Below are 60,948 nucleotides of genomic sequence, written 5' to 3' on the forward strand. Positions count from 1 at the left end.
GAAGAAAAAAAGTCAATCAGATCAGGGTAATAATAAACCTACTTACCACAGGCATCCATATGATCCTTGATTATTTTTGTGCTGGTGGTTTTTTTCCCTGTCATCGTGTCTATGGACTATTTATTCTGCAAAAATATAGTAATCTTGAGATTATTATTTACTGGAAAATCTTTTAATTGGTAAAGAACACATTTTGTGTTGGTGTGGCAGCTATAAGAAATTATGAAAAGATACAACTTTACATGTAATATCCTACGAGCTTTTCTATTCTACCAGTTCTGATCCCTATTTCTTATAGTGTCCCTGCTCTCAGCTACACTTGGAGTGAAAGGAACAATTGTTGAAAACCAGGGGATGAGGAAATCTATTACAGAAACAGGTGAAAAAAAGCTTGGGAGTATTTCACCTGGAAGAGACTGGAAAGGGCATGATTTGTATGTAGGGTACACAGAAAAGAGATTGCAAACGTCTTTGTAGCTCTCTGTGCAAGACCAATAGCATAATTTCAATATCTAGAAACAAAATAACTGTCCATCTGGAATGCAACAAGAACATTATATCTGTTTTCAAAAATCGTTCAAAAATACAAGCCTCATGTTCACTACACTAATCTACACTATACTGGGCTGTACGTGTCCTTTTGTTTGACTTTGCCCCCGTTTATCTTTTTAAAACATCCAAGACAGAAGAATTTACAAGCCTGGATGCAAGTTCCCCGTTTTGGGATGCACTTCCTTTATTTGCTACTCAGAAAGGGGAAATACTATAAATGAGTAATCTGATACAACATGCTCCTTCTACAGCACTCCCATAAAGACAAACATTTCTTCTGTACCAAAGAGCTACAAGCATGAGAAATCACGCCGCCTCTCCATATATAGGCAGTGCAACACGCAGCTTCAGAGGGTTTTCCAAAGGCGTCCGGAATTGCCTGGGGTGTGTGCAGAAGCTGCGTAGCAAATAGCAGCTCCAGATGATTTCAAGAGAAATATTGGTTCAACTGCAACCAATTTCCTGCCCTTTGCCACGGGAGACTATTTTGCATGAGCCTATTTTTAACTTGGGCTATTATTTCTTAGCTATGTTGTGATAGCTACAGGAGTACTGCTTTCAGTTTATCAAAGCAAATATTAACTTGGAAAACGGACTTATTCAGATAGTTTGTAAAGGCAGAAATAATACCTCTGCCCTTTAATTTAGAAGCAAAAATCAGTGCAATAGATCGAAATTTTGAAAATTGATCGAAATATTGAATGCACTGGTGCAAAACTTTATAAAATTACGGTCTCGGGGACTGATAAGAAAGACATAGAGCAAGCCCATCTGCCTGCCAGCTTCTATGGAAGATGTAGCCTGTTGTGTTAACCACTTCAGGAACTCCCAGCTTAAAGTCCTCCAGCCAAGCCGCTGACTGCATATGGTGGACAAAGGGGCAGTCGCAATGGTTGCTCCTTTGGCCCTGAGCCTCTGCTGCTGACAGTTGTCGAGGGTCTCGCAAGCACCACTGAAGCTGTCCTGTGACATTGTAAGTTTGGGGGTTGAAGTATCATCTGAAACCAGCCTCTTGAGACCTCTTGCACCTTCAGATCTGCTGTTTCCTACCTCTGTGCTTTGCCTGTAGAAGCAATTAAAACCACAACACAACTACACAGCGTTGTTTTAAAGAGTACGTTTATCGAAACCATGCTAGGAGGCCTGGTGATGCCCCAGCTGGTACAAATGTATGAATGCCTGTAGCAACCATAGCTTTCACAAAGAGCTTCCCAGACTGCTGACAAGAAGAGTCAGAGGTATGGGAGAGGGAAAGGGTAGCAGTATAAAAAAGTAACAAGCAATACAAAGTAAGAAAAACTGGTACACCTATTTGCTTTCAATTATAATGCAGGGAAATGGGGATGGAATGAAATCTCCAAGGCAGTATTTAAAAAGTCGTTGAAGATGTTTTTAAAAATGTATAAGCATAACTAACCCATCAATTTCAGTGTCTAAATACTACAGAACCATCACAACAGAGCAAAGATTTTAGTCTTGAAAAACTTGATTGAACCAATTTTAGGACGGTTGACAACACACAATTAGCAATAGATGGGATATGTTTTTAAAATTGAAAGACAAACAAAACCCTTTACCAGCCATCAGAGTCCATTCTTCCACTGAGTTTACTACTCATCATGTTAAATTAAAAAGTTTAGTATGAATTTTATTCAGCTGGATTGAATATCCAGTGAAGTCAATTAGGCTGTGAAGCTCAGGGGCTGAATATGGAGGGTGCCTGAAAGGTTATTCTATTTAGAAGGAGCAAAAGCTACCAAGAACTGAACAGCGTTAGGGCAAATACTCATCTCAGAAAAGATACTACAAATGAGCAAAGAACCTACGAGAAGGGAAAAGTCTATTTCTCACCAGATTTAGTTGTATTTTACGTGTCAGGAAGCATAAGGATGAAGAGAGAATAACCTCAAATCAAGCAGATTCAGATGCTGCAAAAAATTAAGAATAATATCAGGTAGCTCTCAAGACACATGGATAGAAAATGAAAGAAGCAGCCAGGCCATCGTGTATAATTGCCCCCACCATGACTGCATAATGTAGGCATGACCTAAACCACTAAGTCAACACCTTGTCTCAGCTTTCCAGGAAGCTGATGATGTCATGTATTGTGAAAGGCAGAATCATAATGGGGGCAGACAGCACGGAAATGGAAATGACCACGGTCAGGGAGCTTGTGGGCTCAGTTTGGATAATCTCTGTTCCGGAAAGGAAATGGCATCTGCAGTTCTGCCTGGAGGCAGCTGATCTGAGGCGTTCTGGATGCATCAGAGGCATGTCTCATGCTTTACTTGGAAGAAAAAAAGACATTATGAATATTTTTGGATGTGAAGAAACTGATTAGAAATGACTCTATCGTCTTCTATACTTGTGTGAACAGCTTAGGCCACCTTCACTTTGTTTTACTGAATTGATGGTATGTTTAAGAGAAATCAGGGAAAAGTGTAATTTGTATTTAATTTGATAATGGGTAATTTAATTTAATGAACTCTTCCCATATCAGCAAACGTTGAATTTTAAACAACCGAGTTAAATAAAGAGAACCTTTCAATATATAACTGAGGACTTGTTTAAAGTTTCTGGTGCAAATATTCCCTGTTACCCCAGAGATTAATATGACCTGCAAATCCAGAAAAAAAATACATTAACTGGTGTAATACAAGGCAAGAGTCACCTCCACCAGAATATTCTATTTACAGGACATTGCAGAATTACATCTGTAACTCTTTAAAATTCTGATAGCATATTACAGCGTACGAAATTTGTGTTTAAGACTGGTGTTTCACGCCACTACTATTGCATATGAAGCAGAAGCTCAGACCAGAAGTTATTATTTCATTGCTGCCTTTACATGGTATTGGAGCACTTTTGGAAGTGCTAATTTATAAATTACACATATGTGAATACATCATCATAAGTGACACAACGCTTACTAAGTGTAGAGCACAGAATCTGATTTGCAAAGGTTGAGCTATGGTTGGAAATATGCTCTTCTGAAAAATGTTTCTGTTTGACAGATATCTTTCCCTTCACCTTCCTCTGTAGCTCCACTCAGCAGATTTGGTATAATGTATAGATTTTATAAATACTTCTCTAAGGTTAGGATCTGTTGTATTCCTTGCTTTAGGTTCTTCCAGCCAAGACGGTTGCTGTCTCCTTTTATTCCAACTAGCAGCGATGTGAGCTGGCCTTGTGCAAAATGCTGCTCGCTGTATTCACAGAGGAAGGGTATAGATGTCCCAGCAGCAAATAAGAGTGGCAATGGCTCTGCAACCTGCGACCTCCCATCCATTCAAACCACTAAAAGACAGCAGTCATCTGAAGCAAGGAAGTTTCTACTGAATTTCTCTTGCAAATGAAACTTTATCCTCCACTGAGGGAGAAGCTGACAGTTAAAAAGATAAACAAGAAACAAGAAAACTGAGAGAAAAAAAAATAAATTGCCTTTTTCCACAAAACATACCAACTATATTCAACTCAAGACTGATGTCTGTCCATTTTATGGGGATTAATGATGCCTTACACAGAGCAAAGTCTGCCATGGGGAGCAAAATTCTGTAAACGACCTTAAAAGTTTCTTTTCAATTGAAGTGATGGACCTACTTACACAGTTTTATAATTTGAAATAAATACTACTACATATTTGTAATATATTTATATATTATATACTTATACCACGTGTAATATATTTGTAATAGATTTGCTGCGGAGACCAGCTTCAGGGCAGGTAAATCTGCTCTGGGGAAGCGATCTGAAGCCAAAAGGGCTGTCAAAAAGCTCTTTTTGGGGCTTTTGAGAAGCCAGGAAAAGCGGTGTGCCTGTGCTGGGGGCTGGCAGCTTGTGAGCGGGCCTGCTGAGCTAGCGTGGGCAGACCCAGCACCACCCACCGTTTATCAGGCTGTAAGATGCCTAATGGCTGCCCACAGAGCACGGGGTGGGGGGGCAAGCAAACCAATTGTGGGTGCCCCGGGTGGGGGTGTCCTGGGTAGGGGTGCCGCAGCTGTTTGCAGCTCGTTGGGCAGGACACAAAGTGCTGCACTTCACTCAAGGAGTGATGGTGGCCACTCGGAGGAGGAAGAGCGTGTTCCCCGCACCCACCCGAATGGATATTGGTATTGCCTTTCACTGGCAGCGGGGGACAATGCTGACCATGGCTGTGTGCGGTGTGAGCAGGTTGATGACCTGCTTAGCCGGGTGGCACAGCTCCAAGATGAAGTGATGGAGCTCAGAGAAGAGGTGAGTAGATTGAGGAACATCAGAGAGAGTGAGAGGGAAATTGACCATTTCCACAATCTAATCTCTACAAAAACGGAATGCGAGGTAACTCTTAGTGGACCAGAGGATTCCGTATCCTTTCACCAGCAAGCCCCCGAGCCGTCCTGTAGTAACCCACATGAGCAGGGTCAATGGGAACAGGTCTATGTCTGATGGAACAAAAGAAACAAATGGAGCAAGCGGGTTCCTTTAAGAAGCGCACCACCTACAGTGCCCTTGCAGAACAGGTATGGGACTCTGCCAGAGGAACTGGTCATGAGCAAGGATGAGGGCTCTCAAAGGCCAGAAGAGCCACAAAGGCCAACTCACCTCAGGCCGGCCGTCAAAACTGACCCTGAAAAGAAAAATCGAAGGGTCATTGTTGTAGATGACTCCCTGCTGAGGGGAGCGGAGGGCCCGATACGCAGACCGAACCCGCTTCATAGAGAGGACTGCTGTCTCCCTGGAGCCCGGGTAAAGGATGTCATAGGTAAACTTCCCACCCTTGTGAGTCCTTCAGATTTTTACCCGCTTCTGGTCTTTTAGGTGGGAAGTGATGAGGTAGGAACGAGAGGCTCACAATCATTTAAAAGAGATTTCAGGGCCTTAGGGCAACTGGTAAAGGGATCAGGAGCTCAAGTTGTGTTCTCCTTCATCCCTCTGACATCAGTGATGGACGAGGGCATATATAGAAGGAGTCAACAGGTCAATTCATGGCTCTGGGACTGGTGCCGTCGACAGGGCTTTGGGTTTTACGAGCATGGCTTGGTATATGAGGCCTCAGAGCTGCGAGCAGCTAATGGGATGCACTTATCCCAGAGGGGGAAAAGGATTCTGGGGCAGGAGTTGTCAGGCTTCATTGATAGGGCTTTAAACTAGATTTGAAGGGGGAAGGGGTCAATAATTTCATGCTTGCCTGTGACAAACAGTGGGGCAGCACATCAGGGGCAGAGGGAAGGAGTCCTAGTAAGGGCTCTCAACTTGTTGCCCTGATGCACTGGGACATCCCAAGGGAATCAAGGGGGATTTGCACAAGAGGGTGACACGGCCAGCCCAGCTGAAACGCCTCTATGCGAATGCACGCAGCTTGGGCAATAAACAGGATGAGTTAAGGGCCACTGTGCTGCTGGAAAACCATGACATAGTGGCTATTACTGAAACTTGTTGGGATGATTCCCATGACTGGGATGTAGGGATAGACAGATACAAGCTCTTTAGGAAGGACAGGCAGGGTAGGAGGGGAGTAGGTGTTGCCCTCTACATCAGTGACCAGCTAGAATCGATGGAGCTCCATATGGGGAAGGACAATGAGCTGGTTGAGAGTGTATGGGTTAAGATTAAAGGGAAGACAGGAAGGCGATGTTACAATAGGAGTCTGCTACAGGCCACCTGACCAGCAGAGCCAAGCAGATGAGGCCCTCCATAGGCAGATAGAAGTGGCTTCACGTTCACAGGCCCTGGTCCTCGTGGGGGATTTCAACCACCCTGACATCTGCTGGAGGGACAACACAGCAAGGCACCAGCAATCCAGGATGTTCCTGGAATGCATTGATGACAACTTCCTCCTCCAAATGGTAAAGGAACCAACAAGAAAAGGTGCCATGCTGGACCTCGTTCTCACTAACAGGGAAGGGCTGGTGACCAACCTGAGGCTCAGGGATAACCTTGGCTGCAGTGACCACGAAGCAATAGAATTTAAGATCCTCAGGGCAACTAGAAGGATGTATTCCAAGCTTACGACCCTGGGCTTTAGGCAAGAAGACTTTGGTTGCTTCAGGGATCTGCTGGCCAAAGTGCCATGGGACAAAGCTCTAGAGGGAAGGGGGGGCCCAGGACAGCTGGTCAGTATTCAAGGATCACCTTCTCCGTGTCCAGGAGCAAACTATACCGACAAAGAGGAAGGCAGGCAAGAATGCTAGGAGACCTGCCTGGATGAACAAGGAGCTCCTGGACATGCTGTCACACAAAAAGAAACTTTAAAAGAAAGTGGAAGAAAGGACAGCTGGAATGCGGGGGCATAGAAGGAAGCTGTCCGAACACCAAGAGACCTGGTGAGAAATGCTAAAGCTCAGTTAGAATTAAATCTAGCCAAGGAGATCAAGGGAAACAGCAAAAATTCTATAGATATATTAATGGTAAGAAGAAGACTAGGGAGGGTGTGGGCCCCCTCAGAAGGGAAACGGGGGAGCTGGTGACAAGTGATATGGAGAAGGCCGAGGTTCTCAACGACTTCTTTTCCTCAGTCTTCACTGGCAAGGGCTCCAGCCACACTCCCGGAGTCACAGAAGACAATGGCAGGGGTTGGACAGAACTGCCTATCGTAAATGAAGATCAGGTTCGTGACCATCTGATGAACCTGAAAGTGAACAAGTCCATGGGACCTGATGGGATGCACCCACGGGTACTGAAGGAACTGGCGGATGAGGTTGCTAAACCGCTCTCTATCGTATTCCAAAAGTCATGGCAGTCTGGTGAGGTCCCCACTGACTGGAAAAGGGGAAACATAATCCCCATTTTCAAAAAGGGAAAGAAGGATGAACCAGGGAACTATAGGCCAGTCAGTCTCACCTCCGTGCCTGGTAAGATTATGGAGCAGATCCTCCTGGAGGCGCTGCTGAGGCAGAAGAATAACGAAGAGGTGATTGGGTACAATCAACACAGCTTCACCAAGGGCAAATCGTGCCTGACAAACCTGGTGGCCTTCTATGAGGAGGTCACAACATTAATAGACAAGGCGAGAGCAATTGACGTCATTTACCTGGACCTGAGCAAAGCCTTTGACACTGTCCCGCGTGGCATCCTGGTCTCCAAGCTGGTAAAATATGGGTTTGATGGACTGACAATTCAGTGGATAAAGAACTGGCTTGACAGCCACACCCAAAGAGTGGCTGTCAATGGGTCCATGTCCAAGTGAAGGCCAGTGACAAGTGGAGTCCCTCGAGGATCAGTACTGAGACCAGTCTTTTTTAACATCTTCATCAGTGACATGGACAGTGGCATAGAGTGCACCCTCAGCAAGTTTGCCGAGGACACCAAGCTGTGTGGGGCGGCTGACACGCTGGAGGGAAGGGATGCCATCCAGAGGGACCTGGACAGGCTGGAGAGGTGGGCCCGTGGCAACCTCATGAAGTTCAACAAGATCAAGTGCAAGGTCCTCCATCTGGGTCGGGACAATCCCAAGCACCAATATAGGCTGCGCAGTGACTGGCTTGAGAACAGCCCTGAAGAAAAGGACTTGGGAGTGCTGGTAGATGAGAAGCTCAACATGAGCCATCAGTGTGCACTAGCAGCCCAGAGAGCCAATTGTATCCTGGGCAGGAGAAGCGTGGCCAGCAGGTTGAGGGAGGTGATTCTCCCCCTCTACTCCACTCTCGTGAGACCCCACCTGGAGTACTGCGTCCAATTCTGGAGCCCCTACTACAAGAAAGATATGGACGTGCTGGAATGTGTCCAGAGAAGGGCCACGAGGATGATCAGACGGCTGGAGCACCTCTCCTATGAGGACAGACTGAGAGAGTTGGGGTTGTTCAGTCTGGAGAAAAGAAGGCTCCGAGGAGACCTTATAGTGGCCTACCAGTATCTTAAGGGGGCCTACAAGGAAGCTGGAGAGAGACTTTTTAGGATGTCGGGTAATGGTAGGACCAGAGGGAATGGACTAAAACTAGAGATGGGTCGATTCAGACTGGACGTTAGGAAGAAGTTCTTCACCATGAGCGTGGTGAGACCCTGGAACGGGTTGCCCAGAGAGGTGGTGGAAGCCCCATCCCTGGAAGTTTTTAAGGCCAGGCTGGATGGGGCTCTGAGCAACCTGATCTAGTGGGAGGTGTCCCTGCCCATGGCAGCGGGGGTTGGAACTCGATGATCTTTAAGGTCCCTTCCAACCCTAACGATTCTATGATTCTATATTAAATGTACTAAATGCATCATTGCATCTGATATATACAGTGTGCATGTGTTATAAAATTCATGTTTTCTTCTGGCTGGACATATATGTGTTTCTGTGGAAAGACTACAGAAATTTGGGTTGTATATGGTATTTTCTTCATGAATTAATGAAATCCTTGCTTTTAGAGTATGATGACTTGTTTAAAAAATTGCTGCGATCAACTTTTCCATGTTGTGTAATTGCATGCTTACAGACCTGCTTTAGGCTTATGAACATTATTGTCTTTTTATATTTTTCCTTTAAAATACCAAAAAAATGATAATTTTTTTCTGAACAGATTCCACCCAGACCTTTCCTTTCTCTGAGATTTACACTCTTGGCTCCTACAGCATTTGAAAATTCTGGCAGCTCCCCAATAGATATGTTGAAAGGCTTTTCTTCTTAGCATTTTATCTGTGTTTCTTGGCTAGATGTTTGGTCCCAAGCATATAATCAATAGTTTGCCAAAACATAAGTTCAGTGGGATAGCTTCTCAATTTTATACAGAAGCTTTTCTGGATTCACACTTTTTTTTTTCCCTGTGACTTAGTGAATTTACAAGAGAATTCTGATGGAAATAAACATCCCCCTGCTGCCAAAAGTGAATATAAAACTTATGGCCATGCACAATAAAAATCAGCTTCCTACTTTAACAGAAAGTTTTAGATGATAAGGAAAATGTGCCTGAGGACAGCATGGAGCTTGGAGCGGGAAGATGTTTGTCTGAAACAGTATAATAATTTATTTTTAAATGACAGGCCTTTTCTCTCCAGAATTATGAAAGTTGTTGTACGTGGATTACGGAAAGATGTGATGCATTTTGGAATAGGCTTTTTATTTAGGGCATTTATTTTGCAATTTGCTTTGATCTCTGCAAAACACATGGGTGAGCACTGCTGGAGGGGGACCTTGTGTTTCAGTCTTATCGAAGTACGTTTTTTGTGGAGCATACTGGAAAAAACTAAGGAATTAAAAAAACCCTCCAACAATGCATGTCTGTCTCTCCTTGCAATAACGTTGTCCGTCTTTAAGACTTGAGTGTCTATGCCAGCTCTCCTAATTCATCACAAGTGTCAGTATCTGCCAGGACTTTGTTTCAGGGACAAAATCACAGGTAAGGATTTCTTCCGCAGTTGAAGCTCAAACCAGTTTTGGTACTCCAGGAAAAGACACGAAGCTGAGTTTGGAACAAAGTAGAAAAGCTGTTGGACTACCCTTTTATTGTGTGTGTTTTGTTTGGGGTTTTTTGTTTTGTTTTTTTTTTCTTCACCCTCCCCCCCCCCCCTTTTTCTCTATGTTAATATTGCTTTAACAGTTCTTTTACTTGCTGGTCCCTCTAATCCATATGCCAGTGAGTGGATGCTTTGGTTGACGGCTCTCCAAGCAATGCTGTGCTGGCCAGCTCTACCAAGGGTGGACACATGTGTAAGAAAGAAGCCAGGGAGGAGACATTCACTGTTTTCCTGAACACCAGCAAATTGTCTCTGCAGCCAGACAGTTGCAGACTTTAAAAAGCCAAGCCTATCTGCAGAACTGATGCAGAAAGTATTGCAATTAGACTGGCATTTTCTACAGAAATGTAGTTCATTTGCAATGTACCCTTCTGACTTTGGCTTCTTCCTTTTGCTTCTTGATGGTTGATCATCTAAGGTGTATGTATCATTTTAGCTCCTAAAACAGTGATTCAGTTTATAATCAGGATCAAGTGTCTCCAGCTTGGAGGTATCTTTTAAACCCAACATGTCTTGATTCACAAATACAGCCAATATATGAGAGCTATAGAAAACACCCAAATAAAAGCGATATTTTAATTTTAAATAGACAAAAAAAGGAAGAAGGGAGTGAAGCTTTGTGAAAACATCTGTGAATTTGCTTTCCCTTGTCTTCAGCTCTGGCTCCAGGGACTCCTTAGTGAGAATGACACCTAGCAGGATGATTACTGATGAAAAAGGGACAACCTTGTAAACCCCAGGAACATTATCATGTACTGCATGCAGAAACCTGTTCACCCAGGATAGCTCTGATGCCACAGGTTTGCTGACCTGACTGCTCCCTTGGGATTTTCTTGCATTGCTATGTAGGAAAGCTACTCTCTTCTTCTAAAGGCAGAATTTGTCTCTGCTTGTGCTCTGTTTTCTTAGTCATTAGCGGTGAGTGCATCAGCTACCACTTCTCCCTGGGCAATAGCGATGACTATGACCACAAGGGAAACCCAGTTTCCTCACAGTCCCTTCCTTCTCTGCTTTTTTTTACATGAGATTTCATACTGCTCATGATGTGTGATCTTACTCACCTTATGTTTCTTTACAGACAGCTGATTTAGATGTGACAAGGTTCAAAACTCATGAATACAATAAAACTTGACTAGACACCACTTTATTACAAGAAATAGGTAAAATAGAAATTAAAATCCACTTTAAAATCAATTTTATAAGACCTCTTCTGTTTTTTTCCCAGGTTTCTCTGATAGGACAAGGAAAGCAAACCAATGTCTCTTGGTTAAAATACCTCATCCTTTAAGCTGTTCCCTACATCTCTTGAGAACCACATTGTGCTAGGTAAATTGCTCGCAACTGAAATAATCCGAAATATTTTCACTGAAGGAAGGCTTAAAATACCTAACAAAACTAACAACACTGGAGATTTAAGTTGGCTTAACAATGCTCCTGCAATACCTGAGCACACTGTATTCCAGGAAACAGGAAAAGATCACCAGGAGTTGATAATAGTTATTGAACCACATACATACTCAGTTAGAAGCATTATTTTGGTGAAGCAATAAGCCGGCAGCTTTAGTTAGAAGCAAACCTCAAAACATTTATACCATGCCACCCCAAATCAGAAAAGGTGAGAAAGCAATGCAATGGTGAATAAAAAAGGATGTAAACTCAGCTGTTTATTGTTCACAGCCAGGCGAGGAGAAGGTGGCAAAGTCTCTAATGCCCACATGTTAATTATTTCCTTGACAGCATCTCACTTACCCTCCTAATACAGAGGCTTATTGAAAAATAGATGTGGCAGAGGAACGGACTCTAAAACTCTCTGGGGCTCTGAGGATAATTAGTTATCTTCCTCAGGGAAGTTACTCCTAAGGTCTAAATTTTGTCACATTGAAAGAGATGGGTCTGGCAAGTCAACTGATCTAAAAAAACTAACCCAGGACTTCCAAAATCCATAACTCTGCAATTGCGTCATGGACTGGGAAATCTGGAGCTTGAAGATCCCTATAGTTCCCTGGGGCCAGACTTAACACACAGCCTCAGGGACTTTACAGCCAAAAAGAATAAACAGTTTTACTAGCAGTCTTGCTTCTACTTGTTTTTTGCCTTGGAGAACTGATGGGTTCCCAAGACAGCAGAAATCCTTGCAGTGAATTCTCTTTCCCCTCTTCCCCCAAGCTAACGTCTCAAGACAATGGTTTTGCTGCAAATGAAGGTTTACACAAGTGGAAATGTCTTTAAAAAAAAAGAAAAAAGGGAGTCCACTGTTAATAGGGATTGCAGAAGCATGGCCTACCTGCAGTTTTTACTGTGCAAAGAAAAAAAGGCTGTTCATAGTTGAGACAGACTAAATTTATTTGCATCTTCAGGGCAAGTTATCCAAGAAGCTGTTTACCTACCAGCCCTGCCAGCTTGCAGGGCCTGTGCCCGAGAGCGGAAGGTGCCATCACAACAGCATGGGACGTGCACTCATGGCATTGCTAATGCAGCTAAAAATATTGCAGGAGAATAAACAAGCAGGGATCTGTACGAAGTTTGTGTGCCAATAGGTGTCACTGTTGCATGTCTTATGTGGTTTTATAGTTTTGGCAAATGCTACCCAACCTATCTGTGCCGGAAAAGGTCTGTATATGTGATATATGTGTCCTATTTCATTTCGTAGACTCATGTCTATGCTTTTTTATATATAAGCCTGTCTATATGACAAAGAGCAAGTAAACTGAGGCATCAGCTGGCTCGCGCTTCATCAGTTAGGTAGTTAAAAATAAGTTTTATCCGCCACATAACAGTAACAGCAGACCTTTACTGTTGATCTGTTTGAATTTGCAGGCCTGGCAATTAGCAATACCATCTGCAATACAGTTGATAGTCAGACTTCAGAAAGATAACAGAGGTGAGACCGAGGAGCCTCAGAGCTGCACGTGGCAGCCCACAGCCGCTCCGATGCCTCAGTTGGCTCTGAGAGAATAGCTGCTCACGTGCCGTGTTCTTGTGGGCACATGTAACTCAGAGCAGGACTTGGCATGGCTTTTTTGGCAACCCCTGTGTCTGACTCATGCTCCGAGAGAAATACCAGAACTCTCCTCTGCTAAAGCACCAGGAAAAGGCGCCTCTTCCACGGCGGACACATCAGCTGGAGACTCCGTTTTGTGGGGAGGAGAAATTTTCAGGGGTTTTTATTCTCTCATGAGGAGTTTGCTTTCCCTGACTTGCCAGATCATTCATCCTGGCCACCTCCTTTCACGCTGCGGCCCTCTCTCATGCTCCTGCATCTCTGGTTACGTAGCAGGGGAATCACAGAAAATGTTACTATAATTAACATGCCACTGTAGGATCCTGTCCCGCTTGTGCTCTCATTCTTGGCTAATGACTCAGCCCTTCTTTTATTCCCCCTTATGGCAATCAACGTGCATCACTGCCTTTACCCCGAATAGCAATGTTTTTATTAAGGACATCGAGCATATCCCCTGCACGGCGATGCCAGGTAGAACACAAGCGGTTTTGATCCTACCAACGTAACCAGAAAAATCCAAAGAGGTTTTTTTGGCCTCATGAATTTCCTGCATCTCATTAGACTGTCCAATGCACATCTGTAACGGCTCACAACCAGGCCTGTCAGCACATGGCTCATTAAAAAGCCATGGCTGCCAGCTTCTTTTGGCCTAAATCCTTCCCTTCATGGCGTAATACAAATACTGGTCTGTGCACTGAGTACCTTTGTGGGAGTTTGAGGGAAACAAAAGCAATCTCTTATCAAACAGCTCGGTTCCCCGTGGGTGTCAGTGTGCGCTGATGTGCAATAGCCTTTGCAGTCCACAGGATTGTGGAAGTGGAAAATCCCCACGGATGAGACTCTGACCTGAGGAATTTGCCTTGTAAATTACACAGAAAGGTCCAACCGGTGAGAAGGTTTTGGTTTGTCCTCCTGCATTTTTTTTTCATTTCCTCTCCTTCCCCAAGCACTGTATCATATGCAACTTGTAAAGTATATACCTAAAAAAAAAGGGGGAAAATATATGAGGATTTAAATCGGGGATGTTATTTCCAATCCCCTTTTACTCTGTCCTAATTAAAAACCATTTCTGGTAAATTTGTAGAATTTAATTCTTGAAGCATGTGAGCTACTAAACTTATACCAAAAGCCAGAATACCTGAAACGTAAGCTGCCTTGAAACTTTCGTCATCCCAGTAACAAAAGCTGGAGGTACAGCCCAAGTATCATCACCTTGCCCTGCTAATACTGCTCTTCCTCAGGAATCTCAGACATTTCCTGCTTTGGGGATCCAGAGAATTTCTCATGAAAACATTGCTCAAGACCTATTTTGGCTAAAAACGTCTTGATTTATGGCAACTTAAAAAAATTAGCGTGTCTGTTGAAGCATTAAAAAGCACTGAAAGTTTTGCAGGCATGTATTAAGGAAGGAGGAAGAGTGGCTTTTTATTTAATACTAGCAAGTTGGGCGTTGGGTCTTTTTTTTAACAGTAAAAAATGTTATAATCAGGTAATCAAACCAAATATGGATGTGAACATAGGTGACACCTCTCCTTTCTCCTCCAGACCCCATTTGTCCCATGAGTGAGAAGGTCAGAGGGCCGAGGCTTGCTCAGAAGGCCCAAACAGGGCGCGAACAGCATCCCCAGACCCCATCTGTCTCCTGTGGGAGAAGGGGGGTGGAAGAGGTGTCCCACCCGGGACAGGACTTCAGGGGCTGCTGGGGCGGTGCAGGTGGTGGCCATGCTGGGCAGGTGCAGAGTGGCATTGCCATCCTCGTCATGCTGAAACCAGTGTTTGTGTGGCGAGCGCTGGGAGAGGCATAGCGAGGATGGGCAGCAGCCAGAGGTCGGGGTAGTGCTGGACAAAGCATGGGAGAGCAAAAGCTGTGGCTTCCTGTCATTGTCCTCCCTTTCCTCTTCCACACGTCTGTCTCCAGCCATTTTCCATAAATCTTTCTTTCCAGGTCTGCCTCAGCAACCTGGTGAGCGTAGGTGGGGTGACCATCAGGGTGCCAGGCGCTCTGTGGCTCAGCTCGACGAGAAGGGCTCTGCAAAGTGCACAAGCTCTTCCCACGGCCAACTCCAGATGCTGTGGACCCAGCCAGGCCTCCTCAGTGCCAGGGGGCACTTTTCAAGCACTTTCCTCCCTCATCCAGGTTATTAAGCCAAACTCTTTTCCCTGGATGAGGCAGGCACAGCTGGGAAGAGAGCTCAGGGTGCGAGATGCCGCTATGCAATGCACTACAGAGTGTAACCAGAACACAAACAGCTTTTGGTTTTTTGTGATTAATCTGGTTTTCCTCCCCTCAGCCTCCTTTCCCCAACAGATTCCCCTTGTCACAGATGCCAGAGTTGCATCTCCAGTTTGTTAGCAACAGGACTAGGTGCTAGTCTTTGGATATATACTTTATCTAGTAAAAAGGGCAGCAGAGGTTACGTAAAACTAACTATTCACAGCTAAATATGGAAAATGGTTTTAGCCATTTAGCTCTTCATCTCAACAAAACCAGCAAAAGACAAAAGGACAACAAAAAAAGAGTTTTATCTTCAGAAAGTGTTTCTAATCAAGAATTTTAAAAACAGAAACAAAACTTAAAGTTTCTGCTCGAACAGAATGTTCAAAATATTTGGTTCAGCTGAAATTATTCTTTAGTGAATGCATTTTCATTCTGACTTCTCCCAAAACAATCTGGAGTAGAATGTCTTTGCAATGGCTTTGCAATTGCAATTTGCTAGGGAAGAACTTGCCACGGCAGAATTAATGGTGTCAAGTAAGACCCTGAGCTGGTTTTGAAAACCTTCTGATACACATCCCATCACTGATTCTGGCATATCTAACAAAGTAACTGGTCCTGCAGACGTAGCCCCTCCCTGTTGTCTCCTCAAGGCTCTCTTGGTACTGTCTCGGGGGCTGTGACAGACCCTCGTGCTCTGAAACCTGTGACTGAGTGGACACATTGCTCATCTTGTTTGTCACTGAATGGAGAAAATCCCCTGTCTCGAGATCTGAGCATAATGAGGCTTCTTAGAAAAATATGACCTTTTGAAATCTCTACTACTAACCACCCAGAGAGCAGCCATACCAGACAGAAATCCTCTGTCTTTTGTTAGTTTCCTGTAGCATCATTACTCACCCCTTCTGGAGTTTGCTTACCCTTTTCATGTGTGGGACTTCTTTGTTTGAGACACTTTATTATTGTTTCATGTGCTTGAAAGTATTCAGGCAGGACCGGAACTGAACAGTGCTAGTCGTTTCATAAACAACTTGGGGAAATACCTCCCCCTCCCTTGACAGATTTGCCATTTGATCTGAAGCAAGATAGGACAAGTGAATGCGATGAGCTGAAAGAGGGAAGGCCGCATGAAAGATGTATGGCTAATGTCCTTGTAGAACATCATTTACCCCTCGAACCTCAGGAAATATTTCCAGAAAACACACACAACTAGCATTCAATTCAGCCTTTAATGGTTGCCAAGTGTTTTGGAAGGTTTAAATAGTGCAGAGTCCTGAGGAAAGCTTTGGAGATGTTTCTGCTTCTGTGTATTCACCAAACCCTGCACTTCGAGGTTAAGGTTAAAGGTTTGGGGTTTTTTCCTGTTTTTGTTTTTTTTTTTTTTTTTTTTTTTCCTAGACTGATCTACTGATCTCATTTGGGGACATGATTCTCCCTGCCTTGTCAGAAAGCAGCTGGCACATTTTAGAGGCAATTGTCTAAATAATAAGTATGGTAACAGTAATAGTAAAGCCCCTTCTGAATTTGACTTGCCATCAAAGAGGTTAAATGAAGTATCTGCTTCAGTGCTTGAAGTTCCTGGACATTTCCAGTTCCAAGAGTCGATCTGGCCATTATCTCCCGCCTCTTACTCCCTCTGCCAGTAAATGAAACACAGCAAGCCACTTTTTGTGTACCTCTGTTTCCAGGGAAACATTATCTCGAGTGACACGGTCTCACCAAGCCTAGTGAAGGACAGAGCTACCGGGGTAACTTAGTTTTGTCCTCTGTGACAGTGTTTGTAGCTGAGACATTGACTAATACGTGGGTCAATCTGAGAAGGAATGAGGGGGGATGACGGAAATTCCATCAGATTTTGGGGAATACAAATAGAACTACTGATGTTAAAAGGTATGTATGTTATGCAGTAGGTAGTTTTTAACAATATTCTGGTCTTCACAAATCACACATAATCAAATAACACAACCCGTTATATGCAACATTAAAAAACATTTATCAGTGCCTGTTTTCTTTTTCTTGTGCTTTTGGTTTTTTTTTTTTATTTGTTAAAAAAACCTGAGACAGCTTAAATATGACTTGTGTTAGCACAAGCTTATTATTAACACATGTGAGTGCGCCAGTCCTGGTGGCATTATGATTGAGTGTACTTAACAGGAGAGAGGATAAAATACATTTTTAGATGTATTATACTCCCCATAAAGATGAAACCAAGCTGAAGACGTCATGGCAAAAGCTGAACTTTAACGAAATGTTCTTTAAATGCTACTCACGTAATCCAGTTCTTTACTGATGCTCAGCAGTAACTATGTAATGATGACCAGGGTGGGATAAGCAGTGCTCCTGTTGGTTTGAGATAGTTTTTAAGGACACTCAGTGTGGGGGTGTTGGCCCATGGTGGGTGGCACTTCTAGGCTCCTTCTGTGCTGAGCGTTTTCTTAGGGCTAACTGGGGTTCAGGGCAGCAGCGGGGCACTGCTGCCCCTGTGTTTTTCTGAGAACGGTGGGCAACTGTGGGATGGCTAGGGGGGAGAATGAAAATAGGAAGCCTTCACAGGAAAGCTATACTTTCTGGAAGAAAGCAAGCCTCTGGGAAAGCAGAGAGATGAGGAGAGGTTTATATTTGCGGTAAGAAGCGTTTTCAGGGAAGCTGGTTCAGGTTGTGTAGCTTTTCATACACCATCTCTCATAGAAGCCAGGAGGCAGCTTCTGGGGTCCGGACAGACCTGCTGCTGCTTTCATAGCATGAGCTGTCTGGGTTTTTCAAGTGCAAGGAGTTTAATTGCTTTCCCAGGACATATGGCGAAAAAAGCCTAAACATAAAAGCTAACAAAGGTTTATCTACTGAAAAATAGAATAAATCTGCGTGAGTAACTAACATCATGTGGGCAAGTGCAGTATGTGAGTCAAGAGTGATGGGTTATGTGTCTGACTAAGCTGAACAGAGAAATTGCATCATCAAAGCCTGATGACTGTGAGAAAAAAAAAGCTACTTTTGACTCCGCAGGATTGAACTAAAATGCTGAAAGCAAATGAAATTTTCCCATGATTCAGTTGATTTTTTACTTGCATTCTTTCCAAACTTCTCAGCATGAAGCACTCTAATGTATTTGAATATATACATAGTTATATATTTTAGAAATTTAAAACTATATATCCGTTTAAGTATACTCATACATATTGCAAAGTGTATGCTTTCCTCTCTTCCATAAGTGGGGCAGATTAGACATTTTCTCTTAGGAAAAGTCACATCGATAACTGTTCATTTGTGAGATACAATTAAGAACTGATAGATGCAAAAGTTATTTAATGATGGTGGATGCAGACCAGTTTATCAGAATCAATACACATTACCACACTGTGTGACTAAACATATCAGTGGGAAATAATTATAGCAAGGTACTAAGATATACCAAAAAAAAAAAAAAAAGAGACAAAGAAAACATTAAAATATAATACTGGAAGAGTCCCAAAAGTATTGGGTATTGGCATAAATTCATGGAAAAAGTTGCTCCAGGTCTTAAAGTATGTGTGAAATAAGAAATTGAAGAAAATAGTCATGTGAGTCTTTATTGGGAACCCTATTTATTCCAACTAAAACTACATTACTGAATATTAAAAAGTAAATCACATTACAGATGTCTCTTCACATTGCTCTAGCATCATAAAAGTGGTCCATTAAAATTTCATTTTCGTATTCAGTGTTGCTGATATACACTTCATTTACAGTAAATAAAACATATGTACTGGGTTTATAACTAAGACCATTAGTGCTGATAAAGTGATAGCTGTTTGGTTGAGTTTCCACTGATACTACATATATACTACATTGCCAGGTGTCTGTTCATACGAATAGCAGATGTGAAAATGGGAACTCCACGTACCATTTGTAGTGTGGTTTCATAAAAACCAGGCGATGCATGGGATTGTCAGAGACACCATTTATTTTGATCCCTGAAAACGTTAACTCCCTGTTTAGAATTCCCCTTATGCCATCCAAGAGGGAAAAAAATAATCCAGATTCTGCTAATTCGCTCATTATTATAAGCCATTTTGGATGCTTTTGCAATCTGTAATTTTCTTTTCCATCTTACACATTCAGGATAAATAATTCCTGTCTCCTGAATGTTGGTCCTTTGCTCCAACCTTCCTGCACTGCTAAGAACTAGATGAAGAAATTTCACCCTCCTGCACTGCAGACGCCCTTCCCCTTCCTCGAAGCACTCCTTGTCTGCAGAGTGCGCTCCCTAGTGCCTTCCTGGTTAGGACCTCCAAAACGTCTTTGCAGGACTGGGAAGTTAACCTAGCTGTCTCTTTAAGAAAGATCAAACATTCAGAGCGGAACTCCCTTCACCTAAGATAAATGTATAATCTGAACAAAACCTGAGACTCCCCATTTAGATTTATGGTAAGAAATAGGCACTTCCCTGGTGTAGTTCACGGTATGCTCAGACAGATATGTGGAAACAGATGAGTCACATCCTAGAGGAGCTTTAAAGGCAATCATCTGATTGATTGCTTCAGCCCTAAATGTCTGCAGTTGAGTGGTAAGTGTCCCACGGTAGTGCCTGTTTCCCCCTTGTTTCCCTCTTGGTAGAATACCATGTGCATTCTCTGCGAATGCTGCCCGTGGTGGATCAAAGGTGGAGGATAGCCTTTTGCAACCAGGGGTGAGCTTCAACAATTATTTCCACAAAAATGGCCATATTCAGGTCATTCTTGCAAACCTCAAGGACCGTAACAAAAGGAACTATTCCAGTGGTGATTGATTAACTGCAAGGTGTTTTTGCTTTGGACTGCATAGGAGAAGGCAGTAGTCACAGATGACGTTCATAACGATTAGAAAGAAATGAGGATGCTACTCCTGTGGCAACAGCACAGCAAGGAAATATACAATGGTCAATTCAAACAAGTCCACAAAATCTATTTGTTGAGCTAACACGACTTTAGAATATCTTTCTGAGAAAGCATTCAGTAAAATAAAGGTTGGCATCTTCAGGAGAATTGCAGGAAGGCTTAGCGAGTTTGCTTTGGAGCATGTGATACCGGTGTCGTTGGACAGGCTGGGGATAACTCAAGCGGATGTGTGAGCTTCCCTAAGGGCACGGCAAATTATTATTTCCAGATGGAAAGTCATGCTTCAGAAAATAGTTCCTGGCCATAACTGCTGATGAGCCAGGTAGGCAAGAAATGCTAAAATGAGAAGATGACTGCTAGGGTCTCAGGTAGACAAGAGCCGCTTCCAGTCTAGATGACAAAGCGCAGAGGCAGATGGAAGCAATCCAGTGTAAATGATTCACTTACTGAGAGCAATGACCGGTCTTCTGCTGAGAAATTTTTGTTAATTTTAGAAAGTAATCCTTTTGCACCGCTATTGCTTTTGGCACTTCCCCTCTCATCTCTGTCGGTCCTTTTGCATCGGACCACATGGTGCAGCATCTGCTGTGTGGGCAAGGGAAGGTGCTTGAGGAGGAAAAGCAGCCCAGGCAACTGGAAGAGAACAGTCAGGGAGAGCTATAACCCTGGAAAATGTCAGGGTGATGGGCAATCTGTGGTAAGGCTTATATATAGGGCAGCTGGAGGTTGGTAAAGAATAGCGAGGCAACTGCATTCTTCTACCTTTGCATAGAAAACTATCAGTCCTTTACAAATACCTAAGGGTCAGGACTTCGCAAAAGCAGCCCCTCAGGTATATTTTATGAGAAGAAAATACATTTATGCTGTTTGTAGGCTTGTTGCCTAGCTATTTCTTTTCTTGCCTAACTATTTTGAAGATATTAGACACACATTAATGTCTCAGACGTGGAGAAGATGTTTTACGAAGTCAAATTTTCCCTACATGCAGCAGTACGGATACAGAGAAAGAAGTCATGTAGTGACTTTCATCCACTGTCTTGACTGGTTCACGTACTGTTTGGGTACAGCTGTAGCAACTGCCAAACCACATTTCTCCAGTATAATCCAAGCCCATTTGCAAACAGAAGAGCTTGGAAATACCTTGAAAAAGCTGTCACTTTATTTTCTTCTTCAGCAAGCCACAACGACGGCTCCAGATAAACTGTATGAAAAGCTTCTGCTTTTGGTTGTTTCTCCTTAGAAAAAATGAGTTCCCTGGGTAGAGCGCCCCTGGAAGCAGGCGGTGGGAGAGCCCTAAATGCAGGCAGAGCTGGGGCACTGCTGTAACAAAATGCTTCTTCGTGGAAGGGGAGGCACGAGCCTCATCCAGAGAAGACATTTAACCCTTGAAACCCAAACTCCATCGGCAATAGGTTATTAGCTCTTTTGCTGATATTTATATGGTAGGAACTAGCAGATCAAGATCTGTTTTGTTTATTTATTTTTTTTTTAACTGGTGTTACAAGGGCAGCTATTTTCCTAGAGCAGACACAGTCCAGGAGAGCAGTTTCACTTCAAACCCTCCAGCAATGTCAGGTGAGCAGACCTTAACGATCCCACATATTTTCTTAGCATTTCCCTTACTAATTAGATGAAGTCACTGACCATTAACATTCAAATAGGCCCGCTCCCAGGTGTGATAGGAATTTTCCTACGGCTCAGTATGACAAGAGCTCTACGACACATCCCTGCTTGCAAACACGTAAGTGAAAAGTCAGCGGTACACCGTGTGTTGATGGTAGCCAAGAAAGTACAGGTTAGGTATTGCCTGCCACAGATTGTTTAGCGGAATTTTGCAAACTCTGCAAATCTTAATTAAACTCATAAACCTAATCCAGGTACACATTGATGTACTAGTATTTCAGCTGACCCTAAAAATACTCCAATTGTTCTTTCCTCCCCACTCCTTAAATAGAAGATAGTTGCTAAAAGTACAAGGGCTGCAAATTGCAATTTTAATGGAAGATTTCCTTCCAGCCATACAACCAGCATTATTTAATAACTTCTCTATGATGGTGCATACTTCACAGGCTTTAGATGAATATAAATTGAAATTTTATAGGCTGCAGAGGAAAGTAGACATTTAGGAAAAAGCACGTGATGATAAACATTATATTAATTTACTGTTTTGCAAACAGCGTTATTCCTGAATTGCCGACAGGTATTTCAGACTGAAATAGCACATTCAGGAATGGGAAACATCCACACCCACTGGGATTAGTGCGCTCCAATGCTCATAAAAACAAGAGGACAATTAACTCTTTGAGGCCATAAAGAGAATCGGGTCCTGTGCCCTCTAGTTCACACGCTTCTGTCAACTACTTATCCCATCTCTGGGGCTTCAGTCTGCGTTAGTAATTAACATTGTAACTAGACTAACGATTGCAAAGTTTTAGCCAAATCTAACAGCTATGTATGGTACTACAATGGAGTCAAGTGGTTAAGAAACACTCAGTTCTTTCTCCAAAAATCCCTTATAAATGCCTTCTCTGACATCTTCGCTCTCTTTTTTCAGACATCATACCTTAATAATTCCACAGGAGGCTTGGATCAGTGCTGGCATAAAGCACATGTCTGAGCTTGTCATGAATGAGGCCTTTGGCGTTCCTTGACGAGCATGGGCTGATGTGTTTCCTTCATCACTGTCCTTGTGGCAGTCATTTTTGGGGTGAAGTCCTCAGTGACACGAGCAGTGACTTGTTATATTGTGGGCATGTTTGGAGAACACCAGCCCCTGCTTGGGCAGGGATAAGGGAAATCTTTTTTTAACTCCGACATCTGGGGTAGATGGCAGCACAGGACAGAGAGTGATGGGGCCAACAAATCCTCTGCTCTTAAGACGGGTCCTTATAGGTTTTTCTTTTCTGTCAGGGCTAATTCTTTTGATCTCTGTATCAGTCTAGGGTTTGGTGCTGAAAGTGTGCTTTTAACATCCATTTATCTCTGAATTTAGGTCTGCTTTTAGTCGGAGACAGCCTACAAGCTGTATGGGCACATCTAGCGGGGAAGGTGACTTAGACGGTCTGAACTAAACCATCGGAGTTTGTTATTAGTGCCTACAAGCTGAGTGTATTAATCTATTTATATCTCATGGAGTCATCCGTCTCAGTCTGTCTTTAAGCAGGCAGGCATGGCAGTGTGCTTTTTTGGTCATTCTTACGGGCGGCTGGGATTTTACTGTTTCCTTGCTCACCATCTCTTTTGTGTTGGGTAGGACTTGCTTTTGTCTGGTGTTTTTCTCAGATCTGCAGATGATCTTTTGAACTGGGCTGTGATATGAGTGGCTTTTAGTATGTTTGTATTGAGATAAATCAGTAAAGTGTGTTCTTATGGTACATAACATCTCACTTGTAAACTTAAGTAAAACAACGCTATTTACTTGTGTTTTCTATTTCCCCTTTTTAATCAGGTAAGAGCAGAGGATGCTCCCAGGGCACAGCCGTCAGGCACTGCTCTTTCCCCATGCGGCTGCCGCAACCCAGAGCGGTGCACACACGCTCTCTCCGTCACATCGGCGCCTCCTCCTTCTGGTCCCAACCGAAACCCATGCCTGCCTTTCCATAAGGAACGATGTGACACAGTGCTGCCAAGCATCTTACTTCAAGACCTTTATCTGTTTATCCTTAACATACGTAGCTGCTACTGGGTCTGTCCAGCTATTGCAGCGTGAGAATGCTCTACGTAAGCAAGTGCGAGGAACGTGCCAAAAGGGATGCAAGTGCAGACACTTTTCTTTCCATGATAGGTGATGGTGACCTCTGAAAGTGCAAATAAGGGGAAACACAAGTCACAGAACTTATTTTTCTAGGCCGACTGTGCTGCAGCAGTTTCAGTGCCTTCCAGGTCAAACAGGGCATATTACCTCACTCCTCTTGCCCCTGTGCTAGTAAATAATTCCAAGCTGCTGGGAAGGAAGCACGTTTTGGATTCTTTTCTCCGTAATCTTCATGGATGTGAATGCAGTATTTTCCACAAAGATGGTCCACAAACTAGCCCCAGATGTTAGATGACTCATTATGTTACCGAGCCTTAGTTTAGTGACTATTATCTCCTCTATTTATATATTTAAATTAATTTCCCATTTTTACTTCATCTTACTTAATTGTTACTGCAATAGATCATAATGAATTGTAATATCACAAAAATTTATTATTCATTACAATTGTAATGAAAACCACATATACATCTAAACCAAAAGTACAAAATCAACTCTTTTCTTTCCACAAAAGATTTCTGGATTAAGAAGGAAGATATTTTATTTTTAAAACTGAGAATCAAATTTTACTGCTTGTAATTTTAACTCTAGTGCAGAAACAAAATGGGGAAAATGGAATTAATTGGAGCCCACATGGGATAATTGGGAATGTAATGAGGGCAGCAGCTCATGTAGTATCTGCCTATCACAAGAAAGTGAAGAGGTCACACAAGAGAGGTGCCTGAATGAGTGATAACTCCTCTTATAACAATCCCTGAGAAAAAATGTGTGAGGGAGAGCCACTGTATTTATTTTGGCAAAGCTGAGACCAGAATTTGTTTTCTTTTGTGTGTTTTATTCCCCTCATGGATCCTGATACCGGAAAACAATTGAAATGAGTGAAGGACATGGTCATTACTGTAAAGTTTTGTCTGCTACAATTGAGCAGAGTTATCTGGAAATTAGAAATTACTGGAGGTTGTTCCAGGCCATAAATCCTAACCCAAAGCCACGTGCAAAGCCTTGGAAAATTAAAATGCTGCAATCGGGTTTAACCAGCCAAAAAACCCCAGCTGCTGAGTCACTTTGACTACGCAGTACATATTCTTCAGCTGTTGAAGGATGTATTGCAGCACCCTGAGGAATATAGCAGGGGAATAACCAATAATTAAAGCATATGTGTAAATGAGTCTTCCCAACTCTTCAAACAATCTTTAAAATTATTCATAGAATCATAGAATCATTTAGGTTGGGAAAGATCCTTAACATCATCAAATCCAACCATTAACCTAACACTACCAAGGCCACCACTAAACCATGTCCCTAAGAGCTGTGTCTATTCAAAATAAAGGATCTCATATTGAAAACCACTTTTAATTTTATTTTCTTTTTTTTAAAGAAAAGTTATTTACATGGCTGACATGAGTCCACTCCAAAAGAAGCCATCCTAGCTCCCCTGCAAGACTTTTGAAATTACCCCGATGGATGCAAAGAGCGATTAAATGTTGTTAGGTCAGCGATTGAAAAATACTAAACAAAACAATGGTATCTTTTATGTCAGTTTATCTCTAGATGGAAAGCTTGTAACTATTACAATTACTGTCTGAAATAGAATATTGAATCTCCAAGAAGTGTTTGAAGAACGGTAATATTAGAAATGTGTTATAAAGTGAGGGAAAAACCCCAAACCCATGCATCCAGCCCCTTCTCTCTAAATTTAATACAAATGCCTTTATTTGGAATCTCAGCAGTCAGAAAGTCATCTTTAATTAAGATGACCTATGGCTGCATCTGACTGGTGAAGAAACCCAAGGGTCAAGCACAAGACCTAGCTCCCTGCCCATCCGTCATCCTTAACCACCGTCATACTCTGGTACTGCCTTGGTCGATGGCACATGCTATGGGCCAGGGTTGGGGGGGACAGCAGGAGCAGGGTGCCTCACCTAAGCCATGGTGGGGATGAGATGACTCCAGGTCTGTCTCCCTCCAGATCACGCGATCCCCACAACTGCTCTGCAGATTCAGCCCCTGGGACTCCTCCGTGCACCTTCCATGACCCACCCCAGGGCTTTGATGTGCCCTGAGTGTGTGGGGCAAGGGCTACACTGGGTACAGCAACCAGACTGCAACGTACGGTCCCTGCTCCGTTAGCATAGCCAGAGCCAACGTTAATTCTCTGTAAGCTTTTCGTGTCTTCCCAGAAAAAAAAAAATAATTAAAAAAACCCCCTGCAAACAGTACTAATTAGAGACTTGTGCATTTACAAGGGCATAGTAGTGTCCTTCCTTTGCCAGCAACTGGCTGTGGGTGCCTTGCTCAACCACCCTGCCGTTCTGGATCACCGCAATGATGTCTGCGGTCTGTACGGTCGTCAGGCGGTGAGCAATGACAATGCAGGTTCGACCTTGCCGGGCGTTATCAAGAGCTTTCTGGACGACCTGAACACAGATGTCGTGAAATTGCTGTTAGCACCTGGAAAGCCTTCGCTTGTCATGGGAACCACATTTTTTTCTTAGTCTTTGTTATCACCTGAATATATCTCCCATAGGTGTACAAGTCAGTGCATACACGAGACCCCTACTCAACAGGGTTTCTCACTGAGGGCAGTGAAGACTGTTCAAATGAGCAGGAGACATTGAGAAGTGGGTTCTTGGGCATCCAGTTAGGGTCAGAACACAAATTCGGTATTTACCATCAAATACAGCTAATGGGAAGACAGCTGAGGAGTATCAGCTCCCCATGGTGTTTTCTCCTTAAAGTTTTGGGGTTTTCTACTTGTTTATTTGCACAGCTTCCTCCTGTCATTCAATTCACAGTTTACAGCTGGAAGAGCTACCATGATAGACCTGCCCTGTTGTTTCACAGCTGAACATTTGCAACATGTTTGCGTTGATTTTATTCTACAGAAAGCAGCTAGCCGTATACATATACATATGTATTTCACGTAATCATTACTGACCTTTTCACTTTCTGTGTCAAGAGCAGATGTAGCTTCGTCCAGAAGCAGAATGGCAGGATTACGAACCAGAGCACGGGCAATTGCGATTCTTTGTTTTTGACCTCCGGAAAGCTGTGTTCCTTTCTCACCCACCCGGGTATTATACTTCTGAGTGTTAAAAATTAAAAAGAAGGCCTGTGAATACTCTTAGAGAAGGAAGACTAGAAAAGTTAAGTTTTATATGCCGCTATAAAAATCATTAGGTATTTCCATCTTGAAAGAAAAGAATAGTGTCAAGTGGTTTTAATAAAGCTAAGCTTTTATAAACACCTCTAGTATAAACAGTTATATATGCAGCCACACATATTTATACCTGGTCTGAAAATTTACTTCTCCAAATACTGAAATAGGTCTTGAATGGTACCACCAGCGATATAGCAGTAAGGCGTCCACAGACATCTGCCCACGAGCAAATGGTCGTAAGAGTAACTAGAGATTTAATGCTTAATGACTTATGCAAGAAGAACCCGATCCTGCATTATTTGTGAATAAAGAATCCCAAATGTCATAAGTAGTTACGAAGATGATATATTTTTCAGCATCATTACATCATTTTCAAGTTACACAGAGCTACAATGAAAACAAACTACCAAAGCATTTTTCCTTCTTAGAGCCAAATTCTTGGCAGGCATGAAGGTCAAATGCCGTCATTCACTTTTGATTTATTGCCCCTTTGTATTTATTAAGAAATACTCCCCGTGCATGCCCATCCAATTAGAAATAGAACATTTAGCTTTACTGAATTATTTAAAAAAAAAAAAAAAATCATCTTTCTCAGAGTAACCTGAGAAGTTTCAGCTGTCAAAGGAAAAAACATAAAAAAAATAATTATGAGGACTTATTTGTACATAGAGCGTCCTCCTATTTCCCCCTCTCGTATTCTGCTTTGTCTACCACTATATTCATTGGAACATGGGTCTTCTTTTGAACAAAATAAGAAGGATTTTAAGCTTGAAACATGCTGAGATTTTTAAATAAATTCTATACTTTTTCCTATTAAGGGAAACAAAAATGTTTAGCTTTAATTTGATCTGTGTAAATGAGCATTACCTAGATTTCTCCATATCATTCCAAATATCTAATGTCACTGGGAAGAGAAGACCACCATGTCTTACCTCTGGCAGTTTTTCAATGAAGGCATGAATGTTTGCTGCTTTAGCTGCTGCTTCAATTTCCTCCTGACTAACCACCCTACTGTTGTCTCCATATCGAATATTTTCAGCAATGCTGCAGTCAAACAAAATGGGCTCCTGTGACACCAGGCCCAGCCTGGACCTCAGCCATTGTAAATGCAAAGATCGGGTATCAAATCCATCTGCTAACTAGAAAATCAACAGAAAAAATGATGCCAAGTTGACTACAGAGCTCATCCACAGACACACACTGTAAACAGGAAACAACGAGTTGGAAGAGGAAGCCTGTTACGTTTTAGATTCCCTGCTGAAATCAAGTAAATTTTGCATGCAAAATGGAAAAGAACCCGCAGTATAGATGAAATATTTCCTTTCATCAGTTTTCAATTTTGTGTGTGGTTTTTTCCCAGCAGACAGAAACCCTGAGAGCAGATCACAGGCTGTTCCTGCAGTCCTTCCTACTGACCACAAGAATCACCGTGAACCTCATGGGAAAGCCTATCCCTAAGGAGCGGAACACAACAATAAATATCTACAGCTGTAGGCCTTTAACTCAATTGTAAAACCTCCAAGGAGGTTTCTTTGGGCCTTCTATACCCATTAGTGGGGACTGCATCAAAAAGCCCAATGCAACCTTCTGAAGGTGACGCAGTAGCATCCCTGTGGGATTACATTTGTATTATCTGATGCATGTATGTGTCTCTAATGTATGAATTCATATTAATGGGATGACTTACACACTGACAAGCAAGTGACATGAACATTATGCCCCTGCGTGACCAGGCCATGAGCAGCTTTGGGGAGACAACAGTCTGATATAGTCATTCTCTTCCCCAGTGAGATCTGTGCCCTGAGCCAGCACACCGTGCCAACACGGGTGCCAGTGCTGGCACGTATGACGAACACATGGGGTCCCAAGGCTGTCTGCAGGAACCACAACCTCAGTAACCCACACCTCTGGAAAAAGGCATCTCACCAGAGATATTGCCAGGATTGTTTAAAGCCTCTGAAACCTTGAAAGACAGAGTTCTGTAGATTTAATTGTTAGTAACAGCCACAGAAGTCTATTTTTACCACTTGTCCTCCCATGGGGTCATAAAATCTCTCCAAGAGCTGAATGGATGTGCTTTTGCCACAGCCGCTGCTTCCTACTAACGCCAGGGTCTGTCCTTTGTTAACCTTCACATTGAGTCCTTGCAAAACTTGAACTTCTGGCCTTGTTGGATATACGAAATGGACGTTTCTGAATTCAATGTTTCCTTCAAAATTGCTCTGAAAAGTAATGGAGAGTTCACATGCTCATATTAGCATTTATTAGCTTTAACTATAATAACACTCGTAAGACTTTAATAAAGTGAGAGAACTGACAAGAAAGTTTGGGAAGATGTTTTCAAAACTGCTTTTGAAGTTCTTTTAAATTACATATTGGATTGAGTGTAGTGTCCTTATTTATGGGATGATCTGCAGATGTAAGTCACTAGATCTTTCTGGAGAAACAGTTTTCTCCATCTCTTGTATCTATTTTTCACTTCACCTTTGAAAAGAATATCTTTAAACAAGTAAAAAACATTAAGATTTTTCGTTTCTGACACATGTAATTGAGGCACTTCTACTTTGACGTAACCTATAGCATTTGCTTTCCTGGTCTCACACTGCAGGTAGCACAATCTGAACGAACGCAACACAAGGTCAAGATCAGCTATTAAGATAGGAGAGCTAAATTCTTTGGTAGGTAGCTGTGTAGGACAAACCATGTTGTAAACAGCAATGTTGGCTGTTAATTAGCCATTCCAGGCAGGCTGGATTTCTAAGCACAAGTGGAAGAACGGGGACACACACTAAGGCTATTGCCTCTCCTGTCCTTGAGGGCGGGAGCCAGCCCTACCTACCTACTAGCAGCACCACCGAGTACAATGCTCTCACAGCAGCTGGTGATCTAATTTAATGGGCTCAAAGCTTTGCTGTGCAGAAGTCACAGGCATCACTGGTATTCGAGTCCAGTCTACACTAGAAATATTTTCATTTAAATTCTATTTCACCAGGGACATTGTGCCAAATCTTTCAATGCCTGTGCTGGAGGGCCCTGGTTCAAGAAGATGTGTAAAGTGTGCTCATATCTTTAAGGGCTGAAAATCCTATGTATAAACTTATAGAAACTGGATCATGGTTTCCTGGGTAGGTGCTACCATCTAAAACCTACTGTTTTAAACTTAGATGGATGTAGAAAAGTAATCCTTCCAGATCACGCAAACTGAAAGCATTTCATGGAGAAATTTGACAAGTGCTGATGTCAGTTTCCTTAATGATAATTTGGGTTTAGAGGTGATTTTGGGGGGATTTTTTTTGTGTGTTTTAATTCGGGTTTTTTTTTTTCCTCCCCCTCTCCCCTCCCCCCCCGCAACTTTAGAGCAAAACAGATTATTCACTAAGTTAGTTTTGACTTCACAAGAGCACATTTTTACTTGTAAGAGTTTCCACAGTTGTAAGAGGGTGGATTTTGGCAAAACTGCTCTGTCTCTGAAGGAACTACTCTCTCTTATCTACAAAAACAGCAGGAAAATCCACTTGTATTTTACTTCTCCTGTAAACTCTTAAAAAGGCAATGCAACTGTGAGTGGAACCACCATTGTCAGTGTTTTCCTGAAGCCATTTAAGATGTGGGGCAGTAGAACAAAAAGTAATATTTTTTTTTAGCTCATTCAGAGCAAAACTACATTTAAGGGTGCACAGTTTTGACCGAAAAACCAAAGTAACATGGCCCATTAAAAATAATGAATCAGTACCACTATTTTATATAATGTCTGTCTTTTGTGACACCCTAAAAAAGAGAAACTATGAATACAGTTTTAGACAATAAAACATTAGTAATTTAGTTTGTTTCATGTTTTTACTGTGAAAAGCCTTACCAATTTTTCACCTTCTTCACTATAGCTGTCAATTAGAGGTTTTCTGTCCAGAAGCTGAAAGATTCTTTGAGCTGACATTTTAGCTTTGCCGTAATCTGGTGCCAGGGAAGCAGACTGACCAACATTCATAGCGGCAAATATGACGGAAGAGAAGACTCTAAAACCCAAGAGATAAAGCATCATTCATTTCAGAGAGAACAATGCATTTCTTTCCTCATGTGTACAACAAATCCTCAGAATAAGGTTTTTTAGCGTCTTTAGATTATGAGATTTCTGGAGTTTCTCACCCCTCAAAATGACATCCGGTATTAGAAAGTTCTGGTTATTCCTATAACTACTTTATAGATGAGCAGTGGTATCACAGGACTTCTCTAGGCAATACCCTCTATCTGGAAAGGATGCCAGAGACTTCTCCAGTGTAGGCGCACTGAGCACGGCCACACGCTTCCTGCTTCACTGCCTGAATACACACCTTTCCCCAAAACAGCCGTTCTGCCCAAACTGCACTCCCAACCAGACTGAATTCTTTAATATCTATGCCCCATTACCTCTCTAATTAGATAAAATAATTTGCATGCATTGAAATCCCTATCACATGTCTAGATGATTATTTTTTTTTCCTACATTTTAGAAAGTATACTCACATAAATACATTTTCAAAGTTGCTCAGACAATGGGCAATGAGCCATGCCCCAAATCTGAAGACTGCTGCATTAATGAAGTAATTTGCACACTGAGCTACTCCGTAGGTAAATCCATAGAAGGGGGCTTTTGTCAGAGAATCTCTGTTAAAGGAAGAGACTTTTTGTAAATAACTTGTAAAATAGAAACAGCAGACACCAGCTGGGGGATGGCCAGATGTCTGGGTTAAAGCTTTCGAGCAATACACCTCACCCCCTGAAAACACAACAAATCGGCTCAGAATATGTGCACACTCACAAACAGCCCCTGCCGGACCCTAAAAGCATCCTGCATCCTGCCATGGAACTGCCCCTAGGACAGAAAGTTAGAGCAATGAGATCCTTCGTTCTTAGTTATGCTATCTTGAATCTCTTCCTTTGCTTTTCTATAGCAAGGCAGGCCACTAAAGCAGTTTAAAAAATAATACAATTTAATAACTACCACTTACAAGCCACTTTATTAAAAAAACAAGCAGGCTCCAGCCCAGGCTAAGAGCCCCTGCGGGCTTCCGCCAGGTCTTCCCATCCAAGCAGAGACTTCTCATCCTGTTTCGGAGCAGGGACCTATTGCTGGGTATCCCCGCAGTGATTTAGGCTAAGCCTCTATTTCTCAATCTGTCCTTCTGGAGAAGTTTCATTTTGTGTAGCTAATTGAATGCACACTGAATCAGAGTCTGGAGGACTCTCTGCCCTCGTGGTTTATGATGCTCTCTGAGGAAAAGGAAGTCTCCGTTCTAGTCCGAGCTGTAAATCAGAGACCTTTGACAGTCCAGGAGAGCATCCTGCCCATATCAGTTCACCAGACACTGAATTTTAGCACTGTTTTGGCTGAGGACAGATTATACAATGCATCATTTTCAATTCCTTCTTTTACACTAGTTACCTTGAAGGAGGAAAGAAACAAATGAGATTTTGGGCTATTTTGTTTAAATAAAATGGAGCTAGAAAAGTCTGGCATCCCTGACGGTCCAAATGCGTTTCAGTGGACACAAGTCAGTGGGATGTAGCAGGTCAAAAAAAGGGAAACATATGAAGTTTATTTCGAGGTTTCAAAGTCATCTAAGGGGGATAAAACTGGGTTTCATTATAAAGGGTGCGGTATGGGAATTAACAGTCAGTTCCTGAGTTAACTAGTGTCAATCCGATATACAGAAATGGAGTGAACGTATGTCTTATATTCTAGGCATACACAAGAAAACACAATATTCTGTAATATGTATGGAGAAAATGCAGTTTATAAAGCGTTTGCATAATGAAAAGGCAAATCCTGCAAATATCTTTTCACTCTGCATTTAAGAATGTATGTTAAAATATACCAAGTGAACAAATCTCAAAACTATGTAAACGGCTATTGATATCCTTTCCCAATCTTTTGGGTATTGGATAGCTTGCAAGAAATGTATTTACAATAAATCTGAAAGACTAAAGTGTACAAAGAAAGAATGATTAAAGAAAATGATCCCACCTATATGGACCATTCAAACTTGTAACGTATCTTTCATAAAATGCTTCTTCCCTGGTCAGTGAAGCTACAGTTCGTATGTTTTCAACGGATTCTGTTGAAATCTAAATTGGGAGATAAAACAAATAAGAGGTAATTCCTCACAACTGCAATCTACAACATGTTTCCCTAAACACTCGATCTCTTCTCTAGCATTTATTATTTTAGATCACAAAGTGCTTGCTTAAGAGGGGACATCGAGGTCTATTACCAGGTGAAGGAAAGCCCAGAGCAACGAGATTATTCACCCCACGGTCACAAGACAAAGAGGGGGCTGAAGCCAACAATGTATTTGGGTTCAGAACCTTGGGCCAGCAGGCAGGAAACCCCAGTAGCCCCTCCCCTAACCCGTGGGTTGTGATCCCGATGATTTAAACCCTATTGCATCACATAGGAACAAACCGCGGTAATCTGGACACAGCTTGCACTTTCGTATGGGCTGCTTCTGTCTCCTGGAAGAACGCTGTCAGGTGAATGAGGGCAGTACCCCGAAACTCTTGAGCACATTCATGGTCTGCGTTTTACGATGGAATAAGAAAGTAACAACGGCAGTGCTCGGTGGCTCAGCCCTGCACTGCTCCTGGCCACCGCAGAGAGCAGCGCAGGGCTCCGCTGCTCGCCCTTGGCACAGGGCACACCACTGCCCGGGCTGCTGCTGCTACAGCTGTCCCTGCCCAGAAACCCGCTATGGAGGCTTTCAAATGCATTTTTATGGCCTAATTTACAGATGTTTTGTGTTATCTATGTTTTGCTTGTCTTGCGGATATATAAACATTCACTTTGTCTCCCACCCTGCCCCGTCCTCTCCTTTCCCCCCTTTCATTTATCTTGGATAATTGCATCAGCTGTAATACAGCTACAGTGTTGTCCTTAAAAGTGATCTCACACCATAACCCTGTAGTTAAAATTGGGGAACTTACTCGTCCAGCCTCTTCCAAAGCCTTTTGATCTTTTGCGGCATGACCAGACACAGAGCTAACTCTCGCAGCATTTGTAGCAATAACGAAAGGAATGCAGGCCAGGATAAGCAAAGTTAACTGCCAGCCGTATACAAAAGCAATAATGATGGCAGTCAGAAGGGTAAAGACAGTCATAGTCATCAGTCCAAGTCGGCTTCCAGTTGCCTAAGAAAACCCCAGAAACCCCCAAATATCCATCATTAGATTTTCTTTTTGTTACTTATATCACCGCTTGGCCATGTGTTCAGCTGGAAGCAAAACCCTGCGTGGTGACGTGCCTGGACATTATGCACCTACTTATGTTACAGTTCCTAGATGTTCCTCTTACCTGCCAGCATTCAGGCCTTCAAGTGAGGTTAAAGGAGTCTAAACGATTGGTCACGGCTGTTGTTTAATGAAATGTCTGGGACTTCCAGCACTACCTGAGGCACAGGAGACTGTGGCCAGTGTCACAGTACGGCAGGTTGGCTGTTGGGTGCCCAGCATTAGGCAAGAGAGGCTTCTTTCTAACAACAGTCATCCATTGACCCGTCCCACTAACAGTGGTGGAAACATTCTCAGGTTCTTGCACTGCTGCGCCTGGGGCTGAGTTCTCACAAAAAAACCTGAATTTGGCCACCCTGCACAAATGCATTATCTCGCGGGGATAACGAGTGGGAAAGATGAACTCGTACTGAAGAACTCCTGTCTCCTCCCAGCCTGTGTAACCTTTCATCAAGAAGTTTTAAAATGAGAGATGATTAGCATCCAGCATCCGGGTGGGCTCTGATCTGTAGAAAAAAGGTCTGAAAACAGCCCTGTGGAAATAGTTCATTTTCCAAAGTTTGGCTTGATGGAAAAAACAAAAATCCTTGGGCGGGAAGCAAAAATTCTCTCTTTTGCCAAAGACTTTGCTGCCCTTAAAAGACTTTTCTTGTTCAATAAAATTTAAAAAAGTAATAATTAAACCAACGCCAAGGTGAATTGTTGCCATATGTTCTAGGGGCTGCACATAAATATGGATTTGGAAACTTCAGCCAGTGCAGCGTGAGGCACGGTACTTACTGACATTCTGTAGCACTCCAGAGAACACAATAGCTTTGGAGAGCAATTCATGCCCTTAGTTGCCTTTTGTAGTTGGGGGAGTCTGTGTACCCCTCCTTTCTACTGCCCCAACAGAGTGACCTAGTTCAATGCCACTGAAACAAACTGAATCTTTAAAAGATGAAAATGACGAAGTTTTGTCACTACTAGCCTATAAGGAAGGAGGACAGAAGAGAGAAATAAAAGTCTACTGAGACTGAAAAATGTAGGGATTAAAGAATTCTTGATGTACAAATTTGAAGAAAAAAAAGACATCTTAGAACAAACCAGTAAACTTTTCCCCCACAAGTCCTACAGTGATTTATTTTCTTTTTTTCCCCCAGGGAGAAGGGAAGAAACAGAGATACATTTGGCAGATTATCCAGGACTGCTGATGAGGTGAGCAGTTGTAGGAATTGTGCAGAATTTGCCATATTCCCCTGCCAGTGTCCAGCAGCCACCTCTCCCATACCAGCACCTTGAGTCATTCCCTCCCTTGGCCATCGGCCTCCCGGGTGTTCTGTATTAGTGCCAGGACATTCCTAAATGTTTGGTCTGCTTGTGTGTCAAACACATTTGGTGGGGGTGGGAAGAAGAATTCTCTTCATTAAGGTCAGTAAGGGTTTGTATCATCTGCAGATGCAACCTCTTCATGGTACTCAGGGGACACCCATCATAGGGTCCACTGGTTCTGGTCCCCAGCACATATGCATATTTCACTTTGCATGGTGAAGTGGTCTACAGTTATTATATACTTAGCTTAAAGACTTGCTGCATTTTTGATAGCTCTCATAAATTATCAGCTGGGAAGCCATTTCCAAGGTGTCAACAGCATGCTATGTAAATACATCTGCCAGTTTGTGGGTTAACTTTAATACCTTGTGTTCTGAAATAATTTCAGCGTCCCTTGCCAATTGCAATTAATATTTGTAAGGAAAAAATTATTTAAAAAGCATGCAAAAAAGAATCAGCATACCCCTTTGACTTGGGAAGCATCTGTAGCAAGCCGAGTTAGCAGAACACCAACAGCATTTTTCTGGTCATCGTACCATCCAACCTCCTGCAAAAAAGCACAGTAATTTTTGTTGCAAGTAATTAGAGGTTCTTACCGTATTTCAGATTTATCAGGATAACCAGTAAAATGAACAAGCTCAAAATTTCCAGCTCAAGTAACGTATGGGGAAATGGAAGTACAAGTCATGATGGCTAACTGTAATATTCTTCCTTTGTAGTCAGCATTTTCCAAATAAACCAAAAAAAAAGCTTAAAAAGTATTATTTTGTTTTGAACATCTAATTGTTCACAATCAAAGCTGTGATGTTCTTCTGAATGTGCCTATTTAGAAACTTTTATTATAAACTCCTTTTACTCATTTCTTCTTTGGGCCTGAAGAGGTTACCTATTCTCTTCTTACAAGTTACCTATTCCATTAACTATAGAAGAGCAATTGCTCATCTATATTTGTACATACAGAAAGGAAATGAGGCCCTTTTACCTCCAAAGGCTATGGCAGGTTTTTTTAATCACTAATTTTGCCCTCTCCTAGTTCCTTTCATGTGTTTCTAAGAACACAAAGGTTCTTGTCCCCAGTGGGTGTGTGGAGTGCCAAGTTACGAACTCTCAAAACTCCTATGTAAGTAACATGAAATCGCACAAATTAGCAGAAAGGGTTTAATATAAGTAACTTTATTCTTCTCATGGGTAATTCTTGATGCAATAGGGCAATTTGATTTTTTTTCAGTAAAAAGTTATCGGATTGTCTATTTGCTATGGATTGCAGTATCTAGATTTAAATCTACAGAAATCTAAACAGATTAGACAAATCTATATATTACGTACTTGCATCATGACCACCCAAGCAAGGGAAAAATTGGTCTTCCTTGCACACACAGACAGCTGCAAAGTGTGTGCATATTATAACATGCCAGAAATATGCATATTTGCAATGACACTCCTTCAAAATGAGACTATTCGCAGTAGCAGCACGGAGCCAAATTGCACATGTATTAGGAGATTTTCGGAAAAGTTATACTTTTTCCTAAGCTAGTGGTAGAAGAGACATATTTTGTTTTCTTTTCTCCAGACCACACAATTAAAACTCAGTGTGTACCTTGTAACAGTCTGCAAAAGCCATCTGGCTCTCGTGATACCCTAGCTGCATAATTCATACCTGCTGAAGCAATGCTCTGAAGGACAAAGAGCGTAGTCTCATTGTTAGTATTTCCCCAGACTTCCCAAACATGAATCCCTGGGAGAGGAAAGAGAGTCACATTTTCTCATCTGATGCTTTAACTCTGTTTATAAAGCTGCACAACGAAAGCAATGACACCAAAAAGTCTCCTGTAACCCCCTTGTGCATATATAAATCTTGGGAAAAGGGCCGTTCTCATTCCTGGAACCTGAAGCTCCATTTTCCCACAGAAAGGAAGCAACATAGCAAAGAAGGCGGGAGCTTCGTTGCAGTGCTTTATTCGTATGCCTCAGCAGCACTAGAAGATAAATCAGCCTATCTAGTCATTGGCCTCCCTATTCTGACTGCTACCAGCGACATCCCTCACAGCAGTCACGCCAAGGGATTTCATGATAGGACAATGTGCAGTGACTGTTTCCTGCCAGCTTTGAAGCAGTCATAAGAGGACAGCAAATGATGGAGTCTGCTTGATTGTATGAAAAACTCCATCTGCTGTGGAAAGAGTCTATTTTATACTTACTTTGGCAAGAGCCTATAGACCATCAATGAGAAATGTCAGTCTTAACTTTGACTTTCAAGGCCAGACCCTCAACTTTGATTTCAATCATGCTGAATCCACGTTGCCTTCTGTGGCTTATTTAAACCAACAGCAAATATGGACACATGTCTTTAAGCAAAAACATCCATAAACCCAACATATCTCAGGAAGAACCCTGGCACTTCTGCATGTTTTTGTAAGCTCTGATTGGTGTTTTGCTTCTCAGACTGCATTGATACAAGTTGTACCTGCAGCCTGCTGGGGAGTTAAGAACTTCTAACATTTCAGTGTAGTGACACTTACTTGGATTATGTATGCTGCTAAGGTAATCACTCCAAGTAAAAGAAACACTAAAGAAAGCACCAAAGTGTTTTTACTCCTCTTTTCTGGATCGGTTTCTTGAAAAGCCTACGGCAAGAAAAAACACAAAAATGAGTACATAGGCAATGAATGCCAGTTACATAAACCAGCCTTCATTTCAAGAAGCTTGTCTACTTCAATTTCTCTTAGCAAGCATCCTGGATCCTGAAACAAATCTGCAGTCAACTTTCTGTTGAGGGCCAGACAACAGTCCAGCTTTCCATTAAACCTACATCTTGCTAATTTGTTCCTCCAGCTCCAACTATCGTTCCTTCTTTCCTCTGCTGGTCAAATGCGATTCCACGAGGCTCTGCCTATAGAGGGTCACTTCACCAACACTTATCCGTCTTTCATTGGATCCATTTATACAAGTGAATCCCACCCAGAGTCTTACATAGGGAGAACTGGCCGAGCATGAGAGAGGCTCAGGACTGCAATGTCCATTTGCCAAAAAAACCCCACCCCAAACAAAAAACCTTACCCCAATGATTTTTCCAAATATAACAGCGAATGCAGGATGGACCCCACCTGAGACGGCAGCAGCAATGACTCCCAGCAGTACATACATCCACTCAGGTTTGTTCAGAGCCAAGATTCTTGAGTAAGGCACAGCAGGGAGATTTTCTTCCTACAGGAAAGGGAAAACTGCAAGTTTTCCTTGGAAAGTTGCAGAGTATGAAATTCCCCAGACAGTGGGTGTTCATTAGGCTTTGAGTAGTCATCTGTCTTGGTAAACTACTGAAAGCCCTCTCTGTGCTTTCACATGGAGTGAGCAAACGTGCTGGATATCTGCAGCTTTGCTGTTTCATATCCTAGAACTTCAACTGCGCTGTAAAAGTTTGGAGGCAGAAAACTTAACAAAAGGCTAAGTCATGAGAGGAGAAGGGCCAGGACAGTTCATTGAAAGTCAGATAGGACTGGTCACCATGAATGGCAACTAACACTTGAATCTTTATAAAGAACTAAAAGTCTCACTGTTCGGAGCACAGAAAAGATCCCTTCGGTTCAGCTAAATGATAGTGGACTGGCAGTAACACAATTGGGTAGAGAGGTCGTCTTTCTCTTTTGCAAACTATAGCCTATGCATCATTACCAAAAGCATGAAAGAGGCATATGTAACAGTCAGTTAGCCTGTATCTCCTTTGAAAGTAGAAAAAATTGCCCTGTTCTGCTTATTCAAGTGCCTATGCCTCCATAGGGAGAGTTCTGGAAAAGCAAAAAATAAAAACATTGGAAATGAGACAAAATATTAGGCAGTGTTTTGAGTAAGTTGCTTTTGCTTCCTGGTTATTTTATCCCATGTTTTGGATGCTGAATGAGGGTGGCTAAGCCTCAACCATAAAAGTGGGCTGAGCTTTCTGAAATAACTACAACCGCTGGATGCTTTATTGCCTAATTTTTTGTGGATGTAATGAATACTGAAGTCTTGAGCATGAACACACACTAGTTCCTCTGAGGTCTTAAGCAGTATTAATACACAGACAGAAAGTATCTTTTGTAGTTGCATAACTTTTTTGTGATAATAGGAACGCATCCAGCTCTTTTGTGCTATTTCAAATACGTATTAGCTGGAAGCTATATTTTAGTGAGAAGGAATATCAATAGATACAAATTACACTAAGGCTTCCATAAGTAGTTTAAATAATCTGATGCTGTATTACAGATGAGATCCTAGTTTCCATAGATTTAAAAGGATCCACGGTTTTACTTCAGAATTTACATTTTATTTCTTCACGTCAAGGGTCCTGAAATCAGGTTTAAAAAAACCCACAACAAAACGAGCCCGCAAAATGCCAAACAACTCTTCCAATACATTTCATGCAAAAAAATGCTGTAGTTCAAGCAGTACAAAATAGGAAATCAACAGCACAAGTTTTTTCCAGCTCCACACTAAGTCAATAGTGTTAAAATGAAGTTTTTTTGGTAAGATGTACGCGGTTGTCCCCATATTCCTAGGACAAATACTCAGGCTGGTGAGTACTGACTGTAATAGCACCAGAGTAAAGGTTGCATGGCAGCCAGCTATAGAAAAGTAATTAAAATTTTGTGCTTTGTGTTTATGTTACCATTAAAATTCTAAACTAAAGTTTAATACTGACCTCAAGCTCTTTTTTTTTCTTTTTCCCAGAGAACTTTTTCTTAGAAGAGCACCTCTTGCTCTTGTATCTGCTGGATCTTCTTCGAATGCTGCCTCTCCCAGAGATCGCCGATTCTTCAAAATGATCTTGAAGAGTCAGGTCCTCCACACAATCATTTCTGCCATTTTCCTCATATTCTTCAGCCCCTGTGTCTTCACTTTCTTCTGAAGTGCCATCACCTTGAAGATTATTGCTGCAACCCTAGTGAGAATTCAGGATACGCAATCACGAGGCCTTTTGAGCAGGGAGAAGTAAGTTTTTCTTTTTTTCCTCATGAGTGTTGCTCTTTCAATCATGTGATCACTGCTGCCTATAGGCCACTTATATTTTAGTCTGTAATGGCAGAGCAGTAGACTATTTGGTCCTGATTCTGCCCCCCGCTTTTCTCTTTTTCTTTAAGCAGTCTATGGAATCCACCTGGAACCTAACAATTCTGTGGCTATGCCATAATTATGTAGTTTGTGCCTTAAACTCACTTATGTTTTTGACATACTGGATTGTGCAAAGATGAAACACTTCCATGGGTAAAACCCCCAAGAATTCCAAGCCCGTGTCCGTGCCCAGACTAGAGCGACTGAGCAGCCGCCAGCTGGACAACATGCAGGAACTACAGAGAGAAAATGACTCCACATCCCAGCATTTCACAACTTTGTGAAACGGAGAAAGAAAATAAACAAATTTGCTCTTACCTGCTGCATTACAAGAGAATAGTAGACTCCTTTCTGCAACATGAGTTCACTGTGTGTTCCTTGTTCAACCACGATGCCTTTCTCAAATCCAGCAATGGTGTCAGCACTCCTGATGGTAGACAGTCTGTGAGCAATCACAATGGTGGTACGGCCAGCCCGAGCCTTACAGAATAAACAACAAAAGCAGTTTACATTAAAATGGGCAACAAAAGAGCACAGAAATAAAATGAAGTTATTTTAGGCATTTATAATGTGAAATAAATCCAAACTTTAAAAAGAATTCTTTCTTCTAAGGCCAAGACTTTTTTTCCTGCTTTCAGGTCTCCTGTTTACCAGTCTAAGGACACTTTCACTTGCATAATTTAGGCAGAGAATACCACATTAACTTTATTAGACAGACAATACATGTATTAAAGGTTATAATTAAGGCTACTTGACATTTTACGAAAGTTGAACTGTTTGAGCTTAAGTTGCCCAGAAAATGTTTCCATGTGTATCCACGCACAGGAGGGAAATGCAGAGAGCACAGTTAGATCTCTCTCAAAATAAAGCTAGGACAGCTTGTAAATAAAGAAAGGATATTTTCTTTATATGCTGTCCATGCATATTTTTGGAAGTACAACGTTAGCATGACTTCTCACAAGACTTAGCAGGAAAATGTAGAGGAATGGAGCACATCTGGGGTCAGAAATGGGTTTTAGCCACTCCCTAAAGCTCTCTCCCAGTCTTTTGAAATCAGCTGCAACTCAAATTGTCAACTAATACGTTCCTTGCAGGGGCCTGCTGGGATTTGGCAGCGAGAGCCGCCGAAGCCTTGGTCCGCAGGTTACATGCTCCATCCCTCTCCAGCTCCCACACACAGACCGGTGGTGTGTGCAGCAAATGAGCGCAGGCCAGCTTGCGGCTGCTGGAGAGAGCGGCTTGCCTCCTCGCTGACGCCTGGAGCGGACAGTGGCTTGGGGGCAGGAGGAGAAATCCAAGGGGACCTCACACAGCAAATACGTTCTGCAGTCAAGGAGCGTGCTGGAAGTTACTTGCTGCAGAAGTGGTACATCATATGGGCACAGGAACAGGGGTGTGGAGAAGATGAGGACAGTTTCAGTAGATGAATGCTTCCATGGAGGTTTGGATTCTTCCCCCACACCTGCCATCAAGTTCTCACAGATCAGAGTCACTCAAAGCCTGTCACAGGAGATCTGTCTTGGTGCCATTTTCACGTCTTTGCCCTGTTGCGCAGAGGTGCAGAGCCTTCACCACTGCAGCTGGGAGCTGAGATCAGAACAAGCCGAATGCTTTACAAGATGCAAGGTTATCTGAAAAACAGCAGACTACAAGCATCTGCATACGGCTGCTCAGAAACGGCGTGCCTTTGTGAGGTTAATATCTCGGCTCCTCAGCTGTGAAAATAATGAGCGATATTAGCACCACTTTTTCCACTCGGGGATGTTGAGAAGAAATTTGTAAATCCCATTTGGGGACTACATTGGTGGACATCAAAAAACTGTGAAAAGATGAATAAATTACAATTCAGGGCTCATTTTGGTGTGTTCTGGGAACGTGCTGAAAGATGAGGAAGAGTATATAGAACAGTCCCCTTAATTGAGTGATCTCCCTCTATGTTATGCACTAAATGAAGCAATAAGCTTCTGGAAAACGTTAGCATTTGATCTTGGAATTAAAGAACATGCAGAAGAAGGCTAAATTATGGCTGAAGTGGCAATCTTTTAGTGCTTAAGTTTGCAGCAATAATATAATTTATACACAAATTAGATTAGATGAATATTATTTTTGCATCCACATGTTACCTCGATACTAATAATATCGGTATAGTCATGTGAATATAACCGACAGCTACATTTTACCTCAGATTCAAACTGACTGGCAATGAAGGAGGTAAATTCCGTATTTCCCTTGAGCCATACTTGTAACTCATATCTCTCTGTGCATAACTACTGAAATGAAAGGCAGGATTTTTCACTTAGCTTTTAAAAATACATTAAAATAAGTATTAGATAAATGAAAAAAACATTCCGGCCCAAACACGAATTTCTTTTTTAATCAAAGCCTCCAGGCTCCACTATATCTTGGTGGAAACTGCTGACGAAGGAGGGCTGTGAGGAAGGGTCTGTAAGCTGATGGGACAGAGACACGGGGTACGAGCTCTGACAGCTCTGGTCCTCTGCAGAGCCTACCCTAAAGCTGCGGGGCTGATAAAAAAGACATGAGACGGGCAGAGACTCAATATTTGTAACCGGCTCTGCTTTTTTTCTGTGATTTGCATTCAGTCTCTGTAAAGAAAGAAAATGGATAAATCCCAAGAGCTTTCTGAAAATTATGAAGCAACTGTTCAACGAACGACTACTAAGAATATTATACTATACATTTCTATTAATCTACCTGAAAAAGGCCATTCAGTCCGCACACCTTGCCTTAATAAGATGCCATCAAAATTTCACCAGCAAATGAACAATTGTGATTTGAGGAAGGGAGTGCAGGAGACCCAAGTTACAGTTACACGTGAGTGTAAGTGTCTTGGTATTTAGCAATAACACTAAAAAAAACAAATAGACATAATTCCTAAGTAAAATTTTGAACATTTAAACTCCCTGTTAGAACACTGATATTGAAACATCCATCCAAATTTTATTTTCCTGTGCTCTTTATTCCAATAGAAAATTGTATGTTAATTTTTCTTAAGTGCTGTTGCACCTTTTTATGGTGATTGGTAGCTTCAATAACATGACTCGTACCTTATCGAGAGCTGCTTGCACTATGGATTCACTCTGAGTATCAAGTGCAGATGTAGCTTCATCCAGAAGAAGAATTTTGGGATTTCGTGCCAGGGCACGGGCAATAGCTATTCGCTGCTTCTGTCCCCCGCTCAGCTGAGCCCCTCTTTCACCTACCATCGTGTTAAATTTCTGAGAAAGGAGAAAACAAAACAGAAGTTGTGGAATGACTTAAGTGAAATCTTTGCTTCACCATGCGATCGTAAGCACTCAGCTTCTGGACAAGAGGTGGATTTGTCTGGCTGACTTTAGCATGGGCAGAGCAAACATGCAACTACATCCATCCATCTAGCCCTCAGCTAATCCCTCCTACCCCCATTACATACTTTGAAGAACTGTAAATTCAAAGTTAGGCATGCAAAGTCCTGATCTTTACAGCTTGCTCAGAGAGTGCTCCAAACCCTGGGTTTTCTAAAGACAAGCCCGTAAAAGACATCTCTTTATTTACTGATGACTACCTAGCTGTCCAACAGGGTTAGGATCACAGGGACCCACCAGGACCTCTAACGTTGCCTCCTCTAAACCAGAGACACCCCCCCTTGGAGACAAGGCTTGGTTCCTACTGACTGTGTCACTCACTCCGAAGTGGCAAGTCTCAAAGTCTATGGTAGTCTTTTATTATATAGCTATTTAAGAGTAAATATGATCAAATAACTCTTCCTGACAAGAAAAAACCTTGGAGCAGACCAACATGGCTAGAAATGGCATATGTTTGAGAGATGGAGGTTGAGGTCTCTGCAGTAGTAGAAGAATTTGAAATCAAATCCCAGGTGGGCACTTTGTCCACACCTTTTTAACTGCAGAACCAAAAGGAAGGATGTATCATCATCCATTCGTGAGGATGTGTTTTGAATGACTGATCTTGCTTCCCGCCCTCACCCTGAAAGGAGTGAGGTACCTATTGCTAGGAGAGGGCTCAAAGCTGTGAATCTCAGGAAGAGGGAGAGCTCAAGCTCCCAGCTACTGAAAATGGCCTTGGTTCAGGGCATACTTATTTACTTCCACTCTCCATTACCTCTTGAATGTACAGACAGCTCCTGAAAAAGGATTTTGAATTTCTGCATCTTCTCTTTAAAAGCCCAACTCTTCCCATGCCTCATAAGATGGGTAGGGATGGTAATACAGCTGTGAAGCTTCCTTTCGCCTGAGTTAAGGCATTGACATTTTTTCCAGACTTAGGCACAAATCCTTTGAGGGCAACCAAACAAAGGCACAATATCTAGTCCAGAAAGTCCCTGAACTGAAAGCTGCTGGAGGCTATAAGAGTATTTTGGGAAGTTATATTACAACTTGAATTCCCATGCTCTCCCTCTAAGAAACAGGACACCAGCCTAAATGGACCTTTCATTCTTACACTTAAAAGAAGTTCATGAACTCACATCAGGCAGCCTAGATATGAAGTCAAAAGCATTGGCTTCCTTGGCTGCTTGCTCAATTTCAGCATCAGAAATATCTTCTCGGCCGTAGCGAATGTTCTCAGCTATTGTTGTTGCAAACAAAACAGGCTCCTGGCTCACAACACCAATATTTTCTCTTAGCCACTTTACATTAAGCGTCCGAATATCCTGACCATCTAAGGTAATCTGAGAGGAAAAGTGCATGTCAAAGTTGAGGAAATGCATTCTGTTAGTAATAAGTCAATTAATTACTATTACTTGACTTAAGCATCAGCTACAAGGACAAAAAAAAAGAAAAAAAAATATTGTTGTTAGTAGAAAACTACGTTGAGGGAGAAGTTACAACTGTAGTTTTTCCATCCACTGCATAAGCTAGAAAACGATGAGAAGCAGCATAAGCAGAGAAGATATCAGGGGAGCTTTTTGTTGACTTTTTTTTTTCCCTTTCAACAACCATACGTACTTTTTACCCTGTTCTCATGCCCCTGTGCCAGTTTGCTGCCCTCACAGTTGTGGCTACACAATTGCTTCTATGGCTGTGCTTTACACTAGATCAAAGAAATAATCCAAGATGACTAAAAAGGAAGGGAAAGTTATTTTTAACCTAGATCATTTGCACTGTGGTCCTATGGACACTGACAGGAGAGGAACAGCAAACTGATGAACAGGGATGAACAGCCACAGAAACAATAAGTTTAAGAAACAACTGTGTTGATAATAGATAGCCACCTCGATACATTCTTTAGTGATAGTTCAGTGTTTAATATTTGAAATGCTTATCTAGTTCCAACTAGCAGTAACAACTACTAAGTAGCAGTCTTCAAATATTAAGTACAAAAAGAACATTTTCCTTAAAAACATATTGTTTATTTTCCTCCTTTTTTCCTTAGGAAATTTCTTATGAAAAGTATTTACCATTTACTGACTGGATCAAATGTTTAGTGGTAGAGCAGATGTACAACATGTAACAACAGAAACTTTGGCTGTGGGTTAGCAAATAAAGAAAAAATGAGCCAAGAAAACAGCCATTAAAATAGGTAAACTCTCTCCAGATTTTAGTTTACGTTCAATTAAAAGGATGCAAAATACAGCAGAGCACTGTTTGATTAAAAAAGTTTTCAGAACCTTAAAAGCCAATTGTTGGTGAAAATAATTTTAAATTCAGATCTTGCATCTATTCAAAGATGTGTGGTATTTACTACTTCCGGCATAATACTGCAAGGAGAATAATGAAGTCAAGCCAACAGAAGAAGATAGTTCATTTTAAATTTAAATTGTGGAAATACTGAACTATACAGAGATATGCCCAAATTCAATGAAAATAAAAATAAAGGTTCAGTCAATATGGGAAACTCATGCTTATCCTAATAGCTCTCAGTTTCTACAGTATGCTTGCAGGCACTCACGTCTCCTTGGACAGGATCGTAGAATCTCTGCAGCAACTGAACAGTAGTGCTTTTTCCACAGCCACTGGCACCAACTAAAGCAATGGTCTTCCCAGTTTGAACTCTTAAATTTAGACCTTTGAGGATCTGTGAAGAAAACAAACACGTAAATAAATAATATTATTTTGACAAGTTTGAGAAGTTTGACTAGAGAACAGCCTGTCAAGGTAACTGTAGCAATAATCAAGACAGTAATAAGGGGCACGGTCTGAAGGTATGGCAATTTTAGTAAGTTAATTTTACCTGGGAACATTCTGGGTCACTGATATGAAAGAGCCTGCATCTATCCTTGTGAAGTGTGTCAGCCTCCAAAACAGGATGGCTACATGTAACCTGCCTTTTGGGAATGGTTCCTGGATCCTTCTGTCTACCAAACCAAGCCTGGGAATTATTTGAGAAGATTGATAACTGGAACAGGCCAAGTTCATGCCAAGAAACATTTTAAGAGTTCCCTTGCATAGACCACTGCATTCCAGTGCCTGGGAAAATTCCCCAGCACACTCAAATCAACTAATATAGACACAGCCACAGTACTCTCAACTTGATAGCTCGTTTTCTCCAATTTGTGTGATCTGGTAGCAGGCTCGGGATCTTATGTTCTCCTGCTGTCCTGTTTTCCAATGCTTAGATAGTAGCATAACACTTAGTTATGAATCTCACAGAAAAATACTTCTAAGGTGCTAAACGTTATTGCTGAGAAACAAGCCTGCTTTCTTCTGTTTTTAGAATATAAATAGCTGTTTTGACAAGGTAACTGCTGGAGAGGCCTTAATAAATCCCAATCCTTATTGTTAACAGCCTCAGCAACCTGGGGAGTAATTACAGATTAATGGTATCTTTGTTGCCATTTTCACATTTAGGAACATTTTACCTCAAAAGATGTCCATGTCATATACAAGTAATGCTGTGTAATTGCCAAAATATTTGGCTGCTATGGGAACTCTTCTTGTTTATACCAGGCTGATTTATAATTTTGCCTACACATGTTTTTTCAATGAGAGATTAAAATAGTTGCAATACTGCTCTCCTCTCCCTGTGCTACATCCAGCAGGGTTTGTATCTCCAAGAAGCTGATATCGTGGTGCCTGCATTATCAAGTAAGAACTATATTCTGGATACCACGATTTCTCCAGACGCAAATAGTCACAACCACCTAATAGGCTATTTCTGACTCTCTTTTATCGGGCAAGGTGTTGTCAAGATTAAAATTGACAATAACTAGACTCCTTAGATCTCTTTGATTTGGTTTAGGCTAGACAGAGGAGATTACACCGTGTTATACGAATTGCTTGAGAGATTGCGGTTAACTTCTACATATCTTTGCTGATTCCTTTTGGCTTTATAAAATAGCATTGATACTCCTAGAAGGAAGAGCTGCTGACTCAGTAGATTTGGGAAGGATGACAAAATATTTCTTATTTCCCTCCCATTTGGCATGCAGACCCATAACATAGCTTATCGGCCTGAATAACATTTTTAGGAAGAAGAAGGAAGAGCCTGCTTTGTCACTTCTGGTTTCTGAGCCAAGAGTGAAAGAAGATGCATTGCGCTGACTTCAGTTAGGCAGAAAGCATAGCTCTGGGGTTGTCCTTCAGCAACCCTGATGTCCTGGAAACAGCTTTGATGCACGGTGGGACAGACGTCAGACGAGTGAGGTGGGAACAGCCATCTGAAGAAATAGCTACAGTGATATGAACTTTCCCATTCTCACCGCTTAATTGGCATGTCCAGCTTTTAATTGTTGACATTTGAAATCTCTATTTCTACCTTTTTCTTCATCAAGGAACAACAGCAGCATTTCCTTTTGCCTTTATCAAGGTCTTCAAAGGATTATGAACTGTTGAATATGGTAGAGAGGTCAAACCAACTGTATCGCCACAAAAGTAATCACCATGACATGACGTACAGAGCACCGCACAATAAGGATACTAAGGGACATTCAAATGGCAAAGAATAGGGACATCTGTTTATTGAACATCAGTTTTAACATCTGCCCAAAATAACATTTGGCTTCCAAATGTATATTTAAGATGTTTCAATCCATTTGATGTCATATTGTTGTAAAGCCCATCTCACAGGTCATTTTTCACATGGCATATCACAGCAACTCAGAACAACCAAGGGGCTGGAAAGAGCAGCTTCCTGGTTTAACTGTGTAAAGTCTGGAAGTTTTAATGACAGATCTTAAAGAAAAAAAAATCTTGTTTGGTTTATCAGAGCTCTTGTTCACAGAAATTCAGACTAGGAGCAACACGTAATCTTCTTAGATGTGTCCAGCAGAGGAGAATGGTGAGCAAGTAGCCAGTGGCAGTGGTTCTAGAGCTTTGCCTTTGCACAATATTGGGGGAAAAAATCTCTTGTCTCCCAAGACAGGAATGCATTTTGCATTCAAGAACAACAAGATCAGACAAATAATACAGACATAGGCTGCAGAATTTCAGTACAATAAATCTAAAACGAACACTTACTTTAACGTCAGGTCTGGATGGGTAACTGAAATGGATGTTTCTGAATTCAATTTCTCCTACGAGTTTGTCTGGTTTGTAGCCTTCCTTAGAACTGCTATCTATGAGCCGTTTCTGGAAAGAGGTTTTTAAAATATATTGCTGGTTATTACACTTTTGGGACTGTTGTTTCAGCTGGATACTTTGTTCTCTCCTTTACTTTCTCAGCTGCTGGTTTACACCGCAGTACACCATTGCAGAGCTGCTGCGTTTTACTTGCAGGATGCTGAACGCAGGGGAACATCTAACTGTCAATTCTACTTTGACAAATATAGTACATTTTCAAATGCAAAAAAAATCCACAGGAGAAAATCTGTAATTGCAGAGCTTAGTTGTACTATCTGGCAGCCAAAATATGGCCCTCGGTTATCCATATAGGAGGATTTTATATTCACATCAACAACGATGTAACCATTTCTGTGAGATCTTTCTAGTCCTACTTGTTTAAAATATTTTATATACAGAGATATCCAATTGCTGCATAACACAGCAAGACTAAGATAATAGCAATGTGGGATTTATATTATTATAGCTTTCAATAGCACTTTTAATCCCCTCCTCACCAACTCCCCCCACCTCAAAAAAACCAGCTCAGCTCAAATTGTGCATATATTCATTTTTTAAAAAATAGTATAATGCCTTGCTTCTTTCCCTCTGGAGTTGCAAGTCTAATATTAGAGAAAGACTCAACCCATAAATCTCAGGTACACATGCCAGGTTTCCCAACATTCATCGTAACAAATAAAGAGGCACTTTTCTCGATATGAATGGAAATATTATGGGTTTCAGTGGTAGGCTTCTATAGATTTTATGATTTAGGGGCTTTTGAGTGCTTTTGTGACATCTCTCAAGGAAAAAAAAAAAGGTGGTGGTGGGGTCAGAAATTAAGTGTGGTGGAAAGCCTTTTCTACTTACTTAGATACTTACCTTATTGATAATCTGATATACTTCATAGGCAGCCCCACGTGCATTAGCCACGCTCTCCAGGTTGGGAGCCGCCTGGCCCAGGGAGAAGGCTCCGATGAGCACAGAGAAGAACACCTGTGGGAGACGGAAGGAAGCATCGCAGTCAATGGTGATTACAGAGCCACCAGTAATACAAAAGTGAAAGGTGCATTTCCAAGTCGCTCCTGTCCATTTCCCATTTTCCTGAAGTGAATGGTAACTACTGACACATGCTTTTGTGGCATGAATGGCTTTTCTTTATGATGTTTTTTGCATTTTCTATTGCCTATAAATAGAACAAAAGGCTTTTGCTCTTGCTTTCCAGATGTTCCCAAAGTCAAGAGGCTTACAAAACTTAGTCCAAAGTTTCTTAAATGAAATCCCACCCATGGGACCAACATACAATTAACTTGACATGCTGTGAGGAACCATACTGAGGAGTCAAACATCAGAAGTCATTTGAGTGCAAAAGTTAAGCATGTAGCCAAACTTTTGACAGGAAGAAGACAGCAAAAAATCCTCAAACCAATACCAACTTAGACATATTGGTAATGTACAGTAAATGCTTGCAAGTAAACAACAAAATGCAGAGAAGACATTGTGGCTAAATGAGATGATGAGGACTTCCCAGTACATATTCAGCACACCAGTGGGACTCATTAACCCTAGTGGCTAGCTGGAATTTTGCTGGTAGTTCAGTTTACTTGTCTTTGCTCCCTAAGCTCCAGCTCTAGGTTGTTCATCCTGCCCAAAAATAGGGTCCAAGGCAAGTGAGAAAAATAATCCCTTGCAGATATACTTTTGCCTCTGCACTGGGAATTCAAGAGTGGGAATTCAAGGTGCCCTGTTCAAATGTTATATCAAAAGCTAGGTAAGAAAAATGCCGCCTTTTCAGTTCTTTTATAGCAAGTGAGTCTTTAACAGCTAATTTAACAAGCACTGGGCTGAAAATAGAGATAATTTTATTATTATTTACATAACTTATTTTCTTGGAATTACAGAGCATTTTTCAAAGCTGCTTTGCTGTACTTACAATTAACACACGGCCAATGTCATAATCTTCCTCCTCGGCAGTGAGCTTGGTTCCATACCAAAATGCAAGTGCATAGGATCCAAAGATAAGAAATTGTGAAACACCTAGAGATGTGTTGGTCGTAATGGATTTTTTCACTCCAACACTTCTAGCCATTTCTAAGTTAGCATCATATCTGAAAGTGGATAAGGAAACCATTAATTTGACAGGTACCACATGCCATTCTGATGGATATTTCCCAGTGCCCTTTTTTAATTAAAAGTTTTTTTGCCATAAAATCTATTGAAGTCTCACAAAGAAAATACAGATTTTTTTTTTTTGACAGATGACTAGTAAGGATATAATTTTTTTGGATAAATTTTCTCTCACATACGCTGACAATATTCTCATACCACTATGGAAGACGTATTTAGAAAACAATTGAGAAGCATGACTTCGTTATCATGATGGAAGACAAGATACCACTCTTGAGCCATTTGTTTGCATTAGTCCTGAAAGGAAACCTTGAAAAGGTTTTATCGACATTACCTATCGAAGGTAAGGTTTAGTTTTCCACATTTTAAAAAAGGCAAAACCAAAACCAAATTCCAGGCACTATGAATGAAGGCAGGTAAATGAATAGAAGTCAGAGCTACCTCTAACACTGGAGTTGTTCTCTAACTGGCCATTCAGGGAAGCCAGGAAACTTTCCCTTAGGCTAGTTCACTGATTAATATGGCAATATAGCAAACAAGTGGACATGGAAGACTAGTATAAGAACTGACAAGTTCAAGGAGAAAATTATTCCTTCTAAGGATAGTTCACATTCATTCATCTATAGTTTCCAGTTAACAGCTTTCACTTACTCAAGCTCATTATGGAAAGTATAGTCTAGGAATAGTATATCTTTTCACTTGTTAGCGACATGCTCAGCAGCTTGCACTTTTTTACTAATACATATTTTCTATACAAAGGGTCCCCAAAGTAGGAAGACGTGAAATTCAGTCAGCCAGGAAGGAATCTTAAAACAATGTGCATTAATTTTGTTCACGTAAATTGCTTACATGCTATTAATGCTGTATTTGTTACTCAGATATATTTAAATGTTTTGGCTTGGTTGTGTTCTTAAAACTAAGCCCTACCTTCAAGTCAGCAGCATCACAGGACCACCAGGGAGATGAGAACTGGGTTTAAGCATTGTACCAAGTACACATGATCACTCGACTACAGAGGAAGAGCCAAGCCACTGCCAGAAGCCCGTGACCCAAGGTCCCTTGCAAGTGTAAACGCTTGGGGTCAGTGGATGCACTGTGCAGTGAAAGGTTGCTTATCCTAACTCTGGAGCCATATAGCTGAGTAGGAGTCACAATCCATGCTTAGCAAAATGCCCTAGTCAGTCCCTGGTAGCAGTTTGTCCCTAGCAGAAGATGTTCCTAGGAGAACCAACAGTTCCATGCTTTTTTTACATTAAATGGAGGTGGAGCTGTGGAAGAGGCTGACTGGTCAACTGTGGAGGAAAGAAAATGTCTTACTGGCATGGAGTTACCTGGGTATGAGTTACTTTATCTCTAGATCTCAAAAAAAAAAAAAAAAAAAAGAAGTAAAAGCAGTTTGAAGCAGCTCCTACTATTGGATTTTCAGACATTGGAATTTGTGGGGACCAAGAGGAAGATGGGGAGAGGAGGAACAACTGATTTAGTCCATCTTAGGACTTTTTTTACCTTTACTGTGTGAGCAGAAAGGGTCTTAATATGGTTGTAACTTAAAGAAAAATCCCAAGCAGAATACAGTGCTATAAGATAGTCATAGCTCATCCCTTGGAAGATGATAAATGAAGGAGCAGGCTATAGGACCCCAAGCTAAGGCTAACATCACCTTAGAAAACTTGCGCAAGACTTGGGCAAACATAAGAGTTGAAAAACATAGAAGAAATTAATGGATCATATGGATCAGGTCTTCTGGCTTGCCTTTCCCAACTGCATAGTATTGGTGATGCCCTGTATTTGTATACTGAATGTCATTGTTTATGATATGTGAATAAATTTGTGGTCAGCCATATCCACCTCACCTTTTCCATGTGACTAGGGCCAACACTGCATTAGGCCATCTACTAATGTTATGTGCAAATCACTAGAGCAATAAAAGCCAGTGACGTGATTTTACTTAAGGCTGTATCCAGTGAAGCTTAAATATAAACTCGTTAATCAAAGATCAGAACAGCAGTGCACATGTTCTAGAAGTTAAGCAATTAATCACATGCTTTGCTGCATTTGACTGCTAGGTAAAGATAACCTTCTCACCACTTTCACTTTAAATTCAACTCCAGATCTCAATTGGAGGAGAAATTTGAGTGTGTGCTGCAGTGATAACACAAAATAGGCTGTATTCACTGACTGGGTCTATTTACAGATCTTTGTAAGTAGACAGCTAACCTAATAGAAGGATAAAATAACACTAAGGAGAATCCCATTCCTCTGCCTCTCCAAAAAAACCCAACAAACAAACCACCCCACAAACCCAACCCAAACTCCTTTTCCATATTTTAAATATAATTATTATTTCAAAAACTTACTTTGCCAGTGCCTTTTGCTGTCCATTGAAAGCTACAACAGTCCTGATTGCTGTCAAAATTTCTTCTGCCACAGCTCCTGCTTTGGCATAAGCAGACAGCTCTTTAGCAGTAAGGGATGCCAGGAGCTGCAAAGTTGAAAAACAGATGTTATTGCAGCCTACTGAAAGGGTATGCACACTGTATTGCGGTGAATAAGAATGATGAATGTTCAAGGCACGAGGCGAGGTTTTAGAAAAGAGAGGGTCAACTGTGCCCTGAATTTCCCCCAAATTCAGCTCAGTCTCTCACTGTGTACTCATTGAAGTGAAAGACTGCATCAGACGAGCTTCACGACTGACCCACTTTCCTCTCAAGCTGAGGATACCCCTATGCACTGCACTGTGATGCCTGTGGGGTCAGGGAGATGAGCCGTGGTTGCTCTGGGGGGTGTCTGAGGTGTTCAGAAGCTAGAGCAAGAGTAGACATTACAGCTTCTTACGCTCTTCTTCCTAGCTTAAGTAAAATGCTTTAAGTAGAAAAAACCCCTTATATGTAAGTAACCACCCAAGAATACAAGCAGTACCCATTAACATGGCTACAACAAATCACAAGGTGAAAATATTTTCCTATCTGATCTCCAGATACTTCTTTAGCTTGTATCACTCCAGTCTGCATTAGCTGTAGATGTGTCCTGGTACCTACTCTGTGCACAGCATGAAACTGAGTAAATTATTTCCAAGAGACGTGGTATCATATATGTGCAGACGGAAAGAGCTTGAAAGGCATTTGTGTTAAGAGTGAAGGGTGAGGGTCGTTAGCGTGTGCCTGGGCTTCCCCAGCGCTCTGCATGAGGAAAGTGCTGTGCAAGGAAAGATGGTCTGGTGCAGATTATCCTCTGCCGCATGGCACGAGGACAGAGTATGTGGACAGAAGGAATACCACATGGAAGTACGTGCTTGGGAACCCAAAGAAAAGCTACAGGAGGAGTGGAAATAAAGTAAGCATGGGGCCAACCTCCCAACTTAGAAACCACACTAGGTTTCTCCCATTCTCTCCTCCTTTCCTGTGCATAAGACTTGTAACCTTTTTTTTCTGGTTTGCTTTGTTTATTAATCCCCACACACTTACAGTTGACCAAACTGCTGCTGACGCAGCAAGCAGAGGGCTGACTGACAAAATCACCAGTGTCAGCTTCCACCCGTGGATGAATCCTATAATAATCCCTGCCAGAAATGTGGCAAAAAACTGTACAAATATACAGATCTTGTCTCCGATGCCTTCGTGGATGGTGTTGATGTCACTTTAAATAACAATAATAATAAAAAAGATTTGTTAGCTTTGAATGCTTTTCATTCTAACTCCCTCCCCCTCCGTCTCATGCTGTGTGGCCTCATGTCAGAAGCTTTGCCATTTCCTAACTGGCAGAGTGAAATTTCTAACCACAGCTACTGAACAGTACCATTAGTCTCTTGTGTGGCCAAAACACAGCAGAAACCTCCTAGGACTCATTTTCTGTATTTTCCGTCATTCTCTGCTGTTTCTGCGCCCTGTCACTAGGTCACAAATGACCTAGTTTCCTTATCCAGCATCCAAATGGAGCCATACAAATAAAGAGCCAAACAGCCTCCTCACCTCCCGTGACCATCTACAAATTATTCCTCCCCCTCAGCTTTCTGAAGCATTTTATGTTCTTAATTTTGGCTACAGGCTCAGATCAAGGGTTATCTCCATTCTGTGAGAACAAACATTATTTGGAAAAACCTCTGGTTTTCATACAACTTTCCTTCACTGCTTCCCCTTCTCAGCACATACAGATGCTAGAGCTGAGAGTGGTTTCATTTCAGCTTCTCTTATACCTTTCAGGACACAGCTCTGTCCAAATAATTAAAAAAAAAATAAATTAAATATCTGTGTTCATGCATATAGTCCCATTGCATTTTGGGGCACACGGTCCTCATCCCTAAATCTATTTAAGTCTATGGAAAAGTTCCAAAGATTTTAACTGACTGGACAGAGTCCAGTCTGAGATCCGGGTGGATGTAAATGCAAGCTTATTTCCATTCAATAAAGTGTCAGAGCTTGCAGTGTTTGTAAACTAGCTGGAGACAGCAGAGCTGTTTATCTAGTACTGTCTGCCATATAATTCACGGACATTTGAAAGCCAATGTCAGGCATTTTACAGCAAAAACCCTTTCCAATGCATGTATCACAGAAACTGCACAAATGAAGCTAAAAAGGATGATGAATTTCTCCCTCGGAGCTGTAATATTTCACACTTTAGGTTTGGATTTGTTTGTGTGTTTTTGTTTTGTTTTTAACTCTCTATAGGCTATTCCATAAAAGATAAATGGCAGTTTTCTTTTAAATGTCATACTTAGAGGGGGTAAAAAATGAACAGAGCCCTCACTCTGTCAGCCTGGTGTTCAGCGTTCCTATCTGGGTAGTGTCAAACCAAGCCATCTCCTGATGGAGCACTGCAAAAAAGAACTTCTGCCGGATCCTGGCTGTCTGCCTCGTAGCAGCAATCAAAAACGTCCACACTTGGATGGTGCTCAGGATCAACACAGCACAGCCAATTCCCACGTAGTAGTAAGCAAACCTGTGGTAAAGGCAACAAAAGGCTACAGGATCCCCACTGCATCTTGTGAGAGCAACAACTTGTCTTCAATTTACCCCATCAAAGTAAATACTGAAGCCTGCGATACATTATTGGGAAGCCTTTTCGAGAAGGCAAACATTTGGCTTCTGCTCAAAAGGCATAAAACAGTGAAAGAAAATCCTTCAATACTCTGTTAACAGAATAACTACAAAGACACTTACTTTGTCATTTCAGCTTCTATATCTACGCCTGGAATTGATAGACAGCTGGAACTATTTACTGAAGTATCTGTGAAGGGGGAAAAAAAAAGTAGCAATATTTGTGGAAAGTATTATATGTAGAAGACAAATCATGGCAATCTAGGGTCATCAGTTTTTGAATGTTTTGTATTTTGCAAGAGGGGTTTTGCAAAATGGTTTGTCAAATACACATTTTGTTTTTCTGAACTTCTAGTAATTGTGGTGCCTGATGACTGATGATACAGAAGGCAGTCACGCTCCTTACTATCTCACCAAAGTTGAAGTTCATTCATAAAGAACATAGCCAATTCACTGCTTTTTGTCCTGTTCAAGCCATTAAAGATCGATAAAAACAATTGTCTAATTTGCAGCAGGATGAATTTTCCTCATTATATACTTCTTCAGACGTGAACCAGTGCCTAATCTGGGGGAAAAACCCCAATCTTGGCTCCTGTAGCAAAACATAACTGGTATTTAGAGAAGTCCAATTTTAACTTTTTACCTTCTGATATGTTTGATTTCACGCCGCTTAGCACGAAGCTGTTTGTCATCTCTCCAAAGACAATGATCATAAGTGGCAATCCAGTACCATTTGCAGCAGCTGCGATCAAACCAACTACCATCAAAAGGACATCCACCCAATCAGCGTAGCAAAACTATGCAAACATTAAAAAACAGAGGAAAAAAAAAAAGGAATGAAGTTATGCCAGACAGTTCAAGTATTTGCTGCAGTACAGCAGACTTACAGAACCCACTTTGTTTCTACCTACATATTCTAAGTAGCGACAACAGTCTAACTGAAGGTAAACTCAGAAAATAAGAATTTTGTAGTGGGTCCTGCACATTGTTAAATCAGTTCTCACTAAGGCTGCTAAGGGAATATTGGCAGGACAAACAGTTCTTCCTCAACTCAGCAGGAAAAAACCCCAAAGCGTTATATCCTACATGTTTCTAAGTGATGATCTTCTCTGTACAATATATTGCATTTTCTGTTCCAGTAAGTTACATATTTACTAAGATAATGCCTTTGAAATGTAAACAATAGTGAGTTATTGACCAGCACCTGGGTTATATCTACTAGTAGAAAATGTTTGCAGCAGAGATTGTATCTTATGGCTTGTCCACTCTTGAACATTTGTTTGCTTTAAAGAAGGATGTGGATTTAAACTGCCATAGCTATTCCTGGATGTGGTTAATCTGAAATCAGAACATTTTATTCCTGACTGTCCTAACCCTCTTCCAAAGTGTAAATGGACATTGAATAAACCAGAGAAGAATAAAAGTTCTCATTCCAGAATAAACAAGTCCACGTGTAAAGAGTTATTTGAGAATAGCTGTTGTGTAGAAAACTAACACAAAACCATGCCGCTGGTTCTCTCAGACAGCAGATCCCTCAGAGGTCAAAGACAGGATAAATTCATTATAAGTAGAGCCAAGGCAAGGGCCTGTCCTAGATCAGCCCCAGCAGGGGTGAGCGTCAGCCTCTAATGAAGGTCGAAAATGTCCCTGCTTACTGCAGGGGGATTGGACTGGATGACCTTTAAAGTCCCTTCCAACCCAACACATTCTACGATTCTAATGGCACTAAGGTTGGACTACTTTAAGTGCTACCAATACACTGAGGTGGCAATCTGACCTAACAGGCCAAATTTTAAAGAGGCCTAACACCAGCAATAGTATTTCATAGGTCACAGGCTTCTTCTCCAGTTTTGATTGCCTATTATTCATAAATAAATAACTCTCAATGCCAAATAAGGAAAAAGAAATATAAAGCCGACCTTCAAACTGGACACTAACCAATTCAAAAATGCCAACCACCTTTTTCTCTGCCTTCTCATTTTCCTTCCTAGAGGAAAATACAAGAGACTAATTAAGATGAGGTTTTTCTACCAAAGCTGTATTAACTTCCCCCCCCTCCACCTCCCCCAGTGGCCAATGTGTTAAGTTCAAATACCTACCTTTTTTTTCTGGGCTTTAACTGGTCACTTTGTTCAAGATTTTCATCATGTTGGAAAGAAGGGTTGTCGTACCCTTTTCTTGCAGATTCTGTGAAATAAACCCCAGACTTTTTAAGCGTAATATCCCATGTTTTTACCAGTTTCATGCAACTCTTACTGCTGATTATTTTGCATTAAATCTTAAAGACTAGTTTTTCCTCATGTTTGTGGAGCACCCTGGTGAATTTTTCTTGAAACTTCCTTTCAATTCAATTAATCTCCTCTACTCCAGAAAAAACTTCCAGCTCCATTTCTGAGATGGAAACAAACTTCATTTTTACGATTAAAATATATTTATCCAGAAAGGTTACCAAAAACTGAAAGCAAGAATTAATTAATTCTGCAAACGCCTACAGAACTGAATGCAAACAAGGAGAAGCCCTACTGAAATAGCTGGAATTGCTTACAGTGAAGGTGAAGGTACTTTTCAGTACCTGAAGGGGGACTACAGGAGAGATGGGAAGGAACTTATTATGAGGGAGTGTAGTGATAGGATGAGGGGCAACGGTTTTAAACTGGAAGAGGGTAGATTTAGATTACATATTAGGAAGAAATTTACTGAGAGGGTGGTGAAACACTAAAACAGATTGCCCAGAGAAGCTGTGGATGCCCCTTGGAAGTGTTCAAGGCCAGGCTGGATGGGACTTTGAGCAACCTGGTCCAGTGGGAGGTGTCCCTGCCTATGGCAGGAGGGTTGGAACTAGATGGTCTTTAAGGTCCCTTCCAACCTAAACTCTTTTATGATTCTATAATTGCTGTAGGTAATACAGAATAGATGCAGGTTAACTGAAGAATCATGTCTTTGCCTGTAATAACCATCTTCATTATTTCTTTGTATGGCAGTAGTTGCCATGCATTCCACTTCCTTTGTGCTAGGGACTTTAGAAATCTAGACAAGAGAGGAATCATACCCCAGAAAGGTTATGATTCCAAACCCATAAAATGAGATGTAACAGATGGATAAAGAAACTGATGAGCAACCACAGTAGGGAGCCAGCTGTGAATTGCATGGGTACAAAAGGGCTCCACACACCAGCCATCCCCAATTTACATTTACCTTAGCTGCTGACTCACTGTGAATAGAATTATCTGCACACTGCTTTTAATGTCAGTCAGTCTACAAAGACTGGTTTAGACAACCGTTTGAAGTCAATAACGTGCTTCCACCTTACTGAGCTTATTTTAGGAGCATTTTCATGCCGAGGTTAGGATCCACCTAAATAGTTTTACTCACATGAATTAATTTTGTTGAACTTGGTGGAATGATTCATGTATAAATATTTTCTAGGTAGTAGCTCTATCTGACTGTAAACTCACTGTGGTATCTCCTATAAAACCACTACAGCAATTAGAAAAGACTTATAGTGCACCTTTAGAATTGGAGCTGTGGAATATATTCCTCAAACATATACACCGCTTTCATGCCTTTGGCTTACCAGCATCGGAGAAGTCCTTTTCTGTGGAATTTACAAAGCAATCCTTCATTGTTCTTTGTTGTATGCTTATGAGATAAAGTCACATTAATCAAAACCTACGTTAAAAAAGCAAAAAAACATTCAGAAATAGTTGATATTTAAAGAGTTCACATTAAAATATTTGTGGGTTTTTCCATGACTCATTATGTTACGTTTTTGATCTCAGCATTGTCTTACTTATATATAATGTCTAAAAGAAATGCATAACAGTATGATAAAGAACTACTTTCAATGAAATATTAAGAATGGTACAAACTAGAACAATGGAACCTAACTCAGTAGCCTGTTTCAGTAGTCATTTCTGATAAATCCCTAGATCATTCAGACGCAAACTGTTACGGATGACCTATTACAGAATAGAGGATTTCCCTTGTGATTTTGCGTTTATTAAAACTTATTGAACAGTTGTAAGAGAATCGTGATTATAATGATAAAGTCTAAAGGTACACGTACGCATTATGCCAGACACTTACAGAGGAAGATTTAGAGGCAGTAAATGAATGATGCTCCAAGCTTCCCTAGGCTCTTCCTCTTGATGTATCACATACATAGATTTTAAGAAAAAAAGGGGAAAAATTTTGATATAGGCTAAAATAATAATGATAGCAAAGTGCATAGTCGACTTGAACACAAAAAAAAAATATTTTTTTTTTGAAGCGTCCTTTTTGATAAGTTTCTGGCTGTGTTCCCCCCTCTGCTGCCGTTGTTTCAGCTTACCTTTCCACCCCACGCTGTGCCCACACGCGTGGGTGACTACGGCCCCTTACGGTCGCCGGGCGCGGTGTCCCCAGATCCGCCGCGGCGACCCCGGCCCCGGCCCGGTCCCTGCGGGGCGGGCTGCCCGCGCCCCGGACACCGCCTTTATAGCGGCGGGCACCTCCCGCCCTCCTTCCATCCCTCCCTCCCGCGGCTCGGGTTTCAGGTGAAGGTCGGTGCCGCAGCCGGGCAGGAGCGGAGGGACCCGGAGAGACCCCGGTGGGCGATTTCGGGCGGTGGGTTCCCACTCCCCCCGCAGCCCCATCGGAAACGACACACGGCAAGCCACCCTTATCGGAGCCCCGCATTCCACCTTGAGTCT

The 60,948-nt window shown here is 41.7% G+C and overlaps 1 protein-coding gene across 4 annotated transcripts; it reads right to left on the minus strand.

The window, feature by feature from the left end:
- Positions 1 to 21,288: 21,288 nt before the first annotated feature.
- On the minus strand, positions 21,289 to 60,696 carry ABCB5 (ATP binding cassette subfamily B member 5). Of its 4 annotated transcripts, XM_054192192.1 has the most exons (30): positions 60,588 to 60,696; positions 60,344 to 60,401; positions 59,832 to 59,926; positions 58,357 to 58,444; positions 58,196 to 58,244; positions 56,901 to 57,054; positions 56,381 to 56,447; positions 55,968 to 56,159; positions 54,689 to 54,860; positions 53,582 to 53,706; positions 51,031 to 51,205; positions 49,980 to 50,093; positions 49,017 to 49,127; positions 46,510 to 46,635; positions 45,086 to 45,289; positions 43,668 to 43,838; positions 40,918 to 41,079; positions 40,190 to 40,429; positions 38,572 to 38,718; positions 38,034 to 38,138; positions 37,172 to 37,249; positions 35,978 to 36,061; positions 33,901 to 34,104; positions 32,945 to 33,045; positions 31,444 to 31,584; positions 30,800 to 30,956; positions 28,968 to 29,165; positions 27,876 to 28,082; positions 26,722 to 26,868; positions 21,289 to 26,200 (listed from the first exon to the last, which is right to left on the minus strand). In XM_054192192.1, the coding sequence occupies exons 3-30, from the start codon at positions 59,878 to 59,880 to the stop codon at positions 26,003 to 26,005; spliced, it is 3,966 nt and encodes a 1,321-aa protein (XP_054048167.1). In that variant the 5' UTR covers positions 59,881 to 59,926; positions 60,344 to 60,401; positions 60,588 to 60,696; the 3' UTR covers positions 21,289 to 26,002. The 4 variants fall into 4 exon arrangements, 3 of the variants coding, with proteins under 3 accessions (XP_054048167.1, XP_054048168.1, XP_054048169.1); XM_054192193.1 differs by lacking the exon at positions 60,344 to 60,401; XM_054192194.1 differs by lacking the exons at positions 58,196 to 58,244; positions 60,344 to 60,401; positions 60,588 to 60,696 and having other exon boundaries at positions 59,832 to 59,883.
- Positions 60,697 to 60,948: the final 252 nt, after the last annotated feature.

The sequence above is a fragment of the Rissa tridactyla genome, chromosome 2, assembly GCF_028500815.1.
Source record: "Rissa tridactyla isolate bRisTri1 chromosome 2, bRisTri1.patW.cur.20221130, whole genome shotgun sequence".
In the NCBI taxonomy this organism is placed as follows: domain Eukaryota; kingdom Metazoa; phylum Chordata; class Aves; order Charadriiformes; family Laridae; genus Rissa; species Rissa tridactyla.

Bases quoted from the DNA above. Each gene is read 5' to 3' on its own strand.
- ABCB5 (XM_054192193.1), bottom strand. From the start codon at position 59,880: ATGAAGGATTGCTTTGTAAATTCCACAGAAAAGGACTTCTCCGATGCT. The intron at 40,430-40,917 runs GTAAGAGCAAAT...AATTCTCACTAG, and splicing joins ATTCTCTTGTAATGCAGCAG to GGTTGCAGCAATAATCTTCA. The intron at 28,083-28,967 runs GTAAAAATAGAC...TTGATTTTCTAG, and splicing joins ACCCCATGGGAGGACAAGTG to TTAGCAGATGGATTTGATAC.